The sequence below is a fragment of the Oncorhynchus kisutch genome, unplaced genomic scaffold, assembly GCF_002021735.2.
Source record: "Oncorhynchus kisutch isolate 150728-3 unplaced genomic scaffold, Okis_V2 scaffold1159, whole genome shotgun sequence".
Taxonomy (NCBI): Eukaryota; Metazoa; Chordata; class Actinopteri; order Salmoniformes; family Salmonidae; genus Oncorhynchus; species Oncorhynchus kisutch.
The window spans coordinates 1-70,539 of record NW_022263104.1 but is presented as its reverse complement, the minus strand read 5'-3'; the positions used below and the strand labels follow the sequence as shown (position 1 = coordinate 70,539).

Sequence of the window (70,539 nt, the reverse complement as noted above, 5' to 3'; positions counted from 1 at the left end):
ATCTGCAATAGGTAATCAGCTTGGTTTGAAGAAATCAACTGTGGGAGCTATTATTAGGAAATGGAAGACATACAAGACCACTGATAATCTCCCTCGATCTGGGGCTCCACGCAAGATCTCACCCCGTGGGGTCAAAATGATCACAAGAACGGTGAGCAAAAATCCCAGAACCACAGTGAATGACCTGCAGAGAGCTGGGACCAAAGTAACAAAGCCTACCATCAGTAACACACTACGCCGCCAGGGACTCAAATCCTGCAGTGCCAGATGTGTCCCCCTGCTTAAGCCAGTACATGAAGTTTGCTAGAGAACATTTGGATGATTCAGAAGAAGATTGGGAGAATGTCATATGGTCAGATGAAACCAAAATATAACTTTTTGGTAAAAACTCAACTCGTCGTGTTTGGAGGACAAATAATGCTGAGTTGCAACCAAGGAACACCATACCTACTGTGAAGCATGGGGGTGGAAACATCATGCTTTGGGGCTGTTTTTCTGCAAAGGGACCAGGACGACTGATCCTTGTAAAGGAAAGAATGAATGGAGCCATGTATCGTGAGATTTTGAGTGAAAACCTCCTTCCATCAGCAAGGGCATTGAAGATGAAACGTGGCTGGGTATTTCAGCATGACAATGATCCCAAACACACCGCCCGGGCAACGAAGGAGTGGCTTCGTAAGAAGCATTTCAAGGTCCTGGAGTGGCCTAGCCAGTCTCCAGATCTCAACCCCTTAGAAAATCTTTGGAGGGAGTTGAAAGTCCGTGTTGCCCAGCAACAGCCCCAAAACATCACTGCTCTAGAGGAGATCTGCATGGAGGAATGGGCCAAAATACCAGCAACAGTGTGTGAAAACCTTGTGAAGACTTACAGAAAACGTTTGACCTCTGTCATTGCCAACAAAGGGTATATAACAAAGTATTGAGATAAACTTTTGTTATTGACCAAATGCTTATTTTCCACCATAATTTACAAATAAATTCATTAAAAATCCTACAATGTGATTTTCTGGATTATTTTTTCTCATTTTGTCTGTCATAGTTGAAGTGTACCTATGATGAAAATTACAGGTCTCTCTCATCTTTGTAAGTGGGGGAACTTGCACAATTGGTGGCTGACTAAATCCTTTTTTGCCCCACTGTAGTTGTTGTTGGCAAAATTTACACTGGTACTAGAATAGCAAGAAATTAACTTTAAAAAAGTTATTTCCATAACGTAGACTGACCAGGTGAATCCAGGTGAACGCTATGATCCCTTATTGATGTAATTTGTTAAATCCACTTCAGTCAGTGTAGATAAAGGGGAGGAAACAGGTTAAAGGAGTATTTTTAAGCCTTGAGATAATTGGGACATGGATTGTGTATGTGTTGCCATTCAGAGGGTCAATGGGCAAGACAAAATATTTAAGTGCCTTTAAATGGGGTATGGTAGTAGGAGCCAGGCGCACCGGTTTGTGTCAAGAACTGCAATGCTGCTGGGTTTTTCACTCTCAACAGTTTCCTGTGTGTATCAAGAATGGTCCACCACGCAGAGGACATCCAGCCAACTTGACACAACTGTGGGAAGCATTGGAGTCAACATGGGCCAGCATCCCTGTGGAACGCTTTGGACACCTTGTTGACTCCATGCCCCAACAAATTGAGACTGTTCTGAGGGCAAAAGAGGGATGCAACTCAATATTAGGAAGGTGTTCTTAATGTTTGGTACACTCAGTGTATATCAACCTAATGGAGGTGTAGATTACATTCAGGTGGCCTTGTCCCACTAGGCCTACTGTCCCTGGTATAATTTAGCCACATTGATATTGTGGCAGATTGCAACCAAAGCCAGCCATAATTAACCATAAAGGCTGGGCTACAGGTAAATAAGATGTACAGCTCTGATTTTCTCCCCATCATGACTGTTGAAGGGGTAAATAACAATTGTTTCATTGAAGGGGAGAATTTTAGCTTTCCAGAAATTCCAGAAATACTATTGTATGGGAAAATAGAGCTTCTGATGATATCAAAACAGAACTTCCCTACATGAAAGTAAGAAAGAGAATAAACATTATTGTTTCTGGTTGAGGTTAGTTACAAGTGAAGTGTCTTCGCTTCACATCAGTTCAAAAGATGGACTGAAGAGACCACCTGACCACCTGGGACCACCTGTGGGAGAGTCGGATAGATCAGCTAAATCAGATCGCGCAACTGAAAGATGTCAACTCTGCCAATGAGAGGGTTGCATGAAATATCCTGACTTCTGATTGGACAAAACAGATGAAAAGGAGCTTCATGTCAAATGAAATGTCCATTAGTCTCGTGTGGAATTCTCATCTGGTCACTAAAATGAAGTTACAGTTATCGTTTTTTTCCAGAGCGTCTCATTATCATAGCTTTAGTCAGGAAAAATAAGTTGTCAAGTATTTTTTTGTCATACAGTGGGGCAAAAAAGTATTTAGTCAGCCACCAATTATGCAAGTTCCCCCACTTAAAAAGATGAGAGAGGCCTGTAATTTTCATCATAGGTACACTTCAACTATGACAGACAAAATGAGAAAAAAAAATCCAGAAAATCACATTGTAGGATTTTTAATGAATTTATTTGCAAATTATGGTGGAAAATAAGTATTTGGTCACCTACAAACAAGCAAGATTTCTGGCTCTCACAGACCTGTAACTTCTTCTTTAAGAGGCTCCTCTGTCCTCCACTCGTTACCTGTATTAATGGCACCTGTTTGAACTTGTTATCAGTATAAAAGACACCTGTCCACAACCTCAAACAGTCACACTCCAAACTCCACTATGGCCAAGACCAAAGAGCTGTCAAAGGACACCAGAAACAAAATTGTAGACCTACACCAGGCTGGGAAGACTGAATCTGCAATAGGTAATCAGCTTGGTTTGAAGAAATCAACTGTGGGAGCTATTATTAGGAAATGGAAGACATACAAGACCACTGATAATCTCCCTCGATCTGGGGCTCCACGCAAGATCTCACCCCGTGGGGTCAAAATGATCACAAGAACGGTGAGCAAAAATCCCAGAACCACAGTGAATGACCTGCAGAGAGCTGGGACCAAAGTAACAAAGCCTACCATCAGTAACACACTACGCCGCCAGGGACTCAAATCCTGCAGTGCCAGATGTGTCCCCCTGCTTAAGCCAGTACATGAAGTTTGCTAGAGAACATTTGGATGATTCAGAAGAAGATTGGGAGAATGTCATATGGTCAGATGAAACCAAAATATAACTTTTTGGTAAAAACTCAACTCGTCGTGTTTGGAGGACAAATAATGCTGAGTTGCAACCAAGGAACACCATACCTACTGTGAAGCATGGGGGTGGAAACATCATGCTTTGGGGCTGTTTTTCTGCAAAGGGACCAGGACGACTGATCCTTGTAAAGGAAAGAATGAATGGAGCCATGTATCGTGAGATTTTGAGTGAAAACCTCCTTCCATCAGCAAGGGCATTGAAGATGAAACGTGGCTGGGTATTTCAGCATGACAATGATCCCAAACACACCGCCCGGGCAACGAAGGAGTGGCTTCGTAAGAAGCATTTCAAGGTCCTGGAGTGGCCTAGCCAGTCTCCAGATCTCAACCCCTTAGAAAATCTTTGGAGGGAGTTGAAAGTCCGTGTTGCCCAGCAACAGCCCCAAAACATCACTGCTCTAGAGGAGATCTGCATGGAGGAATGGGCCAAAATACCAGCAACAGTGTGTGAAAACCTTGTGAAGACTTACAGAAAACGTTTGACCTCTGTCATTGCCAACAAAGGGTATATAACAAAGTATTGAGATAAACTTTTGTTATTGACCAAATGCTTATTTTCCACCATAATTTACAAATAAATTCATTAAAAATCCTACAATGTGATTTTCTGGATAATTTTTTCTCATTTTGTCTGTCATAGTTGAAGTGTACCTATGATGAAAATTACAGGTCTCTCTCATCTTTGTAAGTGGGGGAACTTGCACAATTGGTGGCTGACTAAATCCTTTTTTGCCCCACTGTAGTTGTTGTTGGCAAAATTTACACTGGTACTAGAATAGCAAGAAATTAACTTTAAAATGGCAAAATAGCCTCTATGCCCAAAGGCAAAATGTGTAGAATTCCAGGTAATGAGCCTTCAAAGATGTATTTCCTGGGGTACAAGACTTGAAGTCATAGTAAAACTGCTTCTATGCTATTTATAGTCTACTCTGAAGTAGGACTTGTGTTCTGATATTATGAGGTGGTCCCTGATGAATTTGCTATCACATAAGGGGCCCCCCCCACGCAAAAAAAACAATTTGGGAACCCTGTGCTAAAGAAATTATGTTGTGGCCCACCAGGGTCGGACGGGGCCTCCAGGTCTCCCGGGGCGCCAGGGACCAGCCGGGTGGCCAGGACCAAATGGGCCCAAGGTGAGTAAGTCCTATTTCATGGTGCCCAAATGTCAATATGATATAATACCGTACCATAGTATGGAAGAAAAAAAATGATAGAACACAAATTATGCAATAAGATAAGATGGTATGTGTGTTCCTGTACCTACAGGTGTTAGATCTTAATTTGACCAGTTTCGTCGCAGGAGTAAAATAATCTTGCAGCAGGAGGATTTGATTTTTTTAAAGTGATCATTTCTAATGAGAATGGACAGTAGTTTTGATAGGCCACAGCAGGCTATATATTAGCATTAAGATCTAGTAAGGGAAAGAGAACTGTGGGTTTTCAGTGAATTTATGTAAATCACAGGGCTCATTTGAATTTCCTATGGTGCAGGAAAATTCTCTGCGACAGAGTGATCAAAATTAAGATACCACATCTGTATGATATTATTTGTAAAGGTACATGAAGACTGTGTTGTCAGAGCCATGTGTGTGTGTGTGTGTGTGTGTGTGTGTGTGTGTGTGTGTGTGTGTGTGTGTGTGTCTGGCAGGGGGAGAAGGGAGATGGTGGATTGATGGGAATACCTGGAGCAAGAGGACCTCTTGGACCTAAGGTCTGTGAACCTTCATCTTTCACTGAGAAAATTGTCTGATTTCAACCATCATATTATTCATAATTTCTATACTTCAGACTTCTGATCTTCCTTCCTAGGGTTTACCTGGATACAAAGGAGAAAAGGTGGGTGATTACTTAGAATGTTTTGGACTGCTTTCTTTTATTCTATTACATTACAAACCATATTTTAGTTCCTCTGGGTTGGTTCAACATCGTGTGTGTTTTCAGTGTGTTTATGGATGTTTTGTTTACAGTTGTTTTGTCTCCTGTCTGTCTCATCAGGGTTCCCGTGGTGACCGTAGTGAGAGAGGGATGAAGGGAGACAAGGGCACAATGGGCTTCCCTGGAATGCTTGGACAGAAAGTGAGACATACATCTTGTAACATGATCTGATGTTTATCAGCTACTGGGGTTGATGTGGAGGAGCTGGAGGAAGGGGAGAAGGAGCAGGAGGAGGTCATTGTAGGGTGACGTGTAGTGGAGGTTCATTGAACAACAGGATAGAACCAGAATCAACTGGCCCTCCATAATAACTGAAGAACACAATTCTAAACTGGACCACAGTTATTTATATGACGTACCGGCATATGTTGTTGTTGATGGAGTGCTGTGATTTATGTCCTCAGGGGGAAATGGGTCCAAAGGGAGAACCTGGAATATCAGGGAATAGAGGACCGACGGGCAGACCAGGGAAGAGGGGCAAACAGGTGAGAGATATATCTTATTAGTAAACAGGTGAGAGATATACTTTATTACTAAACAGGTGAGATATATATCTTATCATTAAACAGGTGAGAGAGATATCTTATTATTAAACAGGTGAGAGATATATCTTATTAGTAAACAGGTGAGAGATATACTTTATTACTAAACAGGTGAGATATATATCTTATCATTAAACAGGTGAGAGAGATATCTTATTATTAAACAGGTGAGAGATATATCTTATTAGTAAACAGGTGAGAGATATACTTTATTACTAAACAGGTGAGAGATATATCTTATTTGTAAACAGGTGAGAGATATATCTTATTAGTAAACAGGTGAGAGATATACTTTATTAGTAAACAGGTGAGAGAGATATCTTATTTGTAAACAGGTGAGAGAGATATCTTATTTGTAAACAGGTGAGAGATATATCTTATTAGTAAACAGGTGAGAGATATACTTTATTAGTAAACAGGTTAGAGATATATCTTATTTGTAAACAGGTGAGAGATATATCTTATTATTAAACAGGTGAGAGATATATCTTATTATTAAACAGGTGAGAGATATATCTTATTATTAAACAGGTGAGAGATATATCTTATTATTAAACAGGTGAGAGATATATATTATTATTAAACAGGTGAGAGATATATATTATTATTAAACAGGTGAGAGATATATCTTATTATTAAACAGGTGAGAGATATATATCTTATTTGTAAACAGGTGAGAGATATATCTTATTACTAAACAGGTGAGAGATATACTTTATTAGTAAACAGGTGGGATATATACCTGATTAGTAAACAGGTGAGAAATACTGTATTAAACAGGCGAGATAGATACTGTATTAAACAGGTGAGATAGATACTGTATTAAACAGGTGAGAGATGCTGTATTAAACAGGTGAGAGATGCTGTATTAAACAGGTGAGAGATGCTGTATTAAACAGGTGAGAGATGTTGTATTAAACAGGTGAGAGATGCTGTATTAAACAGGTGAGAGATGCTGTATTAAACAGGTGAGAGATGCTGTATTAAATAGGTGAGAGATGCTGTATTAAACAGGTGAGAGATACTGTATTAAACAGGTGGGATATATACCTGATTAGTAAACAGGTGAGAGATACTGTATTAAACAGGTGAGATAGATACTGTATTAAACAGGTGAGAGATACTGTATTAAACAGGTGAGAGATACTGTATTAAACAGGTGAGAGATACTGTATTAAACAGGTGAGAGATACTGTATTAAACAGGTGAGAGATACTGTATTAAACAGGTGAGATGGATACTGTATTAAACAGGTGAGAGATACTGTATTAAACAGGTGAGAGAGATACTGTATTAAACAGGTGAGAGATACTGTATTAAACAGGTGAGAGATGCTGTATTAAACAGGTGAGAGATACTGTAATAAACAGGTGAGAGATGCTGTATTGAACAGGTGAGAGATACTGTATTAAACAGGTGAGAGATACTGTATTAAACAGGTGAGAGATGCTGTATTAAACAGGTGAGAGATGCTGTATTAAACAGGTGAGAGATACTGTATTAAACAGGTGAGAGATGCTGTATTAAACAGGTGTTTTGTTTATTAAACAGGTGAGAGATACTGTATTAAACAGGTGAGAGATACTGTATTAAACAGGTGAGAGATACTGTATTAAACAGGTGAGAGATGCTGTATTAAACAGGTGAGAGATACTGTATTAAACAGGTGAGAGATACTGTATTAAACAGGTGAGAGATACTGTATTAAACAGGTGAGAGATACTGTATTAAACAGGTGAGAGATGCTGTATTAAACAGGTGAGAGATACTGTATTAAACAGGTGAGAGATACTGTATTAAACAGGTGAGAGATGCTGTATTAAACAGGTGAGAGATACTGTATTAAACAGGTGAGAGATACTGTATTAAACAGGTGAGATATGCTGTATTAAACAGGTGAGAGATACTGTATTAAACAGGTGAGAGCTGCTGTATTAAACAGGTGAGAGATACTGTATTAAACAGGTGAGAGATGCTGTATTAAACAGGTGAGAGATGCTGTATTAAACAGGTGAGATAGATACTGTATTAAACAGGTGAGAGATGCTGTATTAAACAGGTGAGAGATACTGTATTAAACAGGTGAGAGATGCTGTATTAAACAGGTGAGAGATACTGTATTAAACAGGTGAGAGATGCTGTATTAAACAGGTGAGAGATACTGTATTAAACAGGTGAGAGATGCTGTATTAAACAGGTGAGAGATGCTGTATTAAACAGGTGAGAGATGCTGTATTAAACAGGTGAGAGATACTGTATTAAACAGGTGAGAGATACTGTATTAAACAGGTGAGAGATGCTGTATTAAACAGGTGAGAGATGCTGTATTAAACAGGTGAGAGATGCTGTATTAAACAGGTGAGAGATACTGTATTAAACAGGTGAGAGATGCTGTATTAAAGAGGTGTGAGAGATGCTGTATTAAACAGGTGTTTTGTTTATTAAACAGGTGAGAGATATACTGTATTAGGATCTTACTTGGATCTTAATGACATATCATATGCTGTTAGAAGCTGTGATTAAAAAAGTTTCTGCCTATCTTTTTTTTTAACCTTTATTTAACTAGGCAAGTCAGTTAAGAACAAATTCTTATTTTCAATAATTTTCAGGGGCAGAACAACAGACTTTGACCTTGTCAGCTCGGGATTTGATCTAGCAACCTTTCGATTACTAGTCCAACGCCCTAACCACTATGCTACCTGCTGCCCTCTTTGAGCAACATACTGTAACTTCAAATCACTATGATGTGGTGACATGTTTTGACCAATAAAGGTTTACCATATGTTTGTCTGTCGATGTTTTTACATGTGGTATTTTTCTTGTCTGATTTAACAGGGAGGGAAGGGCGACAATGGGATTATTGGCCCTCTAGGTCCAGCAGGTCCTCAGGGGTCCCCAGGCCACCCTGGTCCCCCAGGTCTCCCAGCCTCAGGTAAGGACTCTACCTCCATCAGCTCTCCCATCTGAGCTTCTCTTCATTAGAGACCGCTGTAGGGCTAGGGAGTGTGGCTGGGCTAACATGCTAATCTGTTGCCAGTCTGTGTATATGCAGGCTGAGTGTGTACCTGGATGAATTCCAGGGAAGAACATCGAGTCAGATTTAGAGTGATTGGTATGTTCTTTGTTGGAGGCTCTGCCCATTTTCTGGACTCTGAAGGCTAGTTTCTCAGACCTAGATTATTAAAACCTTGTCCTGTAATTAAAAGAAAGGCAAAATGGAGAATCTCACTGGAAAGTACATTTTGAGGTTTAATATGAGGTCCTGTCAGTGTGAGAAGCTTCATGGATGAGTGTGAGAAGCTTCAGGGATGGGTGTGAGAAGCTTCAGGGATGGGTGTGAGAAGCTTCAGGGATGGGTGTGAGAAGCTTCAGGGATGGGTGTGAGAAGCTTCAGGGATGGGTGTGAGAAGCTTCAGGTATGGGTCTGAGAAGCTTCAGGGATGGGTGTGAGAAGCTTCAGGTATGGGTCTGAGAAGCTTCAGGGATGGGTGTGAGAAGCTTCAGGTATGGGTCTGAGAAGCTTCAGGGATGGGTGTAAGAAGCTTCAGGGATGGGTGTGAGAAGCTTCAGGCAGGCAGCCCCCCGTGCAGCATCAGCGAAAGGAAGCAGACATTAAAACACAGCAGGAGGTAACACCAGAGAGCTTATTTAGCTTCAGAGGAACCAGATCACCGCCCCTCTCTCCCCCTCCTGAGGTGTAACAGATACCATGAGGGGGGTGGCGGGGGGATCTGGGATGGGACGGATGCTAAAGCCATGACATCATGTCCTTAAAACAAATTCATAGTGGGCCAAGAAGCTCCTTACATATTTACAAACATTATGTCACCATGTAATTAAACTGTGACAGCCGGTGTCTTGTTCAGGTGTCTGCGCAAATTAAGTTGATTGCTTTACCAACTTCATAGATAGACGAGGGGGCCAGGATAGTGCATTTCAGCAGAGGTATTTATAACATATAGTCCCTGTGACCTCGCTCATGGCGGTCTCTGAATGTGGTACTCTGTGATATAGAGATGGTTTCATGTGTACACGACTTTTTGTACATATGCCTACATTGATAATATATGATCTAAATGTTTATTTCTTGTTCAGGACTCTACGTGGTTGGAACGAAAGGTGAGAGGGGGCTACCAGGTCTTCCTGGACCTTGCAGCTGTAACTCCATTAGTGTGAAGAGTCCACAGTTTGATGAACATAGTTCCAGGAGCGACTACGCCAAAGTGCCAGCGGTGAGCAGGCAACACAATTAACACATGATCAACATTTATTGCGAATCAGAAACTTGCCTCAGCGAAAGGCACTTAATAGGCCAAATTAGTCTTTATTGTGTCTCACCCAGAATGTATCTTGTTGTTTCTCGTACAGATATTTGTGGTAAACAGTCAAGAAGAACTAGATGGTCTTCATACAGACAATGCCCTAGCCTTTCGGAAAGACCAGAGATCGCTTTACTTCAAAGACACCAGCGGATGGCTGCCCATTCAGGTACCTCACTTGATACACTATCTTCTAAACGGGATATGTCTAAGTGCTTACAGTATTGCCTGGCAAGGTTCATCTTTAAGTTACAGTTTTATTTCATTTTCTTAGTTTTAGTTTCTAATCTCTGTAAAAGACTTCTTTCTTCCAGCTGACGCCGTTCCAGTCTACGGAGAACGCTCCGGAACAGGAGGGTTACTGTGGCGACGGGATCGTTGAGATCCCCAATGGGGAGGAATGTGACGACGGGAATAGGATTGTCACCGACGGCTGCGTCAGTAAGTCATGTTATCAGAGTGGATGAACCAGATTCGTGGTTTGGTTCTGCTGATGGTTCGGTTTGTTGGAGCCTGGGGTTGTGGGTTCGATTACCGCATGGGAAGTTGATTTGGATAAATGAACTTGTTAAATGATAATGCTATTGATGACCTACAGAAGCACCGGTCTGGTTTGAATGGCTTTTGATCTCTCCTTGTCTCTCTGTGTCTTTCTCTCTCCACGGGTCTCTATTTTTCTCCCCCTCTGTTTCTCTCTCCATCTCTTCCTCCTCAGAGTGTAAACATGCTTACTGTGGAGATGGTTATCGCTACGACGGGGCCGAGGAATGTGATGGAAAGGACTTTGGCTATCAGACATGCAACTCATATCTCCCAGGGTTAGTAGGCTTACTGGCTTGATCCATTCTTGTCTGCTTTCCATATCTTACTGTACGTAACCTCATAACTTTGTGTTCCCTATGAAGCAGTAACTGTCTGCCATTGTCATGATTAGTTGACAGAGGGTTCTAATTCTCCTTGATTCCCAGGTCTTATGGTCGTCTCAGATGCACTCCGTACTGTGTCATTGACTCTACAAACTGCAAGTATTTCACATGAGGAGGAACCTGGACACAGCAGTGGGATCCTTCTTGTCTTGTTTGCTTTGGTACTGAACAGGATGACGGTAATGCAAATAAAAGATCAACAACAACACTGCAAACAAGAGACTCAAAAAGGAAGTGTTGACAAACTGGACTAAGCCTGACAAAATAACTAAAACTACACACACTAACTCTGTTGTATCGCTGCTGAAGCCATGTAGCTCCCGAGGAGGGGAGCCGGGGCCAGTAAAACGCCCCCCCCTCATCCATTCGCACTGGACAATTTCACTTTGTCTTAAATAAAACTCAACTCAAGACTGAAGAGGCTCTGCCCACCTGATAGGACCAGCCGCTGAACGAGAGGCGGTCAAATGAGAGACAGCCAGGAAGGGAGAGACAGCCAATGGGAAAGCTCTGAGAAAGTGAGAGATTTGTGGGTGGAGCCGGAAGCCATATTTACCTCGACGTAGCACTGTTAAAGAAAAGAGAACCAGGTCTGAACAATCAAAAGTAGGGTGCTGTGTATTTTACTGCAACGTCAATGACATCATGTACTGTAGCATTTGCATGAGGCTGAGATTGCTGTGAGACCATGGCCACACATGTCATTACCTAGGCATTTAACCAATCACAATACTTACTATCGTTGTCATGAGCTTCGTACTGTGTATATATAGTAGGTATACGTCTCCAATTGTACGTAGGGAGTATATTGTATGTTATAATTGTACTAATCAGGACAGCAGGCGCATGTTATAATGATACAGTATTCAGGAGGATTCTGAGAGCCTTGGTCAGTCTGTACTGAAGAGGCAGATCTTAAGCCTTGGTCAGTCTGTACTGAAGAGGCAGATCTTAAGCCTTGGTCAGTCTGTACTGAAGAGGCAGATCTTAAGCCTTGGTCAGTCTGTTCTGAAGAGGCAGATCTTAAGCCTTGGTCAGTCTGTACTGAAGAGGCAGATCTTAAGCCTTGGTCAGTCTGTACTGTAGAGGCAGATCTTAAGCCTTGGTCAGTCTGTACTGAAGCCTTGGTCAGTCTGTACTGAAGAGGCAGATCTTAAGCCTTGGTCAGTCTGTACTGAAGAGGCAGATCTTAAGCCTTGGTCAGTCTACTGTAGAGGCAGATCTTAAGCCTTGGTCAGTCTGTACTGTAGAGGCAGATCTTAAGCCTTGGTCAGTCTGTACTGAAGAGGCAGATCTTAAACCTTGGTCAGATCCTCTTCAGAAGAACAGTAAAGCTATGTACTGTACAGTAGTAGCATTAAGCCAAGATGGCTGCCTGTGGAAATAGCAGCCAAGCTGATAGACCGGGAACCCTCACCTTCTGGTAGAACTGAACAGCTGTTGTCCCAAATGACACCCTATTCCCCATGTAGTGCACCACCTGTGACAAGAGTCCTATGGGCCCTGGTTAAAAGTAGTGCACTATATAGGGGATAGTGTGCCATTTGGACAACCAGGCCCGTGTGCTCTATTAGCTTTTGATGGCACTGTACTGTAGTTGAAGAGGGCCGTTCAGAATCTGGACATTGTGGGCAAGGTCAGCTTTGCTTTAGTTTAGATTGACATTTCCACGGTTTAACTCAGGAACCTCTAACATAATGTTTTCAGAGAAATCCTCCCTCATATCCACTGTAGAACACAGATGAGACCAATGAGTCTATGCTGCACACTGACTGTTACACTGTCCCCCTCCTCACTCAGATGTGCTTACTGTACATGTTGATGACTCGTGCCATCAGTCCTCCAGGTAAAGAGGAGGACCTCAGTGAACTACTCTCTGCAGGGAGATATGACACGTGAAGGCAGGCAAACTGTTATTATTACTGCTACATGTTCTTAAATCATTTCCTCATTGCAGATCAGGAAGCTTTTTTAGCTGCTAATTGGTAGGAAGTGAATTCCGATAGTTAGGGTGGGAAACCTTATGACAGTCTACGGTGCATCAGTTAGAAAGCTCTGGACATCTTTCTGTCTCGTATTTATAGCAGTACTCCTCTTGATACCTCCAGCCTGCCTGCTTAAATACCTGGAGCAGAACTACTGCACCACTCAGTGGAGAACTGAACACTATAGTTGTAGTCTGCATTACTTCCTGTATTCCCTCAGTAGTTTAAGAGAACGTTTCAGGATAAGATGTTCTTTACCACAAGCTACAGGTCTCCGTGCCAACGGAGGCCGACCTTTAACCTCACCCACACTTAGGAAAATATTGTTACTCACGTAAAAGTGGATGTATGAAAATATGTCATTTCAAGACTGTTCTAAATGTTACATCTGCATGTTAGTGGTACTGTAATTTACAAGTTTAAAATGCAACCGATTTGCCAAAGGAGGCTGTGAATGAAGCCTACATGCTGTAAGTAAATATTAGTCATCTCTCGACAAGGTATATGCTTTTAAAGAAATATTGATGGTTCTTGTTAATGTAACTGTATAACTGTAATGACTGAATATTACGTCAACTTTTATATGACAGGTATAAATGTATTATCCATTGCACCGTGTATAAACACATTAAATATCCATTTGTTTGGCTAATATGAGTGTACTGTATGCTGTAGGTACACTAGTAGCATGTGATAACATTACACAATGCTTGGTGGTGGTGAATGCGCTCGCATATCAGGATTTCAGAACTCCTCTGATTTCATAATTAAAACATGTTTGACACAGACATGCATTATTGAGAACAAAATAAAGATGAGAAAATGGAAGCTGTTGACTGTTACAAGCTATTTACTCAGCCAAGGAACTCACATCAAATGGTTGCATACACATTTTTGACCAGAGTCAATAGTCTCTAGTTAGTGTCAGGGCATCTGGTTGGTCTGACATGGGGCTGGGAGTCAGGGGTTTGTCAGCATCCCCGAGTAGAGGAGTCTCCTCTGTCGTTGACAGTGATTGGATGGTTGGTGTGTGGTGGGGAGCAGACTGACAGTTACGGAAATTCTGTTGACGTTCTCTCAGGAAGGAAGAGAACACATTGCACAGCAGTGGATCTGCATCAAGCAGAGAAAAGACTCTGTCAGCAGGCAGCTGCTGACAAAGTGCTGTGTCTGTCTGTACTATTTCATGTATTGGCAGGGCATAAATATCCTCAGAGAGACAGAGTCTTGAACTGAACACACCACAGCTAGAATTGTCATCAACTCTCCCGGATTTGGCCTAGTGTTCTATAGTCAGCCTGATGGTCTACCTCACGAGCAGTAACATTATTCTGGGACTATTTTCTAAATGCCCTAATGAACTGAAAAGCAAACAAAGGAATTGTATGATCTCTCAGAATGAGCTCTCTCTCTGTGTGTGTGTGTGTGTATGTGTGTGTGTATATGTGTATGCATATGTGTATGTGTGTGTGTGTGCCTGAGGCAGAAGATTGAGGGCTCAGGTTGTGGCAGGGAGACATGGGTACAGGACAGGAGTAGGTAGGAGTTGGCTGCCGTTCTGCCCTCCCCGTAACTCAATTACCATGTCATATTTCACTCCATGATTTCATTAAGGTTCATTTGCGTGCAGAGATGCCCAAATAAAAGCTTACTTCTGCTTTTCTTTGTCCTACCACTCTGGGTTCCCTAACCAGACCAATGTGATTTGTGGGCAGAGTACAGATGTCTCTCTGTAGATGCCTTTAGAAATGAAGCCCATTCTATTATCTTAATGAAGTTGATAAAAGAATACAGAGACAATTTTCCCTAAAGCCATTTTGTGCTCTGTGTGACCCTAAAATATCATTTGAGACGGACAGTCTGGGTGACCTTCATCAGTTTATCCTGGGTGGGGGGGGCTTTGACCTCTGACCCATCAGGATGCCTGAGTGAGACAGGAGTGGTGGCGAGTCATGAAATAATGAACACAGTCACTGGCTTTTCGTTCCCACAGAAAAGTGTTGTGGAAATTCAGTACTGAGAGAGACTTGGTCTTAGTCATTTCTTCAAACAATCATCTTTATTTAACATCAATTAATTATTGCAATAATGAGACCGTCAGCCCACCAGTCTTGACTGACTGTTAGGCTGAGAGTCTAGCCTTTACAGACAACGCACAGTTTTTATATAGCTGATACCAAGATTGCTTAGTCAGTCACTTCTAACCTTCCCATAAGCCACCTTGGTTATCTACACAAGATGGTATTTTACTTAGTTTCCAAGATGCCAGGAAGATGAGACAACATTATTATGAATTCTTCCAGGAAATCTCTATCTAGAGTCACACAGACCACATCTTGTCTATAGAATGCTAGCTTTTAGGTTTTTATCACCAACACAAGTCCGGAAGGTAGCAAGTTCAAATCCCCGAGCTGACAAGGTACAAATCTGTCATTCTGCCCCTGAACAGGCGGTTAACCCACTGTTCCTAGGCCATCATTGAAAATAAGAATTTGTTCTTAACTGACTTGCCTAGTTAAATAAAGGTTAAAAAAAAGTTAAAATTTATTTTTTATATATAATGTCAGCTTCAAGCTATCTCTCGTAGAACCCATGTCCTCAACACCCAGACTAGCTGCAGGGTGCTAGAGTGGAGACCATAAAACACAGCATTAGCAGGACAGAAATATCTTACTGTTTGTTAAGTAAATAATTGTTACATATCCAACAAATAAGGTGAATACAACATGTTTCCCTCACAAAAGAGAGTGTTAGAGTGTGTTCACCACCACCAAGCATTGTGTTATTTGAGTGCAGGTTGGGGTGGAGTTTAGTTACGGTTGTAAGGGGAGGAGGGCGTGGGGGGTGACGCTGGGCTGGGGAGGCCTCAGGGCAGGAAGCAGGCAGGGACCCAGCTGTCCTCCCAGTCCCAGTGGAAATCCCTGACCTATAGAGAGGAATGACAGGCATGCAGGGTGCTGCTGGCCAGGCAGGGACACAGCCACACATTGAAAATGCATGCACGCACGCGCACACACACACACGCACACGGGCCTTATTCCAACCAGTGGCGGTCGGTACTGTTTAAGATGAGGGATGATTTTTTTTTTCAATTACAGCATATTGGATGACTGTCATTCATATTCCGTTCATCTATCTCAATGTAACATTGATAGGTTTAGGATACTCACATTTACCCTATAGCCATCATGAGGATGCTACAACCTAGCCTATGAGTGAAAGTTTACAATGTAGGTGCACAGGTCGAGAGAAATTTCAGTAATCAAGGTGACAGACAGTGACACATTCAATACTGCCTTGCACACTCTTGCCTGCATCGAGCTGATCTAGGGTGTAATCCTTAGCCCAACAGTTGCAAACAAGAGTTTCTATTGGAGAAATTCAGGTATGTTTATCCCCTTTTTGTTCTGTTTGCTTCTGTTTAAGAAATGTTTTTTAACAGAGTAGGTGGAATGAATACACCCACTCACACAAACACAGTTCACTTCCATAGCAGCCACACAAACAGCGTGACTTTGATCATTGGCTAATTCCTTCTTGCATCTACGCGCTCTCCTCCTCTCACCTTTCCCTTCACTTGTGGACTTCAGTGCACAACACATCAGCTGTCAGGCGAAAAAAAAAACATTCCAAGCCAACCCTTCATATCATAACCGCTACACACAGCCTACACCGTTGTTACCATATTAGCTCACTTCAAGTCAACATGGCTAGTAGAACTAACACATAAGTAAACCCGCTACAATAATGCACTACAGTGTATAGTCAGCAAGCAGTTACACTGGCCCCAGTGGCAATAAATTCATAAAACCAAAAGCTTACTGTGACTTGGAAGAGTTCCAGTGTTGGATAGCCTTAGCCAGCTAGCTAGGTAACATAGCATCCCTCTCTGTTTGAGCCAGGTGTTTGAGTAGGCTAAACTAGCTAGCGAAGTAAGTGAAAGTGGAAAAAAATATATAGCTAGCTCTCTCTCGCTTCATTTTAAAAATAAATTCCTTTGTTTAGCTTCAATTATTGTCTTTCTCTTGGAGTCAACTACTCACCACATGCTATGCACTGCAGTGCTAGCTAGCTGTAGCTTATGCTTTCAGTACTAGATTAATTATCTGATCCTTTGATTGGGTCAACAACATGTCAGTTAATGCTGCAAGAGCTCCGAAAGGTTGAAGGAAGTCCTCTGGAATTTGTGTACATTTTTGGAAGGGGGTGAGAACCACGACCCTCCTAGGTTTTATATTGAAGTCAATGTACCCAGAGGAGGAAGCTAGCTGTCCTCCAGCGACACCATAGTGCTACCCTACAGAGTGCTGTTATTGCTACTGTCGACCTTCATTGCAACACTGTATTTTAATAGATTATTTGGCGACATGAATATATTTAGTTTTATCTAAAAAGGTTCACTTTAATGTTTCACTGTTTTTATGTTTATGAAATTCACTGAGGAGGATGGTCCTCCCGAGGAGCCTCCACTGATTCCAACCCAATGTCCCACAGACTGACATGAACTAATGTCAGCCATGATGTTTCCTTGGCAGAGGAACCCTGAAGAGGGGTAAGAGGTTAGTTTGAGGAAGGAGTTGCGTTGACCACATGCTACACATGAGCTTATTTTCAGCTGGAGGACTTTGTAATATCAGCAGTTACCTGGGTACTGTTGGGGACAAGGCACACTGACTGAGGGACTGGAGAGATGAACAGGACACTTCAAAAGGAAGTGGCAAAGAGTCCTCTAGTCTACTGCTCTGAAAGACATTGAATTCACTTATAATTTTCTAAAATAACTACTAATATCTTTCAGTTTGTCTGCAACTAAGTTTATTATCAAGGACACTTGTACAAATATAGTAAACAAGCCAAAGACAAATATTATACCTGACATTTTCTCACAAATCTACATCTTAAATCATGGTATAAATTTCCAAAATCGAAAATGTAATACTACCGTGTAGTAAATGTAACTTGATTAAAACATTTCATAGAAACATGATTATTTTTTAGATACAAAAACACATGCAGCCTTCTCATGGTCGAGAGAGGAGCTGTCATTGTCTCCAAACACCACGTTATAGAGAGAAACTTCACTGACAAGGGCTGCATACCAAATGGCACCATATTCCCTATTTAGTGCACTACTTTTAACCAGGGCCCATAGAGAATGAAACTTATAGAGAAGAGGTTGCCATTTGGGATGTACCCAATTTGTCCATCAGGTGGCAGAAGGAAGCAGGTCTTCCTCACTGGCCTACAGGTTGGAGCGAGTTAGCCATGGAAACTCCTAAGAGACAGAGACAGACCATGGACAGTCAGTCGAACTGGCTTTGACATCCAGATTTGAATTTGCCTGGTATAGACCAGGGAACGGGGTGTCATGTCAGATTTGTCCTGTAGTTACCTGTTGCTTCCTGTCTGAGGAGGGGTCTATGAGGACATTGAGGAGACTAGGTCTCTCCCAGTCACTGAGGCTGAGCTGTAAGGCACTACGCAGCTCCTCCTCTGTCCGCACCAGGAACCCTCGTCCTCCGAAGGCGTTCATGACCTCATCATAGCGGGCTTCAGGCAGCAGGGTCACAGGGGGGGCTCTGGAAAGGAGAGGGGAGAGTGGAGGGGGGAGAACCGAGGACAAGATGACCAACATACCATCACTAGAGGTAATCCTGACCTTGACATAACCAGTCAGAGTAGGCCCAGTCCCAAATTGACCTTTAAACCCAAACCCCTCTGTACTCACACAGTGGTGAGATCTCCCATCTTCCCCATCATTTCCCACGTCTCTGCATCCACGCCGCTGTAGATCCCGTTGTTGTTGACCACGATGATGACCACCGGGAGTTTATACCTGGTCAGAGGGGAAAGCATCAACGATGAGGGGAAAGCATCAATAACGAGGGAAAGCATCAATGACTAGGTTAGGGTGTTGACACTTTAATTCTCCTATGCACCTGACCAGTGATTACTACAACCACATTTTGCTATGTGAGAGAGACCTTGACTGTACCAACCTGCACATGGTCTCCACCTCCATCCCAGAGAATCCAAAGGCACTGTCCCCCTCCACACACACCACCCTCTGGCCTGTGTTCTGGTTCCTCTGCACTGTTGCAGCCGCGATGGCAAAGCCCAGACCCACCCCCATCGTCCCAAAGGTGCCAGCATCCAACCTGCGCGCGCACACACACACACACACACACACACACACACACACACACACACACACACGGCTGTGTTAATAAGAGCTCAGAGTGTGTAAAAAAAGGTATCTTTGTTTGTGTGTGTGTCTGTGTGTTAAGTAGGAAGCAAGGAACAATATCTGGGGGGGTAAGATACTAAGAGTCCATCTAGTCAGCCTGTCAGGCAGCACTACATTGAATAATCATTCAGTCAACCTGTCAGGCAGCACTACATTGAATAATCATCCAGTCAACCTGTCAGGCAGCACTACATTGGGAAGTTAACCTGTCAGGCAGCACTATATTGAGAAGTCATCCAGTCAACCTGTCAGGCAGCACTACATTGAATAATCATACAGTCAACCTGTCAGGCAGCACTACATTGAGAAGTCATCTAGTCAGCCTGCCAGGCAGCACTATATTGAGAGGTCAACCTGTCAGGCAGCACTACATTGAGAAGTCATCCAGTCAACCTGTCAGGCAGCACTACATTGAGAAGTCATCCAGTCAACCTGTCAGGCAGCACTATATTGAGAGGTCAACCTGTCAGGCAGCACTACATTGAGAAGTCATCCAGTCAACCTGCCAGGCAGCACTACATTGAGAAGTCATCCAGTCAACCTGCCAGGCAGACCTACATTGAGAAGTCATCCAGTCAACCTGCCAGGCAGCACTACATTGAGAAGTCATCCAGTCAACCTGCCAGGCAGCACTACATTGAGAAGTCATCCAGTCAACCTGCCAGGCAGCACTACATTGAGAAGTCATCCAGTCAACCTGCCAGGCAGACCTACATTGAGGAGTCATCCAGTCAACCTGCCAGGCAGCACTACATTGAGAAGTCATCCAGTCAACCTGCCAGGCAGCACTAGATTGAGAAGTCTTCCCAGGCAGAACTATCAACAGGTTCCTGGACAACAACAACTAATTCCTACTTGCCTACAGGGAAGAGACTTGTGTGAGGCGGCATGCCTTGCCTGTGTCGAGGAAGGTAGTTGTTCAACATGGTACGCCCAATGTCCATGGTGTTGGCCCCCTCACTCACGATGACACAGTCGTGGGGCAGCAGCTGGGAGATGTGGTGGAACACTTGGTAGTAGTTCATGGGTGTTGTTGACTGAAGAGCTAATGCCTGGAGAGAGAAACACAATCAAATCAGGGGTGGTAGATAGGCTAGCTTGCTTAGGTCACAGGTCATGGACGCACACACCAACACACCTTTGTCATTGTTGCATTAGCAGCCATCTTCTCTTTCAATGTGGTCCACCATTCTGTATCAGCTGGATACTTCCAGCCATCTTTATGGACATACTCTAGGAGCTGAAAGTTAAGATGAGGAGTAGAAACTAAGCAAACTGAATCAAGTACAGATGTACGATCTTAATTTGAGCACCCTGTAGCAGGAGAACTTTCCTGCAATGCAGGACATGTAAAATGTGTTGTATATTTGAGGTTTAAAAAGGCTTCTGAAGTGTTTACTCTTATACATTTCAGACTTGATTTTCCCCTATGAGAAATGTATCAACCCCTACAGAAAATGTCAAATTATTATAATCCACATAATAATTCACATTCCTGTAGCAAACTGGTTCAAATAAGATCCTACATCTGTACCAATTCAATTCCATTTATACTTTGCTGAAAATCAAATAGTTGTTACAGACAGGATAATCAATGCTTGTTTAAAAAAAAAAATACATTTGTTTTAAATTTTTTTTTTTATTGTAAAGTGTATTGAGACTTGTTAAATGCACTGTAAATACAGACCAATGTACAGACCACCAGGACCCAGCAATACAGTAACATACAGATATGGGGCACATATTAGATGCCTGTGATGTGTTACCTGCTTGACAATAGCATTGACGTCCCCCAGGACTGAGTTGTGTTACCTGCTTGACAATAGCATTGACGTCCCTCAGGACTGAGTTGTGTTACCTGCTTGACAAAAGCATTGACGTCCCCCAGGACTGAGTTGTGTTACCTGCTTGACAATAGCATTGACGTCCCCCAGGACTGAGTTGTGTTACCTGCTTGACAATAGCATTGATATCCCCCAGGACTGAGTTGTGTTACCTGCTTGACAATAGCATTGACGTCCCCTAGGACTGAGTTGTGTTACCTGCTTGACAATAGCATTGACGTCCCCTAGGACTGAGTTGTGTTACCTGTTTGACAATAGCATTGACGTCCCCTAGGACTGAGTTGTGTTACCTGCTTGACAATAGCATTGACGTCCCCTAGGACTGAGTTGTGTTACCTGCTTGACAATAGCATTGACGTCCCCTAGGACTGAGTTGTGTTACCTGTTTGACAATAGCATTGACGTCCCCTAGGAGAGCCGCAGCAGGTTGCATGTTGTTCCCCATCTCCTCAGCACATAGATCAACCTTGACATAAATAAAGTATGTGGAACGTTACTACAACATACCAGCAACGACACATGACAGGAAGAGCACCGTGCGCGACACATGACAGGAAGAGCACCGTGCGCGACACATGACAGGAAGAGCACCGTGCGCGACACATGACAGGAAGAGCACCGTGCGCGACACATGACAGGAAGAGCACCGTGCGCGACACATGACAGGAAGAGCACCGTGCGCGACACATGACAGGAAGAGCACCGTGCGCGACACATGACAGGAAGAGCACCGTGCGCGACACATGACAGGAAGAGCACCGTGCGCGACACATGACAGGAAGAGCACCGTGTGCGACACATGACAGGAAGAGCACCGTGCGCGACACATGACAGGAAGAGCACCGTGCGCGACACATGACACGAAGAGCACCGTGTGCGACACATGACAGGAAGAGCACAGTGCGCGACACATGACAGGAAGAGCACCGTGTGCGACACATGACAGGAAGAGCACTGTGCGCAACACATGACAGGAAGAGCACCGTGCGCGACACATGACAGGAAGAGCACCGTGCGCGACACATGACAGGAAGAGCACCGTGCGCGACACATGACAGGAAGAGCACCGTGTGCGACACATGACAGGAAGAGCACCGTGTGCGACACATGACAGGAAGAGCACCGTGCGCGACACATGACACGAAGAGCACCGTGTGCGACACATGACAGGAAGAGCACAGTGCGCGACACATGACAGGAAGAGCACCGTGTGCGACACATGACAGGAAGAGCACTGTGCGCAACACATGACAGGAAGAGCACCGTGCGCGACACATGACAGGAAGAGCACCGTGCGCGACACATGACAGGAAGAGCACCGTGCGCGACACATGACAGGAAGAGCACCGTGTGCGACACATGACAGGAAGAGCACCGTGCGCGACACATGACAGGAAGAGCACCGTGCGCGACACATGACAGGAAGAGCACCGTGCGCGACACATGACAGGAAGAGCACCGTGCGCGACACATGACAGGAAGAGCACCGTGCGCGACACATGACAGGAAGAGCACCGTGCGCGACACATGACAGGAAGAGCACCGTGTGCGACACATGACACGAAGAGCACCGTGTGCGACACATGACAGGAAGAGCACCGTGCGCGACACATGACACGAAGAGCACCGTGCGCAACACATGACAGGAAGAGCACCGTGCGCAACACATGACAGGAAGAGCACCGTGCACGACACATGTAACAGCAGCTGGAAGACCGGCCAAACACAACAGAAATAACCAGGTTCCTTATCATTATGTGGTGGAACCTGGTTATTTCTGTTGTGTTTGGCCGGTCTTCCAGCTGCTGTTACATGTGTCGTGCACGGTGCTCTTCCTACTTTTTTTGCTGAGTATATTTTCGTATATATATATATATATATATACGAAAATATACTCAGCAAAAAAAGTCCTCTCACTGTCAACTGCCTTTAATTTTCAGCAAACTTAACATGTGTAAATATTTGTATGAACATTAGATTCAACAACTGAGACATACACTGAACAAGTTCCACAGACATGTGACCTACAGAAATGGAATAACGTGTCCCTGAACAAAGGGGTGGTCAAAATCAAAAGTAACAGTCAGTATCTGGTGTGGCCACCAGCTGCATTAAGTACTGCAATGCATCTCCTCCTCATGGACTGCACCAGATTTGCAATTTATTGCTGTGAGATGTTACCCCACTCTTCCACCAAGGCACCTGCAAGTTCCTAGAGATTTTTGGGGGTAATGGCCCTAGCCTTCACCCTCCGATTCAATAGGTCCCAGACGTGCTCAATGGGATTGAGATCTGGGCTCTTCGCTGGCCATGGCAGAACACTGACATTCCTGTCTTGCAGGAAATCACGCATAGAATGAGCAGTATGGCTGGTGGCATTGTCATGCTGGAGGGTCATGTCAGGATGAGCCTGCAGGAAGGGTACCACATGAGGGAGGAGGATGTCTTCCCTATAATGCACAGAGTTGAGATTGCCTGCAATGACAACAAGCTCAGTCCGATGAGGCTGTGACACACCGCCACAGACCATGACGGACCCTTCACCTCCAAATCGATCCCACTCCAGAGTACAGGCCTCGGTGTAACGCTCATTCCTTCAACGATAAACGCGAATCCGACCATCACCTCTGGTGAGACAAAACCGCAACTTGTCAGTGAAGAGCACTTTTTGCCAGTCCTGTCTGGTCCAGCGACGGTGGGTTTGTGCCCATAGGCAACGTTGTTGCCGGTGATGTCTGGTGAGGACCTGCCTTATAACAGGCCTACAAGTCCTTAGTCCAGCCTCTCTCAGCCTATTGCGGACAGTTTGAGCATTGATGGAGGGATTGTGAGTTCCTGGTGTAACTCAGGCAGTTGTTGTTGCCATCCTGTACCTGTCTCGCAGGTGTGATGTTTGGATGTACCGATCCTGTGCAGGTGTTGTTACACGTGGTCTGCCACTGCGAGGACGATCAGCTGTCCATCCTGTCTCCCTGTAGCGTTGTCTTAGGTGTACTTCCCAGTACTGACATTGCAATTTATTGCCCTGGCCACATCTGCAGTCCTCATGCCTCCTTGCAGCATGCCTAAAGCACATTCACGCAGATGAGCAGGGACCCTGGGCATCTTTCTTTTGGTGTTTTTCAGTTAGTAGAAAGGCCTCTTTAGTGTCCTAAGTTTTCATAACTGTGACCTTAATTGCCTACTGTCTGTAAGCTGTTAGTGTCTTAACGACCGTTCCACAGGTGCATGTTCATTAATTGTTTATTGTTCATTAAAACAAGCATGGGAAAAAGTGTTTAAAACCTTTACAATGAAGATCTATGAAGTTATTTGGATATTTAAGAATTATCTTTGAAAGACAGGGTCCTGAAAAAGGGACGTTTATTTTTATACTACATATAAAATAGCCAGTTGAAGTGGGAAGTTTACATACACCTGAGCCAAATACATTTAAACGCAGTTTTTCACCATTCCTGACATTTAATACTAGTAAAAATCCCTGTCTAAGGTCATTTAGGATCACCACTTTATTTTAAGAATGTGAAATGTCAGAATAATAGTAGATAGAATGATTTATTGCAGCTTTTATTTCTTTATCACATTCCCAGTGGGTCAGAAGTTTACATACACTTAATTAGTATTTGGTAGCATTGCCTTTAAATGGTTTAACTTGGATCAAACGTTTCGGGTAGCCTTCCACAAGCTTCCCACAATAAGTTGGGTGAATTTTGGCCCATTCCTCCTGACAGAGCTGGTGTAACTGAGTCAGGTTTGTAGGCCTCCTTGCTCGCACACGCTTTTTTAGTTCTGCCCACAAATTTTCTATATGATTGAGGTCAGGGCTTTGTGATGGCCACTCCAATACCTTGACTTTGTCGCCCTTAAGCCATTTTGCCTCAACGTTGGAAGTACACTTGGGGTCATTGTCCATTTGGAAGACCCATGTGACCAAGCTTTAACTGACAGTGTGTTCAATAAAGACATGAAAACGTATCATTGTTTGTGTGTTATTAGTTTAAGCAGACTGTGTTTGTCTGTTGTTGTGACCTAGATGAAGATCAGATCAAAGTTTGACCAATTTATGCAGAGATCCAGGTATTTCCAAAGGGTTCACATACTTTTTCTTGCCACTGTATGTATGCATGTGTGTGTGTGTGTGTGTGTGTGTGTGTGTGTATATAGCGTTCCCTTTTATAAACCGAGTGATTTGAGCACTGAATGCTGATTGGGTTAAAGCCGAGGTACTGTATATTTAAGCAATATGGCCAAAGGGGGTGTGGTATATGACCAATATACCATACAGGCCTTAGCCATGGTAAATTGGTCATAACCACAAACCCCTGAGGTGCCTGATTGCTATTATAAACTGGTTGCCAGCATAATTAGAGTAGTAAAAATACATGTTTTGTCATACCCGTGGTTAACAGTCTGATAAACCATGGCTGTTAGCCAATCAGCATTCAGGGCTCAAACCACCCGGCTTATAAAAGACCGTTTAACGTGGGTATGACCAAAAAAACATTTTCACTGTTAGAATGTGGTGGTAACCAATTTATAATAGCAATAAGGGACCTCTGGGGTTTAAGGTATATAGCCAATATATCACGGGATAAGGCCTGTATCCAGGCACTCTGCGTTGCATCGTACATAAGAACAGCCCTTAGCCGTGGTATATTGGCCATTTACCACACCACCTTACAGATGTACTGTACAGCACTATGACAGCCATGACATTATTTAGACAGACCACAAGAGACTTATAGAGAAGCTATTTAGGTAATAGACTAAATCCAATAGACTGACTCAAAGACATTTATACCTGGTTACAATGAACTGCAGTACACTACGACATGACCTGTGACTAGGGTTGCAAAATTATGGCAACTTTCCCAAAATTCCCAGAAATCCCTGTTGGAAGATTCCAGAAATCAGAAAATCTGACGTAATAAGCAGAAAATCTGGAATCTTGAAAATAACATTTAAAAAGCAACCCTACTGGTGAACTTTGACCTACCTGGATGACCTTTACATGGGGGTCAAACCTGGGGGGAAGGCCAAAGTGCAGGATCCAGTTGAGCCTGGCACCAAGTAGGACCACAACATCAGACTGGAGCAGAGCTCTGCAGTCCACACCAAGACCATAGAACCAGGAGGATAGGAAGAGAGGAGGAGTATAGGAGGAGGAGGGTTAGGAAGAGAGAGAAGGATAGGAAGAGAGGAGGAGGAGGATAGGAAGAGAGGTGGAAGAGGATAGGAAGAGAGGTGGATAGAAAGAGAGAAGGAAGAGGGTTAGGAAGAGAGGATGAAGAGGGTTAGGAAGAGAGGAAGAGAGCAGGGAAAAGAACACAATCAGATGAAACCAAATGTGATGAAAAGAGACTAGTTATAGATGGGGATTTCAGGAAGGCCCAGAGTTCTACTGGTCTGTTCATCCTGGTCCTACTTATACAGTCAAAGGTCTGCACATGAATATGATGCCAGCTGAGAGAAGGAGTGGCTGACCTGGAGCGGGCAGCAGCAACACAGTTGGGGTGGTCGTCAGGCAGCACCCCTTTACCCATGGGGGTGGGCAGGAAGGGCAGGCCACACCCCTCCACCAGCTCCCTCAGAGCCCCCTCTGCTCTTCCATGGGCTGCACCTGCAGAGGGAAACAGACAGAGGGCACCGCCACACTGATATCAACAGACTGACCTTGCATTCAGCTGAACACAACGTTGTGCAATGTTCAGATAAAATATAGCATGTAGAACAAACATGCCTCTCTGACAGGTAGAATGAGTAATCATGTCCACAACTTTTGTCTACTGAGCGTGGTCCTGTTTTCAGCGGAACCCTGGTACAATGCTATAGGTGTTACAGTGCATTTCAGCTGGCTATTGATCCCTCCTGGACAGACAGTAACATAACTGGTAGTAGCGTCTGTCAACAGACTGGGGAAAGGGGATACCTAGTCAGTTGTACAACTGAATGCCTTCAACTGAAATGTGTCTTCCGTATGTAACCCTCTGAATCAGAAAGGTGAGGGGGCTGCCTTAATCCACATCCACGACACCCTGGGAACAGTGCCTTGCTCAGGGACAGAACGACAGATTTTTATCTTGTCAGCTCGGGAGATTCGATCCAGCAACCTTTCGGTTAGTGGGCCAACGCTCTAACCACTAGGCTACCTGCCACTAACGAGGAACTCTGTTCTGGTACGCTGATTTTTCACTACTGATCATTTGGACAAATCACGATTTCACAGGTGTTCGCATCTTTTCAATGTCAGAAGGGGATGGGGACATTAGGCCCATAAACTTGCCTGAAACTTGCAGAGAGTTTCTGTTTAGGGGGGGTGAAGAGTCACGTTTGTATCTTTGTATCTTTCTCTTAATATCTCCCCACAGAACTGAATCAAGTACCTGACGCAATTCCACAAGATGTCAGTTCTGGGTTTGGCTATTAAAAAGCATTGCCTAACTTTCCCAATGATAAGTAAAGGCTGTTTGGCCTACCTTTCCCAATGATAAGTAAAGGCTGTTTGGCCTACCTTTCCCAATGATAAGTAAAGGCTGTTTGGCCTACCTTTCCCAATGATAAGTAAAGGCTGTTTGGCCTACCTTTCCCAATGATAAGTAAAGGCTGTTTGGCCTACCTTTCCCAATGATAAGTAAAGGCTGTTTGGCCTACCTTTCCCAATGATAAGTAAAGGCTGTTTGGCCTACCTTTCCCAATGATAAGTAAAGGCTGTTTGGCCTACCTTTCCCAATGATAAGTAAAGGCTGTTTGGCCTACCTTTCCCAATGATAAGTAAAGGCCGTTTGGCTCCTTTTAGAACAGCCAGTGCTTCTGTGATCGCCATATGGTCAGCCATACTCACTGGAGGAGGTGGACAACAGGGCACCTCTCTGACAAAGGAAATAGGAAAGAATTGGTCAAATATTAAACATGTTACCTATCAACTTCATTGCATAGGTAAATAAATCATGAAGGTCTATCTAGGCGTATTGCTATTCTCTGATGAGAATACTTTGATATAGTGCTATATTTTCTAACTAATTTAACAAAATCTGGTAATTTCTTGTTCACTTCAGACGTTAAAAGGTAGAACAAAATCAAATCAAAATGACTATGGTGATGTGAAGTCAGAGGTATACATATTCAACAGAAACACATTAGTATACATTTTAAATGGATGAAAGACAGTGATAGCCACCAACCTGACTCTGCTCCTGTCCACTTTAGCATTGACCATGTCCCCAGATATGTCTACATATACAGCACCGGGACGTCCATACATGCTAGTGCGTACTGCCTAAGACAGACCAAATACCCTTCCATTCAGAATCAATTAAGGCTGTGTTCTTCTGAAGCACTTAAGTTACCTTGCTAAGCTGGAAAATTAGAGTTCAGAAAATAATTGCATGTGATACCAAATGATATGAAGAGGACTAAACATAGGGAGTCAGAGGAGACTGTATACCTTCTCTACCACTGAGGAGATCATATCCAGACTGCTGGGCCTAGCTGAGAACTTACTGTACAGTCGGCACGCCTCCACCTGACGAACAAAGAGGACCACAAATAACAAATGATGTCTTCTTTCAGCAATTACACTGCTAGGACCAGTTTCCTGGATAGAGATTCTCTATTGAGTTTGCTTTTTAGGCCATGACTAAGCTTAATCTGTGTCCGGGAAACCACCCCCTAATGTTCAATAGTCAGAAACCTCATGGTTGAGTTAGTACCTGTGGAAACTCTTGAAACGCCCCAGTGGTCTCCTGGTTTTGATCGGCGGAGCCTCCAATAACAATCACAGGCCTACAGAGAGAGTAGTATCACACAATGACATCAACTGACAAGCGGAGATAGTTTGGAGTCCTCAGATCATTTTTTGCAGTGTAAGGATAGCATCCCTTCTTTTGAAAGGAAGGACCACTGAACATGAGTAGAAGGGCCTTCTGTTTGTAGAGTTCTAACATACCAGCAGTTCATGTTAGCGTTGGCCATTCCACCAAGAGCATGAATGAGTCCCGGTCCAGACACAACCAGACACGCCCCTGGACTGGAGAGGAACAGACAGACAGGCAGACAAACAGGAAGATAAGCAGACAGAGAGGAACAGACAGACAGGCAGACAAACAGGAAGATAAGCAGACAGAGGGGAACAGGCAGACAAACAGGAAGATAAGCAGACAGGCAGACAAACAGGAAGATAAGCAGACAGAGACGAACAGGCAGACAGGCAGACAAACAGGAAGATAAGCAGACAGAGAGGAACAGACAGACAGGCAGACAAACAGGAAGATAAGCAGACAGAGAGGAACAGACAGACAGGCAGACAAACAGGAAGATAAGCAGACAGAGAGGAACAGGCAGTAAGACAGACAAACAGGAAGATAAGCAGACAGAGAGGAACAGACATACAGGCAGACAAACAGGAAGATAAGCAGACAGAGAGGAACAGACAGACAGGCAGACAAACAGGAAGATAAGCAGACAGAGAGGAACAGACAGACAGGCAGACAAACAGGAAGATAAGCAGACAGAGAGGAACAGACAGACAGGCAGACAAACAGGAAGATAAGCAGACAGAGAGGAACAGACAGACAGGCAGACAAACAGGAAGATAAGCAGACAGAGAGGAACATGCAGACAGGCAGACAAACAGGAAGATAAGCAGACAGAGAGGAACAGACAGACAGGAAGATAAGCAGACAGAGAGGAACAGACAGACAGGCAGACAAACAGGAAGATAAGCAGACAGAGAGGAACAGACAGACAGGAAGATAAGCAGACAGAGAGGAACAGGCAGACAGGCGGACAAACAGGAAGATAAGCAGACAGAGAGGAACAGACAGACAGGCAGACAGACAGGAAGATAAGCAGACAGAGAGGAACAGGCAGTAAGACAGGAAAACAAACTGAGAGACAGCAATGTAAAACAGCTATGAAACTGACCCTCACACACAAGTCTGGCTAGTTAATATCCCATGGTTTAGTATTGTATGGAGAGAGTAGTCTCTCTAGGCAGATGGGATGCTTCCCACATTAACAATGTATGGAGATAGGTCAGGGATTTCAGAGAGGAGAGATAGTATCTCTAGAGCTCTCTTATAATGACAATCCTCCTACCGTCCAGTGAGGTAACCAACAGCAGACGCAGCATAGCAAGCCTGTTGGATGACACACACCACATCAGTATTACTGGTGTACCCACAACCAATTCACATAAAACATGTCATGGGAAGATTCCTAAAAATAAAAGGTGGCTTACGGCTTGTTCATTGCGCATTCCCACATACTTGATTCCTGAGGCTTGAGCTGCCATAGCCACTTCAATGACTGGAACACCAACTATTCCAAACATATATTCTACATTCTGCAGAGAGATACATGTGGATACAGTATGAATTGTTACAGTGTAGTTTAGATGTTCTTTGCATTGACACACACTTTGGGATACATCAACAGGGGTGTTAACATATGCTATTCCATATTTTAACAAACATCCACATAAACATCTAAATGTTTTGCTACACAAATATGAATAGTTCGCTATACCAGTGCAATGACCTTTGACACACTTTCACAACTCCTAGTGCTACATTGTCAATTCCAAAGGCCATGATCAGCGGCGAATATATTATTTACCAAACCGTAGCAATACCGTTATACAGTGTAATACTCTTTTATATAAATTGCACATATCTCACCTGAGCTTTTAGTGCCTCAGCAATGAGCTGAGCGCCTGTCACATCTTCCATTATTACTGTCCAGAAATCTGTTAGTGATACTCAATAGCTTATTCGTCGTTTTTAGATCTCTTGCAAATCATTGGTTTTTGTCCGCATTACAAAATGCATTATATGAGTAGCGACAATCGATAGATATTTCGATAGCCACTTACTCCACAGAGTGCAAATTTGAGTGACTGGACGACTTCTGGCACTGCTGCCCAAAGCATGACCCGTTTCTACGACTTCCGGGTTCAGGGCCAATCACATGAGCCGTACGATAGTAGTTATGAATATGTATGAACTAGTAGCCTTTTTCTTTTTTTATTGCAAGAAATACACAACAAGGTCTCATTATGTGTTTATAACTGCATTTATACTTAACTAAATTAAATAATTATTAGTGTATGACTTGAGTGTATGCATTATAGATATGGGCTTCATAGAAAGTGTAACAACTGTTCTCTGTTCATCTTGTTTTAAAATTGTTACAATAAAATGTACATTTAAAACAAGAAACAAAGAAAACACATTTTATGATTTTAAATAGGTTCAAAAAGTTGGTTGAAAATACACTTGCACTTACACGAGCTTACATGGTTCTCGAATGAATCAGGTCTCTGCATATAAATACTTAGGGATATGGTTGGATGATGAACTGTCTATTAAAATGCACATTGACCAACTTTATAAACGGCTAAAAATCAAGCTAGGCTTCCTCTATAGAGACAGGACATGTTTGTCCTCTACAAATAGAAGACAAATTGTGCAAGCTACTTTTATGTCTGTTATAGATTATGGGGATATTATCTACATGCATGCTACGGCATCAACACTTAAATCGATGGATGCTATTTATCATTGAGTACTTAGGTTTATTACGGGCGCTAGCTACAGAACTCACCACTGTGTTTTGTATCAACATGTGGGTTGGACTTCGCTGTCCATGAGACGAGAATATGTTCTCGTGTTTGTCTATGAAGCACTTCTGAATAAACTACCATCTTATTTATCATCACTCATCAATATTAGAATTAGAATTCCTAAAACCAGGTCTCAAGAATGGATTACACTTGAGGCCCATGTGATTTCCAGAGTTGGGTATGGCTGCCTTTTCCTGTTTACGCTCCTTGCCAATGGAATAGCCTGCAGACTAAACTTACATTTGAGAGTCTTGTCCCCCTGTCGCCCATTTTAAATATTTATTGGAGCATTTTTATTTTTGTATTGCTTGTAACTTTCGAGTAATGCAAGTTATTGTGCTGTTAGGGGAATAACCTGTTAGGGGAATAACCTGTTAGGGGAATAACCTGTGTGCAAATGTAATAATCTGCTGGTGTCTGTGTTATCTGTGATGGTCTTGTTTGTCTTGTGTAGTTTCTGAATCATTGTAGCTGAACTGAATGTGTAACATGTCTATGCAGGGCCCAGCTGTAAAAGAAACCTTGGTCTCAGTCTGTGTTCCTTGTTGAAATAAAGGTAGAATAATATGATCCATTCATGGCTTTAGTTGTGTCTTGATCATGTGAATAGTCGACGGAGTTTTCTCCTATATGTCTGTCTTTATGTAACATCTTTTCTGTATTAAAATGTGATTTCCACAATCAATAATCATAAACAGTGCTTCACTATAAATATGTTTGACGATGTGGTTTGAAGTACCATTATCTTGCACAAACAGTAAGACGACTATAGACAGAAATCAATGCAGTAATGTTTTATTAAATAAAGGCTCTGATTAAAATAGTAATAAAATCCGGCATTTGGCTAATTCTTCTTCCCAAAAGCTTTTCTGAATGGTTTGGAGACGGCTCTGGAGATAGCTCGTAACACCCTGACTATGAGAGGGCGTTTACGGGACTGGGACTCCTGGGGAGCAGGGGCCAGTGTGGTTGTCAGGGCCTCCTTGGGTGGGGAAGTGGATAGAACCTCACACTCAGCATCTGTGATAAGAATATTTCATAATCAGAAAATGAATGTGTGTATCTGTCTGCCTGTCTGTCCGCCTGTATCTGTAGTCACCGTTTTAACAAGCTGGCCATAGGGTGATACATCAATATGACATAATCAATGCTTATCACTTACCCTGTGAAATACGAGTCTCTCTGAGACGTTTGGTAGGCAGAGAATCCTGTTCAGGGTGGCTCTTCGGTTCCCCTTTTGTCTTGAATAGCTGTTGACAAAACACATCAGGACAACTGAGCCTGTGTAAAATATACAGTGCCTTGCGAAAGTATTCGGCCCCCTTGAACTTTGCGACCTTTTGCCACATTTCAGGCTTCAAACAAAAATATATAAAACTGTATTTTTTTGTGAAGAATCAACAACAAGTGGGACACAATCATGAAGTGGAACGACATTTATTGGATATTTCAAACTTTTTTAACAAATCAAAAACTGAAAAATTGGGCGTGCAAAATTCTTCAGCCCCCTTAAGTTAATACTTTGTAGCGCCACCTTTTGCTGCGATTACAGCTGTAAGTCGCTTGGGGTATGTCTCTATCAGTTTTGCACATCGAGAGACTGACATTTTTTCCCATTCCTCCTTGCAAAACAGCTCGAGCTCAGTGAGGTTGGATGGAGAGCATTTGTGAACAGCAGTTTTCAGTTCTTTCCACAGATTCTCGATTGGATTCAGGTCTGGACTTTGACTTGGCCATTCTAACACCTGGATATGTTTATTTTTGAACCATTCCATTGTAGATTTTGCTTTATGTTTTGGATCATTGTCTTGTTGGAAGACAAATCTCCGTCCCAGTCTCAGGTCTTTTGCAGACTCCATCAGGTTTTCTTCCAGAACGGTCCTGTATTTGGCTCCATCCATCTTCCCATCAATTTTAACCATCTTCCCTGTCCCTGCTGAAGAAAAGCAGGCCCAAACCATGATGCTGCCACCACCATGTTTGACAGTGGGGATGGTGTGTTCAGGGTGATGAGCTGTGTTGCTTTTACGCCAAACATAACATTTAGCATTGTTGCCAAAAAGTTCAATTTTGGTTTCATCTGACCAGAGCACCTTCTTCCACATGTTTGGTGTGTCTCCCAGGTGGCTTGTGGCAAACTTTAAACGACACCTTTTATGGATATCTTTAAGAAATGGCTTTCTTCTTGCCACTCTTCCATAAAGGCCAGATTTGTGCAATATACGACTGATTGTTGTCCTATGGACAGAGTCTCCCACCTCAGCTGTAGATCTCTGCAGTTCATCCAGAGTGATCATGGGCCTCTTGGCTGCATCTCTGATCAGTCTTCTCCTTGTATGAGCTGAAAGTTTAGAGGGACGGCCAGGTCTTGGTAGATTTGCAGTGGTCTGATACTCCTTCCATTTCAATATTATGGCTTGCACAGTGCTCCTTGGGATGTTTAAAGCTTGGGAAATCTTTTTGTATCCAAATCCGGCTTTAAACTTCTTCACAACAGTATCTCGGACCTGCCTGGTGTGTTCCTTGTTCTTCATGATGCTCTCTGCGCTTTTAACGGACCTCTGAGACTATCACAGTGCAGGTGCATTTATACGGAGACTTGATTACACACAGGTGGATTGTATTTATCATCATTAGTCATTTAGGTCAACATTGGATCATTCAGAGATCCTCACTGAACTTCTGGAGAGAGTTTGCTGCACTGAAAGTAAAGGGGCTGAATAATTTTGCACGCCCAATTTTTCAGTTTTTGATTTGTTAAAAAAGTTTGAAATATCCAATAAATGTCGTTCCACTTCATGATTGTGTCCCACTTGTTGTTGATTCTTCACAAAAAAATGAAATGTGGCAAAAGGTCGCAAAGTTCAAGGGGGCCGAATACTTTCGCAAGGCACTGTATGGCATGCATCCCAAAAGTCACCCTATTGGCTACGTAAGGCACTACTTTTGACAAGGGCCCATCGAGCTCTGGTCAAAAGTAGTGCACTATATAGGGAATAGGGTGCAATTTGGAACACATCCATTGACTCTCTCTCCCATGTGTATTAGGATTGTATTACAGCGGCCTCACTCAACCTCCTAAAGACAATGACAACAGCATTGTTCTAATGCAGAGACAATAGGGGTTTAGTGAATCTGTAGGGTACATTTCAGCCCTGCCTTACAGAGGTAAACTAAAGACACTGAGCCCTCTACCTTAATCCTGATCTTTGGAATCTTGACAATTTTGTGTAGGAAATGCCACTTCCTGTTCTTCTTAGTCTCTTCCCCCCTGGCAGAGGACACTTCTGTCATTCTGTTGTGGGACAGAAATTGACTTGGATGAACGGTGCCTGCATTCAGAGTCCAGTCGCAAACAGAGTTGTTGGACTGACTCTGGACTAGTGGAACTAGACAGGTTTCACTTGGACCTTGGCCAAAGAGTTCTGCCATTTTGAGCAGAACTGATCTTAAGACCTTTGACTTGGAAACGTTCAGCAGTGGGTCGTTGTTGGACAGTCTGGTGGACGGTCTGCTAGCCGATCTCTGAACAACTAGGCTTTGTATTTCTGCTGAAATGGCAGTGAGAAAATAGGTCAAGGGGCTGGTCGCTCGTCCCTCGTTTCTTCCGTTGGCTTTAGCCTTAAAGATGCTATCTATGATGATGACTATAACCTGTCCAGCCAGAGGACCCAATATGGCCTCAAGCTCCCTCTCTAACTCAAGGGGAGACTTGTGGCCGTGCGCAATATGCTCTATGGCATGGGAATACATCTTAGCAGACACCATGCTTAGCATTTCTTGGGCAAACTGCTGACTTGCTGAGATACTACCAGACAGCGGACCTAGAGTTCCCTGACTGAAACTTCGCATTAGCTCAGCCAATCTGGAATTGAGAAGGTTCATTACCAACTCTACAATACCCATCATAAACCTGGTGTCCGTTGGTATTTTGACAGGTCTGTATTTCTCCCGTCTACTCCAACTGGACGACAGTACGATCTCACTCTGTGACTGGCCTCTCTGGACCATGTTGAAGACAGAATCCTCAGAGATTCCAAACACAGAACTCAGTGGTGCCGAGTGGGGTCTGTGTCTCATCTCTCTATCACCACCCTCAGGTGAGGAGACATATCGCTCTTCGTCAACACTCAGCAAAGAGGTCATGGAACTGCAGAATGCACAACAGAAATTAATAGTACATGATAACAAATTACAAAATATGATCCAAGAATTTGGAAGCACCTAAGTAGTATTTCTCTCTAGGTGGATCTGGAATGGATATTTGTACTTATAACAAGGGACATGGGAATAATGTTTTTAGAAAAACCTACAAGAAGAGGAGGGGAAAGGGGTAAGTACCTATGAGAGGAGGGGATAGGGGTAAGTACCTGTGAGAGGAGGGGATAGGGGTAAGTACCTATGAGAGGAGGGGATAGGGGTAAGTACCTGTGAGAGGAGGGGATAGGGGTAAGTACCTGTGAGAGGAGGGGATAGGGGTAAGTACCTGTGAGAGGAGGGGATAGGGGTAAGTACCTGTGAGAGGAGGGGATAGGGGTAAGTACCTGTGAGAGGAGGGGATAGGGGTAGGTACCTATGAGAGGAGGGGATAGGGGTAAGCACCTATGAGAGGAGGGGATAGGGGTAAGTACCTGTGAGAGGAGGGGATAGGGGTAAGTACCTGTGAGAGGAGGGGATAGGGGTAAGTACCTGTGAGAGGAGGGGATAGGGGTAAGTTCCTGTGAGAGGAGGGGATAGGGGTAAGTACCTATGAGAGGAGGGGATAGGGGTAAGTACCTATGAGAGGAGGGGATAGGGGGTAAGTACCTGTGAGAGGAGGGGATAGGGGTAAGCACCTATGAGAGGAGGGGATAGGGGTAAGTACCTGTGAGAGGAGGGGATAGGGGTAGGTACCTATGAGAGGAGGGGATAGGGGTAAGCACCTATGAGAGGAGGGGATAGGGGTAAGCACCTATGAGAGGAGGGGATAGGGGTAAGCACCTATGAGAGGAGGGGATAGGGGTAGGTACCTATGAGAGGAGGGGATAGGGGTAGGTACCTATGAGAGGAGGGGATAGGGGTAAGCACCTATGAGAGGAGGGGATAGGGGTAAGCACCTATGAGAGGAGGGGATAGTGGTAAGTACCTATGAGAGGAGGGGATAGTGGTAAGTACCTATGAGAGGAGGGGATAGGGGTAAGTACCTATGAGAGGAGGGGAAAGGGGTAGGTACCTGTGAGAGGAGGGGATAGTGGTAAGTACCTGTGAGAGGAGGGGATAGGGATAAGTACCTATGAGAGGAGGGGATAGGGGTAAGGACCTGTGAGAGGAGGGGATAGTGGTAAGTACCTATGAGAGGAGGGGATAGTGGTAAGTACCTATGAGAGGAGGGGATAGGGGTAGGTACCTGTGAGAGGAGGGGATAGGGGTAAGTACCTGTGAGAGGAGGGGATAGGGGTAAGTACCTGTGAGAGGAGGGGATAGGGGTAGGTACCTGTGAGAGGAGGGGATAGGGGTAGGTACCTGTGAGAGGAGGGGATAGGGGTAGGTACCTGTGAGAGGAGGGGATAGTGGTAAGTACCTATGAGAGGAGGGGGTAGGTACCTGTGAGAGGAGGGGATAGGGGTAGGTACCTGTGAGAGTAGGGGAAAGGCGTGGGAGTTTGTGTGCTGCAAGTAGTTCTTGAACTGGTGCGTCTACTGGGTCCACCACGAAAGCTGAATCTGACGCTGCGGCCAAGAGAGGTCACTTCTCTAGCCACATTGCTTCCTGATCCAGAAGAGCTTGACGAATCAGAGAGCCTGATCTGCATGGTGAGGTCAAGGGCGGGAACGACCACAGTGGATGTAGACTCCATTACCCAATTTGTAATATCCATGCACCTAGCACTAAACTCATCTCTGCTCATCTGAAATGTTAAAAGACCATACAGAGTTAGTTTGTTAACAGAGCTGCACTGCTGCACCATGTGTTTACTTAAGCTAGTCAATTAAAGCAGTGGTTCAGGATGTTCCACAATGCTGGAAAGGGGGGCCTGAGTGAAAAAGTTTGGAATTCCTCTGAATTAAAGGTCCTGCACGATTTCCACCAATAAGAGTTTGGAATGTTTGGTCCATCTTACCAACATGAACTACTTTAGAAGTGACTATAACTCACCCCGGAACGCATATTCTCACTCAGCAGATTCCAATGGCTGAAAAGTAAATAAAAAAAGGTACACAAATAAACTACATGATATTACCTCTATTCTCTTAGATTACGTTATGGATGGACCTCTACGGAAGTAGGCCACATCCAAACATCCCTGATTGGTCAGTTGGTCAGTTGAGTCCCTTGTATTTGCCCGAGACGAGACACCTTACCTCCTTCTCAAAACCCATTGGACGAGATGGACAAAAGGGAGGGCTTTCTCATCCAATGGGTTTTGAGAAGGAGGCGGGAAGAGAGAACTCTAGGAGAATGCAATTGAGATTGTCCCTATGGGTACGTCGCAAATGGCCCATATTCCTTAAATACGGAACTATTGTTGACCAAGGCTCTAATAGGGAACATATCTAGGGGATGCACGGGGAACCAAAGACAACTTACCCATCCTTCATGTCCTGCACAAAGGTGTGTAGGTCTGGGTAGCTTCTCTTTCCCCTGCTGAGGCTGGTCTGGGAGGCTGCAGCCTTGCGGGTCATGGTAGTGAAGGTCACCACTGCAGCCTGATGGGGACAACAGAAAGCAGACTTAGGCTGGAATTCAATCAAATTCGCCATAGCACTGTTAACGCAGTGTCTGTTTACGAACTACTGTCTGCGTGTACAAACAGACATGTACACACACACACACTGTTATCTGGAAGCATTTACCTTTGCCACTCGTTCAGTCTCCTGGGATTGAGATGGCCCGGCTGTTTCTACATCATCACTCTCCTGCATCACACTCTCTCCTTCGACCTCCAGTGTCAGAGTTGATGTGGATGTCTTCAGATCAACCTGATTCAAATCACTCTCTCCTTCGACCTCCAGTGTCAGAGTTGATGTGGATGTCTTCAGATCAACCTGATTCAACTCACTCTCTCCTTCGACCTCCAGTGTCAGAGTTGATGTGGATGTCTTCAGATCAACCTGATTCAACTCACTCTCTCCTTTGGCCTCCTGGATTAGAAGACCTTTACTAGCTCAAGCTTGGTCAATTAATTTGTCATTTTAATCTTCAATGCGTCATTAAAGCACAAAACATCATACCTCCTGTGACTGAGATGGGATGACAATGGCCTCGTCCAACTCACTCTCTCCTTCAACCTCCTGTGACTGAGATGTGCCATCTGTCTTCAGATCAGCCTCCTGCATCTCAATCTCTCCTTCAGCCTCTAGTGACAGAGTTGGGATATCTGTCTCTAGAACAGCCTCTTCCAACTTGGTCTGTCTCTCAACCTCTCTGTGATACAGAAAAAGGAATCTCTCTAAGGTCACTATAATGTGAGTGTGAGGATGTGTTCCAATTATAGAAGTAGAATCATAGAAGTAGAATGAATCCTTCTAGAATTAGGATAGAATCACTGGAATTCTATGGTTCCAATAATCTGAGATGACTCGGCCTATCCAGAGTTATATATTTAGAGAATTTGGCAAACTTTTAGAAAGGACTCCATGTTAGCGCCTTTGAGCCTTTCATTTACCCTTTCATTATAAGTCAATTATAAAATAGATGTTCAGGTACATATTAGTGTTTAAAATGTCAATATTGCGCATGGGGAGCCAGCTCTCATATGGATATCTTTGATTATACTGTGTCATGTAATGTATACATTTTGATGTAAATGCAACATAATCAAATCAAATTTATTTATATAGCCCTTCGTACATCAGCTGATATGTCAAAGTGCTGTACAGAAACCCAGCCTAAAACCCCAAACAGCAAGCAATGCAGGTGTAGAAGCACGGTGGCTAGGAAAAACTCCCTAGAAAGGAACATAATGCAGATAGATGTCCCATCTCTCTAAATACATGGCTCTGGGCCTACCTCTCCGTAGGCGGTGACCTTTGACCTACTACATAATCTGTATCTGTAGGCCTATGTGATCCTGTAACCAGTCACAAATGTGTCATTAGTGTAAATCACTTACCTGTCTTCCTTCATAACATCACCGTCAATGATGGGGTCACCCAGGTCTATGAGGGTGAGGTCATTCCCACTGACCTCTGACTCCTGAAAGACAGCAAGCACAAAGTCATGTTTAGATGTCACCTACTGTGTCGCCTTTGGCCGTGTTGAAAACAACGGACTTCCGACTTCAGAGTGTTCAAGACAACCGAAAAAGAAAAAAAAACTCGGACATGGAGAAATTGTTTTCAACAGTCATCCAACTTGGATTTCCAAGTCAGAAGCAGCACGGCTTGGCGGGTCATGTTTCGGAGGACTCCTGACTCGACCTTTGAGAAGTTGCAGCGATGAGACTAGATCGTAACTACCAATTGGATATAACAAAAAAATGACAAAAACTCTGGCAACTCTTTAGAGCTCCAAATTTCCGACCTATAGATCACGGAAGTCATGATTTGACCAAGATCACTTGCCTTGAAAGCACCATTAACCCAACACTCCAATTGGCATCAATTGTGACTGCATCATAATGCATCATATGCATAGAAATAGAATCATCAGAACATCATGTCAGGTGTACAGTTCAGTTTACCAGTCAAATTGCCGTGATCAGAGACTCTATCCTTTCTAGTGATTCTATTTCTATGGTCACATCATAATGCATCATATCTATGCTTGTGTCCGAAATAGCACCCTATTTCCAATATAATGCACTTATTTTGGCCGGAGCCCTATAGAGTGCCACAGGAATGAGTCATAATCCCCATAAAACATCCCCATAAAACATAGTAGTCAAACAGGGACTTTTCCCATAGTGGATTTTAGAAACACTTCAAATAAGGGCTGTGTTTCAGGTAGGCTTACCCTGGTGTGACATTTTGATAACTGTACATCTCTCTAGGACAAGGTGACTTTTATCAATATATTCGCCTGTATTTACCCCCCAAAAATGAAATGCTAATTATCTGCTAATGTGGCTATCATAAAGAACTACAAATGCCACGATGATCATGCTGATCGAGGCAAAGGTAAGAATCTCTTGATTAACTATCTAATGTTAGCTAAATGTAGTAATTAATAAATTGGCTACATTTCTTTAAATGGCCAATTCTGTGAAATGTTTAGTGCAAGTTTTAAATTGACACAAAACCTGTTAGCAAAGGTGTCAGCTAGAAATGACGTTTAGGAGCTTGCAGGGATTTGTAGTTTTGCATGTCTACTTCGATGCTAATTACAAATTTCGAATCTGAGAGTAAATAGAGCCAAATGTATTGCTAAAAGTCACCTTGTCCGTGAGAGATTTACATGGTTCTAAAAATGGCACACCAGGGTAAGCCTACATGAAACACAACCCTTATTTGATGTGTTTCTGAAATTGCCTATGGGAAAAATGAATGGGGGAAAAACGATTGGAACCATTTCCCTCCCTGTTTGACCGCAAGGTTTTATGGGTATTATGACACCTCCACCGTGGGGCTAAAAAGACGGGTTGGTTGTTTAGCAACAAAACTGGCATGTAACTAACTGGGTAAAATAGACAAAGTAAATAGACAGGGTTCGCTTAGAACGTTGACAACATGTAAACTATATTTAGTCTCTAAATGTTCATTGCAAACAAATACATTTGCATAATGAGAACTTGCTAGCTGAGGTTGAGTCATAACAAGATACACGCATTCCGGCCATTGATGAGCGCACGCATGTTTTTAGGTGCGTTCTGACTGTCTTAGTGTGCGGATAAACATGACAATCACTCTCATGAAACTTAAATGAAACATCACTCCTTATGTCTTTTCTCAGCACAAACACTCAGCCCAATTTCTACAGTCAAAACAGGTTTTGAAAATGCTTCTTCCACATCTTTTGGTCCCTGTCTGTTTTGCTCTCAGTGAAGTGCTACTATCCCCTTGGACTACAGGTTATTGCCGTCATAAGGTGTGCGTCTGTCTGTTGGCCGGACACTTTCTACCGTTTAGGACCTTTGTGGGTAAAGGTAAAGATGGGGTATAGCAGCAGCAGTTCCTCTGAAGTCCAGTATCTGCTGGAAGGGAACCTGGTGGTATGAGAGGATGAGTGTGGGCCTGTTGTGCCTCCCCCTATCCCTCCCTCTTCTCTCTCTCTGTCTGAGGGACTCTTAAGGTTCCTGTGCGGACTGTCTCGGTTCGTGCCCTCCTGAAGCTGGCTGTGGTGATTTAAGACACGCTATGTTTATGTGTGTATTTGTTTGTGGCCTCTGGCCCACTTCGCTGTCCCTCTGTCCAGTACATACCGTTGTAGCAGGCCAAGTGTAGTGGCGTGTAGCCCTGGTTGTCTGTGATGACGGGGAGGGTCCACACTGACTGGGCGGTGTGTAGGAGCCACCCCAGTATCCCGATGTGTCCGGACGCCGCCACCAGGTGGACATGGCTCCGCCCCTTACCTTCCCGAACCAGGAAGCTGGCACTGTGCTGCACTCCTCGTGAAAAGTCACCGCCTAGGAGGAAGGGAAGGGAGGGGAGACAAGAATGGATTTGAATAATTTATAATCAATTAAATAATAAGGAATCATAATAGGTATATTTGGGCATAATTTATATTCCATGCTAGATCCCACACCAAAGCCATCCCTAGTATTTCAATGGCCCCATCCCTAGATCAGAACAAGCCTCCCCCTCTCTTTCTGTGTGTGAGCGCGTACAGCCAACTCTCCTCACAACCCTTCTGTGTAGAGCTGTTCTGTGCCATTTGTCTTTGGCTTCTACGCTTGCTCCCTTGTTGAACAGGGAGTACACACAGTCTGTGTCCGCTCAGCACCGACAGCATCAGAGGGGTTCTGATACACAAGACAACAGGTCATATTACAAACTGGTAGTAACCAGGCTGAGTCCCAAATGGCAACCTATTCCCTATATGGTACACTACTCTTGACCTGAGCCCATAGGACTTTGGTTTAAAGTACTGTACCAAGTAGGGTACAGGTTGCCATTTTGGATGCAGCCCCAGTTTCAAAATCTCTTTATTTCAGGAATTGTATCCAAAACCCAAGTGACTATTCCGTCTTGAATGTCCACTGTACTCTGGATGTCAGCATTTCCAATCAGCAAACGCAAACACTCCGAATGTCCGTTGGTTGCTAGAGGAAGATAAACAGAGAGGATATAACAATGTGAGATGATTGACCTTCAGTAGCTAGAGATGGAAAAACTGAGAAGATATAAGAATGTGAGATGATTGACCATTGGTAGCGAGAGGAGGATAAACAGAGAGAATATAAGAATGTCAGATGATTGACCATTGGTAGCTAGAGGAGGATCAACAAGAGGATATAAGAATGTCAGATGATTGACCATTGGTAGCTAGAGGAGGATCAACAGAGAGGATATGAGCAGATTGCTGGACGACTATAACCTTCACATGAACAGACAGATTTCAAGAACAGTGGTGTTGGTAGATGACATCCTCATGATGTTAACACAGCAGATAATAAAGAATTTTGGGGCTGAGGCCATTGAAGCCTGTCACTTGCTAGCTGTGTACCTGGCTCTGGATAGAAGTCTCCCCTGTGCACTGATCTAGGATCAGCTTACCCTCCCTAGATCCTCAATCATTAGTGGAGAACATGACAAAAAATGACCTTAGATCAGTGTCTCGTGGGCATTTTCACACGATACCATCCCTAGAGTGGACATAGTCGTCCTAGCAACATGACCAAACAAATGGCCATCTTGGTCAGGAAAACTTTTTAATTACAGAAGCTCTATGTGATATCCTTATGTCTACCTGCAGCGTGGATGGGGGTCCTCTTCAGAGTGAAGTCTTTAACCAGGATGGAGGCTTCCTGGTTGATGAGGACGTCAACAAACTCCACAAGGCTTTTTAAGGCAGCCAGGTCCAGAGGGGTGCGCCCCTGGCTGTCCCTCACGTCTAGATCCAGCAGAGACTGAACCAGGACCTCCATAGCATGGTGGTGACTGTGGTACGCATGAATAGATATTCACTCTTAATATAATCAATGTCCTAGAGTAGACCAGTGGTACACCTGAACAGAAATACAGTGCTAGACCTCTAAAGTAGACCAGAGTCTTTCAATCGGGAGCCCATTTTTGCTCCTGCCCAGCATAAACATCGGAGGTTCCTGTCAAGCGTGGGATTGAGAAACAAACACTCTACTTCTCCTCTGAGGTTGATTAACTCAAATGGCAAAATAAGGAAATCATCCTCATCATCACTGTGTAGAATATGCATGTATTTTACACTAATCAGGAATAGATCGGAATATATTGTGTGAGTCTGTCTGGACAGTCAACTTCCTGTGGAAAATCTACACCATGCTTGCATCCCAGATAGCACCCTATTCCCTATGTAGTGAACTACTTTTGATCAGGGCCTATAAGGATCTGATCAAACGTAGTGTACTAAATAGGGAATAGGGTGCCATTTGTCATATGGAGACCACTACAGGAGCAGGTAGGCTTTACTCACAGCGAGGTGTAGAGGGCTGATGGGAGCTCTGACATCAGATTCGTTCAGGATGTCTGTCCCTGAGGTTTCAATTAGTCGAGGAAAGAGAAGAACGGCCAGTTCAGACTTGGAAAAAGAACATCAAGAGTGACGATGCGTCCACGACAAACATGCAGCCACACCTTAAAACCTACTGTTGGGTTCTGAGAATATGAAATCTACGAATTCATGTCACTGAGGGAGAGAGCTTAATGTATAACGTTTACATTATGTCAGGATATGTTTTTGTTAGCCATCAGGCATCCTATGGGTGGGATCCTCTGGGATGAGAAGAGACACAGTCTGGTACCAATCACCATGTCAGCCTTGAGTTGGGGAGGAGTGAGCACTTTGGGGTAGCGGTCAGGTCAGATGAAGTGAGGAAGAACAGATATCACTAAGGTTCTGTCTAGCAACAGAGATGCATTGACTGTTTAGATGTGTAGGAGGAGACTCAGCATAGGAGAGAGGATTAAATATCAGTGCTTGTGTGAATATGTTTTTTGTCTAATGCAGCTGTCTTGACCCTCTGGGAAGAATAAACTTGGTTCAAGCATTCATAGTGTCCGTCGAGTTTTTACTCTGAGAATTAGAACCTAACAGTTGGCACTGCGAGCAGGGTTCTCGAACGCTGTTGGATTTGGGTGTATTAGCAGTAGCAATAAAGAGAGGTTGGTTTTATGCCCTGTTGGGGTGGGGAACCATGACAGATTATGTGGAAATAGGAAGACAAGTGTGAATCATTTTGGTAATGTGTGTTATCAACAACAGTGATATTTGAACAGATTGGAGATGACTATCCATAACAATAAAATCCTTCATACAGTGAGGTTAGGTTACCATGCTTGTCCTGCCCCACAGCTGTAGACACAGCCTTCTCCAGGTCCTCAGACACTAGCTGGAGATCCATTACAGGATGTCTGTCACCTCACTGAGCCCCTATTGCAGGTTAGGGGTCACATCCACTTGAATGTCCTTCATATGACGAACCTCCTACAGAGCAAATGAGGAAAACATGATATATTAGGATTTATGTTAGTAGCAATAGAATATGGGAATTTTATCTCAACGCTACCTACAGCTATCATATTTATTTATGTATGTGATCTATGTAAATAAATAAATATATCACAGCTGTAAAACTGTGAAGGACTATAGGTGGAGGCCTACCCATTTCCCAGGAGCATTGTAAAACGTGGATTTGGGTACAGTGTTTATTTCCCCCTAATATCTTTGAAGATTACACCTAAAATAATTAGGCCTACTTCTTTCTACTGCTGATCTGAGACCATTAGGGTTAATCATTACAGATATAAATGCAATATATGGAGTAGAAAAGATTGCCTGCCCACCAACTTGATAAGAATCAACATGTGTTCTACATGGTCTATTTCTATCTGAACGTAACAACTCAATCAAGCTTGTTAATTGATCGTTAAGCCATGTTTGTCAGGTAAACGGTCATTAGTGGCCTATATAAGCCTCATACAGGCCATGGGAAGACATTACCTGTTGATAACACAGACTATTTTCATGATCATGGGAGGTGTGAGAGAATTGCTGCTCGTTGTGATGACTGTGGGGGTTGTCAAAGGTTGGTTCACTAATGTTTAAGGGATTTGTTTGGTAAATATGCTTAACTTTATAAGTTGGGTATTAATATTTGACTGTCTGTATCTTCCGCGTTGGTCATCTTTTATTCTTCACTGCTATTAATATATGTAGCTATTTTGTGTGAACTCAACTTCTGTCAACACTTTCTCCTCAGTTTCTTGTTACCCTGTTGGAAAGTCCCAGAAGCAAGATCAAGTCTCTCTGCAGAGGAGACTTGGAGGTAAGTGTTTCTTTCCACAACCCTTCTAGCTATGTTCTTTGTCACTGTCTATGGTGCTGCTGTGTTTGACACTCATTCAACAGCAGAGTAACTCAGTCTAAATAATGTTGTCAAACCTTTTGCTTGTGTACCTAAACCTAAATTTTTCAGAGCTGTCATCAAATGACGTCTCCATTGTGCATGCCCTGGCCTTGCTCCGATCCATAGGGTCTGACGCGAAACAAACCAGAGAAGGTACGGCCTGAAACATATACTTTGAAAACTGTTGGCTTCATGTTGCTCAAAATTCGATTAGCAATTTGGCCTAGACTGTGTAGAACAGATGTGTTGCTGTAGAATACCCAACTGTTCCTTTTGTTTTTTCTCAAGAGTATTTAGAGACCAATGAAGTAGAATCCCAAGCTTCTCCAAACCATGGTAGTTCTCCGGCAAATGATGCCCTGTCCTCTGAGGAGAAGCTGAGGCACATGTCCTCTGACGACGCCACCTCTGAAGCTGCCACCGGCCCGTCCTCTGACGACGCCACCTCTGAAGCTGCCACCGGCCCGTCCTCTGACGACGCCACCTCTGAAGCTGCCACCGGCCCGTCCTCTGACGACGCCACCTCTGAAGCTGCCACCGGCCCGTCCTCTGACGACGCCACCTCTGAAGCTGCCACCGGCCCGTCCTCTGACGACGCCACCTCTGAAGCTGCCACCGGCCCGTCCTCTGACGACGCCACCTCTGAAGCTGCCACCGGCCCGTCCTCTGACGACGCCACCTCTGAAGCTGCCACCGGCCCGTCCTCTGACGACGCCACCTCTGAAGCTGCCACCGGCCCGTCCTCTGACGACGCCACCTCTGAAGCTGCCACCGGCCCGTCCTCTGACGACGCCACCTCTGAAGCTGCCACCGGCCCGTCCTCGACGACGCCACCTCTGAAGCTGCCACCGGCCCGTCCGGCGACGACGCCACCTCTGAAGCTGCCACCGGCCCGTCCGGCGACGACGCCACCTCTGAAGCTGCCACCGGCCCGTCCGGCGACGACGCCACCTCTGAAGCTGCCACCGGCCCGTCCGGCGACGACGCCACCTCTGAAGCTGCCACCGGCCCGTCCGGCGACGACGCCACCTCTGAAGCTGCCACCGGCCCGTCCGGCGACGACGCCACCTCTGAAGCTGCCACCGGCCCGTCCGGCGACGACGCCACCTCTGAAGCTGCCACCGGCCCGTCCGGCGACGACGCCACCTCTGAAGCTGCCACCGGCCCGTCCGGCGACGACGCCACCTCTGAAGCTGCCACCGGCCCGTCCGGCGACGACGCCACCTCTGAAGCTGCCACCGGCCCGTCCGGCGACGACGCCACCTCTGAAGCTGCCACCGGCCCGTCCGGCGACGACGCCACCTCTGAAGCTGCCACCGGCCCGTCCGGCGACGACGCCACCTCTGAAGCTGCCACCGGCCCGTCCGGCGACGACGCCACCTCTGAAGCTGCCACCGGCCCGTCCGGCGACGACGCCACCTCTGAAGCTGCCACCGGCCCGTCCGGCGACGACGCCACCTCTGAAGCTGCCACCGGCCCGTCCGGCGACGACGCCACCTCTGAAGCTGCCACCGGCCCGTCCGGCGACGACGCCACCTCTGAAGCTGCCACCGGCCCGTCCGGCGACGACGCCACCTCTGAAGCTGCCACCGGCCCGTCCGGCGACGACGCCACCTCTGAAGCTGCCACCGGCCCGTCCGGCGACGACGCCACCTCTGAAGCTGCCACCGGCCCGTCCGGCGACGACGCCACCTCTGAAGCTGCCACCGGCCCGTCCGGCGACGACGCCACCTCTGAAGCTGCCACCGGCCCGTCCGGCGACGACGCCACCTCTGAAGCTGCCACCGGCCCGTCCGGCGACGACGCCACCTCTGAAGCTGCCACCGGCCCGTCCGGCGACGACGCCACCTCTGAAGCTGCCACCGGCCCGTCCGGCGACGACGCCACCTCTGAAGCTGCCACCGGCCCGTCCGGCGACGACGCCACCTCTGAAGCTGCCACCGGCCCGTCCGGCGACGACGCCATGGATATCTGACGTGGTACTCTAGTCCAGTGTGTAACTGCATTTGCTTGTTTTGGCTCAAATAAACATTAACTGTAATACTTGTGTCCTCTGTATTGTTTTGGTGGTTCCTACTTGGAGCTGAGGTCTATGACCTGACTTGAGTAACTGGGGTGATGGCAACATTTATTTTGCATTATATCCATGCGCCAGCAATATTACTCTGACCCCTGTGTTTTAAATTACCATTTGACTTAAGCTACATTTGCTCAGTGTTGGTCCATTTATGCTAGTAGCATCACATGATACCTCACACAGCATTTTGACGCCATTTCCGGTCACAACTTGCAGACTTGTTTACGTGTTGCTGTGTTTTGTTGCCTACTTTGCTACATGACAACTTTACGGTTTTTACTTTATAATTACCGTTTATATTTTTGGTTTTTCCCCTCGTGTCAGGGTTGCGTCAATTCGAATCTGGTATCAGGAAAAATATAAAAATGAGGCACCGACGTATGCTATGTATTTTTTATTAGCTAAGCAGTAAGTGGTAAATGCAATTTTCGTATATACGGGCTCTCTGTCCCACCTCGCAGGGCAAAACAGAACTGACTTGTTCCTGACAAAGATATTTAATATACTCTGACAGAAGTAGTTCCTGCTTCCGAGCCGGCCTGTCAGAGTAGAGACTAGGCTGGGTGAGTCTAAACCACGCCCAATCGTTGATTGTTGGCGCAGAGGCTGGTCCCAGCCCTCTAAGCGCTTCAGCGGTCAGTCGTTGTAGCTGTGTAGATATGCAGTTATCAGGCACCTGGCTCCTGTTATCTAACAAGACTGTTCTCGCAACACTACGTTCTGAATGTGCCCCCCCCAACTCATTGCACAGGTCCGGCCTTCATGTTATGTATTTTTCCATCATGAGAAAGGCCCATGGCCCTGAAACTGTTAACAAGGGTTCAAGTCAGCTATGTTGCATAACACATACATACATCCACACAAGCCAACAGCAGATAATATTAAATCACATATGGTAACGGGCTATAGTGCATAACACAGAATCCTCATACTCCGGACGCTTTATCTGGACATGGTTCGTCAGGACCTCCAACAGCCGAAGCTAAGTAACATTAACATGATGCCTTCTAATTGCAGTCGCTGTACTCATACAGGAGAACGATCGCCTTACGGTGAGGATACAACTGTGCTACAAGCCCAGCTTCAGACGCAATCGTTAGGCAAGGGTAATTTCTGTGTAGGAAAGGATGAAACAGCGTCTGTGCCACCAGTAAGTACAGATAGTAACGTTAGTATAAATCCCCTCGCACGGTCCCCGCAGCCGGACAACTTTCTCACGGTTTCTGGAGGGTAATGCTGTAGGAATGCTCAACCGGTGTCGCTCATTCAGCCGACAAACTTTCAACCGGTTTTCCCCATTAAGCAACGAGTCGGAGTCAGAGGCCGAGCCTTCTCTTGTCTCTACTCCTCCCGTTACGGGGTCTGAGACGCCGAAGCTTCCCACCATTAGCTCTGACAAATTGAAAACTCTCGTCATTGGCGACTCCATTACCCGCAGTATTAGACTTAAAACGAATCATCCAGCGATCATACACTGTTTACCAGGCGGCAGGGCAACCGACGTTAAGGCTAATCTGAAGATGGTGCTGGCTAAAGCTCAAACTGGCGAGTATAGAGATATTGTTATCCACGTCGGCACCAACGATATTAGGATGAAACAGTCAGAGATCACCACATAGCTTCAGCGTGTAAATCAGCTAGAAAGATGTGTCGGCATTGAGTAATTGTCTCTGGCCCCCTCCCAGTTAGGGGGAGTGATGAGCTCTACAGCAGAGTCTCACAACTCAATCGCTGGATGAAAACTGGTTTCTGCCCCTCCCAAAAGATAGAATTTTGTATATAATTGGCCCTCTTTCTGGGACTCACCCACAAACAGGACCAAGCCTGACCTGCGGAGGAGTGACGGACTCCATCCTAGCTGGAGGGGTGCTCTCATCTTATCTACCAACATAGACAGGGCTCTAACTCCTCTAGCACCACAATGAAATAGGGTGCAGGCCAGGCAGCAGGCTGTTAGCCAGTCTGCCACTAGCACAGTCAGTGTAGTCAGCTCAGCTATCTCCATTGAGACCGTGTCTGTGCCTCGACCTAGGTTGGACAAAACTAAACGTGGCGGTGTTCGCCTTAGCAATCTCACTAGGATAAAGACCTCCTCCATTCCTGTCATTATTGAAAGAGATCATGATACCTCACATCTCAAAATAGGGCTACTTAATGTCATATCCCTTACTTCAAAGGCAATTATAGTCAATGAACTGATCATAATCTTGATGTGATTGGCCTGATTGAAACATGGCTTTAGCCTGATGAATTTACTGTGTTAAATGAGGCCTCACCTCCTGGCTACACTAGTGACCATATCCCTCGTGCATCCCGCGGAGGTGTTGCTAACATTTACGATAGCAAATTGAAATGTACAAACAAACAAAAAAGACGTTTTCATCTTTTGAGCTTCTAGTCATGAAATCTATGTAGCCTACTCAATAACTTTTTTTTAGCTACTGTTTACAGGCCTCCTGGGCCATATACAGCGTTCCTCATTGAGTTCCCTGAATTCCTATCGGACCTTGTAGTCATAGCAGATAATATTCAAATTTTTGGTGACTTTAATATTCACATGAAAAAGTCCACAGACCCACTCCAAAAGGCTTTCATCATCGACTCAGTGGGTTTTGTCCAACATGTCTCTGGACCTACTCACTGTCACAGTCATACTCTGGGCCTAGTTTTGTCCCATGGGATAAATGTTGTGGATCTTAATGTTTTTCCTCATAATCCTGGACTATCGGACCACCATTTTATTACATTTGCAATTGCAACGAATAATCTGCTCAGACCGCAACCAAGGAACATCAAAAGTCGTGCTATAAATTCACAGATGACACAAAGATTCTTTGATGTCCTTCCAGACTCCCTCTGTCTACCCAAGGATGCCAGAGGACAAAAATCAGTTAACCACCTAACTGAGGAACTCAATTTAACCTTGCGCAATACCCTAGATGCAGTTGCAACCCTAAAAACTAAAAACATTTCTCATAAGAAACTAGCTCCCTGGTATACAGAAAATACCCGAGCTCTGAAGCAAGCTTCCAGAAAATTGGAACGGAAATGGCGCCACAACAAACTGGAAGTCTTCCGACTAGCTTGGAAAGACAGTACCGTGCAGTATCGAAGAGCCCTTGCTGCTGCTCGATCATCCTATTTTTCCAACTTAATTGAGGAAAATAAGAACAATCCGAAATTCCTTTTTGATACTGTCGCAAAGCTAACTACAAAGCAGCATTCCCCAAGAGAGGATGGCTTTCACCTCAGCAGTAATAAATTCATGAACTTCTTTGAGGAAAAGATGATTATTAGAAAGCAAATTACGGACTCCTCTTTAAATCTGCGTATTCCTTCAAAGCTCATTTGTCCTGAGTCTGCACAACTCTGCCAGGACCTAGGATCAAGAGAGACACTCAAGTGTTTTAGTACTATATCTCTTGACACAACGATGAAAATTATCATGGCCTCTAAACCTTCAAGATCCATACTGGACCCTATTCCAACTAAACTACTGAAAGAGCTATGTTGAACATAATAAACAGATCTCTATCCACCGGATGTGTACCAAACTCACTAAAAGTGGCAGTAATAAAGCCTCTCTTGAAAAAGCCAAACCTTGACCCAGAAAATATAAAAAACTATCGGCCTATATCGAATCTTCCATTCCTCTCAACATTTTTAGAAAAGGCTGTTGCGCAGCAACTCACTGCCTTCCTGAAGACAAACAATGTATACGAAATGCTTCAGTCTGGTTTTAGACCCCATCATAGCACTGAGACTGCACTTGTGAAGGTGGTAAATGACCTTTTAATGGCATCAGACCGGGGCTCTGCATCTGTTCTCGTGCTCCTAGACCTTAGTGCTGCTTTTGATACCATCGATCACCACATTCTTTTGGAGAGATTGGAAACCCAAATTGGTCCATACGGACAAGTTCTGGCCTGGTTTAGATCTTATCTGTCGGAAAGATATCAGTTTGTCTCTCTGAATTGTTTGTCCTCTGACAAATCAACTGTAAATTTCGATGTTCCTCAAGGTTCTGTTTTTAGGACCACGATTGATTTCACTATATATTTTACCTCTTGGGGATGTCATTCGAAAACATAATGTTAACTTTCACTGCTATGCAGATGACACACAGCTGAACATTTCAATGAAACATGGTGAAGCCCCAAAATTGCCCTCGCTAGAAGCATGTGTTTCAGACATAAGGAAACGTTCTACTTTTAAACTCGGACAAAACAGAGATGCTTGTTCTAGGTCCCAAGAAACAAAGAGATCTTCTGTTGAATCTGACAATTAATCTTAATGGCTGTACAGTCGTCTCAAATAAAACTGCGAAGGCCCTCGGCGTTACTCTGGACCCTGATCTCTCATTTGAAGAACATATCAAGACTGTTTCAAGGACAGCTTTTTTCCATCTACGTAACATTGCAAAAATCAAACTTTCTGTCCAAAAATTATGCCGAAAAATGTAGCCATGCTTTTGTCACTTCTAGGTTAGACTACTGCAATGCACTACTGCTCTACTTTCCGGCTACCCGGATAAAGCACTAAATAAACTTCAGTTAGTGCTAAATAGGATCCTGACTAGAACCCCAAAAATATATCATATTACTCCAGTGCTAGCCTCCCTACACTGGCTTCCTGCCTCTAACCCTATGAACAGGGGCTGAGTTACTGGCTTACTAGGGCTCTTTCATACCGTGCCTAGGAGGGGTGATGTGATCTTCCTGTCTGGGTTGGCGCCCTCCCTTGGGTTGTGCCGTGGCGGAGATCTTTGTGGGCTACACTCGGGCCTTGTCTCAGGATGGTAAGTTGGTGGTTGAAGATATCCCTCTAGTGGTGTGGGGGCTGTGCTTTGGCAAAGTGGGTGGGGTTATATCCTTACTGTTTGGCCCTGTCCGGGGGTGTCATCGGATGGGGCCACAGTGTCTCCTGACCCCTCCTGTCTCAGCCTCCAGTATTTATGCTGCAGTAGTTTATGTGTCGGGGGGCAAGGGTCAGTTTGTTATATCTGGAGTATTTATCCTGTCCTATCCGGTGTCCTGTGTGAATTTAAGTATGCTCTCTCTAATTTTCTCTTTCTCTCTTTCTTTCTCTCTCTCGGAGGACCTGAGCCCTAGGACCATGCTTCAGGACTACCTGGCATGATGACTCAACTGTTCTGCCTGTGATTATTATTATTTGACCATGCTGGTCATTTATGAACATCTTGGCCATGTTCTGTTATAATCTCCACACGGCACAGCCAGAAGAGGACTGGCCACCCCACATAGCCTGGTTCCACTCTAGGTTTCTTCCTAGGTTTTGGCCTTTCTAGGGAGTTTTTCCTAGCCACCGTGCTTCTACACCTGCATTGCTTGCTGTTTGGGGTTTTAGGCTGGGTTTCTGTACAGCACTTTGAGATATCAGCTGATGTACGAAGGGCTATATAAATACATTTGATGTTATTTTGATTTGACATGATGTGGAATGGGTTCTAGTTCATTTTAACTTGATGGTTGTGTAACTGAGTGTTTGGGGTTGGTACATATGAGGATGTTGCTAGAATCGGGGTATGGTGTCAGTGCTAACTAATATCACGGTTGACAACTTGCATTTCAATTACTCTGCTGGGTGTCTACTAGTCTTCTCTCCTAACTGACTTGGTTTCCTATTAGTGAATGCTTACATGTAAAACCAGCTCTCGTCACTCATACAGGTGCCCCTACTCTCCTAACCTCCCCTCAGTAACTAACGAAGGCACAAAATGATGACATAAATATCACAAAAAAGAATACATTAATGAATCATTTACTTTCTAGAGGCCAAAGGACAGGTAGGTTTAATAATGTAATATGTCCCATCAAAAAGTCCTGTTGTTCACATACCAGCATCCTAAATGGCACTGCTTTTGACCAGAACCCTATGGACCCTGTTCAACAGTAGTGTACTATTCAGTATAGGGTTCCTTTTGGGATGCATTAAATCTTTACAATTACTCATCAGAGCAAATGCTACCATTTTTTTATTCCCACAGAGCCTGTGGGAATAAAAAAGACATGAATGATTTTATAAAAATATTTGTTCATACAGAATGTATGATTTCCCCTCCTCCCACATGGATTACAGACAAGAGGCTAGGTGCGTTCTGACTGTCTTAGTGTGCGGATAAACATGACAATCACTCTCATGAAACTTAAATGAAACATCACTCCTTATGTCTTTTCTCAGCACAAACACTCAGCCCAATTTCTACAGTCAAAACAGGTTTTGAAAATGCTTCTTCCACATCTTTTGGTCCCTGTCTGTTTTGCTCTCAGTGAAGTGCTACTATCCCCTTGGACTACAGGTTATTGCCGTCATAAGGTGTGCGTCTGTCTGTTGGCCGGACACTTTCTACCGTTTAGGACCTTTGTGGGTAAAGGTAAAGATGGGGTATAGCAGCAGCAGTTCCTCTGAAGTGCAGTATCTGCTGGAAGGGAACCTGGTGGTATGAGAGGATGAGTGTGGGCCTGTTGTGCCTCCCCCTATCCCTCCCTCTTCTCTTTCTCTGTCTGAGGGACTCTTAAGGTTCCTGTGCGGACTGTCTCGGTTCGTGCCCTGCTGAAGCTGGCTGTGGTGATTTAAGACACGCTATGTTTATGTGTGTATTTGTTTGTGGCCTCTGGCCCACTTCGCTGTCCCTCTGTCCAGTACATACCGTTGTAGCAGGCCAAGTGTAGTGGCGTGTAGCCCTGGTTGTCTGTGATGACGGGGAGGGTCCACACTGACTGGGCGGTGTGTAGGAGCCACCCCAGTATCCCGATGTGTCCGGACGCCGCCACCAGGTGGACATGGCTCCGCCCCTTACCTTCCCGAACCAGGAAGCTGGCACTGTGCTGCACTCCTCGTGAAAAGTCACCGCCTAGGAGGAAGGGAAGGGAGGGGAGACAAGAATGGATTTGAATAATTTATAATCAATTAAATAATAAGGAATCATAATAGGTATATTTGGGCATAATTTATATTCCATGCTAGATCCCACACCAAAGCCATCCCTAGTATTTCAATGGCCCCATCCCTAGATCAGAACAAGCCTCCCCCTCTCTTTCTGTGTGTGAGCGCGTACAGCCAACTACGATTAACTCAAATGGCAAAATAAGGAAATCATCCTCATCATCACTGTGTGGAATATGCATGTATTTTACACTAATCAGGAATAGATCGGAATATGGTGTGTGAGTCTGTCTGGACAGTCAACTTCTTGTGGAAAATCTACACCATGCTTGCATCCCAGATAGCACCCTATTCCCTATGTAGTGAACTACTTTTGATCAGGGCCTATAAGGATCTGATCAAACGTAGTGTACTAAATAGGGAATAGGGTGCCATTTGTCATATGGAGACCACTACAGGAGCTGGTAGGCTTTACTCACAGCGAGGTGTAGAGGGCTGATGGGAGCTCTGACATCAGATTCGTTCAGGATGTCTGTCCCTGAGGTTTCAATTAGTCGAGGAAAGAGAAGACCGGCCAGTTCAGACTTGGAAAAAGAACATCAAGAGTGACGATGCGTCCACGACAAACATGCAGCCACACCTTAAAACCTACTGTTGGGTTCTGAGAATATGAAATCTACGAATTCATGTCACTGAGGGAGAGAGCTTAATGTATAACGTTTACATTATGTCAGGATATGTTTTTGTTAGCCATCAGGCATCCTATGGGTGGGATCCTCTGGGATGAGAAGACACACAGTCTGGTACCAATCACCATGTCAGCCTTGAGTTGGGGAGGAGTGAGCACTTTGGGGTAGCGGTCAGGTCAGATGAAGTGAGGAAGAACAGATATCACTAAGGTTCTGTCTAGCAACAGAGATGCATTGACTGTTTAGATGTGTAGGAGGAGACTCAGCATAGGAGAGAGGATTAAATATCAGTGCTTGTGTGAATATGTTTTTTGTCTAATGCAGCTGTCTTGACCCTCTGGGAAGAATAAACTTGGTTCAAGCATTCATAGTGTCCGTCGAGTTTTTACTCTGAGAATTAGAACCTAACAGTTGGCACTGCGAGCAGGGTTCACCGCGATTTGCAGTCGAACTAGAGATTCCGAATCAGTGAAACAGAAACAAGGTAGGCACAGTTCCTACACCCGTTATCACTAATTCTGGCATCTTGGGGAGATGAGAGTCGTAGGCTGAACCAATTATAGGGTACGAACCTAGAAAGCCTGAGCTTATTCAGTAGTCCCATTGTATTACGACCGGTCGAGTCCCGGAATAGGTTGAGTCCCAGAAGGTAAGCCCGAGCAGGCAGGTACCTGCAAAGGGTAAGTCCTAGGGGGTAAGACCCGGGTGGGGTTGGTTACCTGCTATACCTGTAACGAGAGGGTGAAAGTCTCAGCCGCAGTGGCCATGCGGCAGTAGAGTGGGTGTGGATTGATAAAGTGACATGCTTGTGTACTAGGATAAAATGTTGCCATTCAGGGTTAGAAGAAAAGCAATAAGATACTCGAACGCTGTTGGATTTGGGTGTATTAGCAGTAGCAATAAAGAGAGGTTGGTTTTATGCCCTGTTGGGGTGGGGAACCATGACAGATTATGTGGAAATAGGAAGACAAGTGTGAATCATTTTGGTAATGTGTGTTATCAACAACAGTGATATTTGAACAGATTGGAGATGACTATCCATAACAATAAAATCCTTCATACAGTGAGGTTAGGTTACCATGCTTGTCCTGCCCCACAGCTGTAGACACAGCCTTCTCCAGGTCCTCAGACACTAGCTGGAGATCCATTACAGGATGTCTGTCACCTCACTGAGCCCCTATTGCAGGTTAGGGGTCACATCCACTTGAATGTCCTTCATATGACGAACCTCCTACAGAGCAAATGAGGAAAACATGATATATTAGGATTTATGTTAGTAGCAATAGAATATGGGAATTTTATCTCAACGCTACCTACAGCTATCATATTTATTTATGTATGTGATCTATGTAAATAAATAAATATATCACAGCTGTAAAACTGTGAAGGACTATAGGTGGAGGCCTACCCATTTCCCAGGAGCATTGTAAAACGTGGATTTGGGTACAGTGTTTATTTCCCCCTAATATCTTTGAAGATTACACCTAAAATAATTAGGCCTACTTCTTTCTACTGCTGATCTGAGACCATTAGGGTTAATCATTACAGATATAAATGCAATATATGGAGTAGAAAAGATTGCCTGCCCACCAACTTGATAAGAATCAACATGTGTTCTACATGGTCTATTTCTATCTGAACGTAACAACTCAATCAAGCTTGTTAATTGATCGTTAAGCCATGTTTGTCAGGTAAACGGTCATTAGTGGCCTATATAAGCCTCATACAGGCCATGGGAAGACATTACCTGTTGATAACACAGACTATTTTCATGATCATGGGAGGTGTGAGAGAATTGCTGCTCGTTGTGATGACTGTGGGTGTTGTCAAAGGTTGGTTCACTAATGTTTAAGGGATTTGTTTGGTAAATATGCTTAACTTTATAAGTTGGGTATTAATATTTGACTGTCTGTATCTTCCGCGTTGGTCATCTTTTATTCTTCACTGCTATTAATATATGTAGCTATTTTGTGTGAACTCAACTTCTGTCAACACTTTCTCCTCAGTTTCTTGTTACCCTGTTGGAAAGTCCCAGAAGCAAGATCAAGTCTCTCTGCAGAGGAGACTTGGAGGTAAGTGTTTCTTTCCACAACCCTTCTAGCTATGTTCTTTGTCACTGTCTATGGTGCTGCTGTGTTTGACACTCATTCAACAGCAGAGTAACTCAGTCTAAATAATGTTGTCAAACCTTTTGCTTGTGTACCTAAACCTAAATTTTTCAGAGCTGTCATCAAATGACGTCTCCATTGTGCATGCCCTGGCCTTGCTCCGATCCATAGGGTCTGACGCGAAACAAACCAGAGAAGGTACGGCCTGAAACATATACTTTGAAAACTGTTGGCTTCATGTTGCTCAAAATTCGATTAGCAATTTGGCCTAGACTGTGTAGAACAGATGTGTTGCTGTAGAATACCCAACTGTTCCTTTTGTTTTTTCTCAAGAGTATTTAGAGACCAATGAAGTAGAATCCCAAGCTTCTCCAAACCATGGTAGTTCTCCGGCAAATGATGCCCTGTCCTCTGAGGAGAAGCTGAGGCACATGTCCTCTGACGACGCCACCTCTGAAGCTGCCACCGGCCCGTCCTCTGACGACGCCACCTCTGAAGCTGCCACCGGCCCGTCCTCTGACGACGCCACCTCTGAAGCTGCCACCGGCCCGTCCTCTGACGACGCCACCTCTGAAGCTGCCACCGGCCCGTCCTCTGACGACGCCACCTCTGAAGCTGCCACCGGCCCGTCCTCTGACGACGCCACCTCTGACGACGCCACCTCTGAAGCTGCCACCGGCCCGTCCTCTGACGACGCCACCTCTGAAGCTGCCACCGGCCCGTCCTCTGACGACGCCACCTCTGAAGCTGCCACCGGCCCGTCCTCTGACGACGCCACCTCTGAAGCTGCCACCGGCCCGTCCTCTGACGACGCCACCTCTGAAGCTGCCACCGGCCCGTCCTCTGACGACGCCACCTCTGAAGCTGCCACCGGCCCGTCCGGCGACGACGCCACCTCTGAAGCTGCCACCGGCCCGTCCGGCGACGACGCCACCTCTGAAGCTGCCACCGGCCCGTCCGGCGACGACGCCACCTCTGAAGCTGCCACCGGCCCGTCCGGCGACGACGCCACCTCTGAAGCTGCCACCGGCCCGTCCGGCGACGACGCCACCTCTGAAGCTGCCACCGGCCCGTCCGGCGACGACGCCACCTCTGAAGCTGCCACCGGCCCGTCCGGCGACGACGCCACCTCTGAAGCTGCCACCGGCCCGTCCGGCGACGACGCCACCTCTGAAGCTGCCACCGGCCCGTCCGGCGACGACGCCACCTCTGAAGCTGCCACCGGCCCGTCCGGCGACGACGCCACCTCTGAAGCTGCCACCGGCCCGTCCGGCGACGACGCCACCTCTGAAGCTGCCACCGGCCCGTCCGGCGACGACGCCACCTCTGAAGCTGCCACCGGCCCGTCCGGCGACGACGCCACCTCTGAAGCTGCCACCGGCCCGTCCGGCGACGACGCCACCTCTGAAGCTGCCACCGGCCCGTCCGGCGACGACGCCACCTCTGAAGCTGCCACCGGCCCGTCCGGCGACGACGCCACCTCTGAAGCTGCCACCGGCCCGTCCGGCGACGACGCCACCTCTGAAGCTGCCACCGGCCCGTCCGGCGACGACGCCACCTCTGAAGCTGCCACCGGCCCGTCCGGCGACGACGCCACCTCTGAAGCTGCCACCGGCCCGTCTGACGACAGCCACCTCTGAAGCTGCCACCGGCCCGTCCTCTGACGACGCCACCTCTGAAGCTGCCACCGGCCCGTCCTCTGACGACGCCACCTCTGAAGCTGCCACCGGCCCGTCCTCTGACGACGCCACCTCTGAAGCTGCCACCGGCCCGTCCTCTGACGACGCCACCTCTGAAGCTGCCACCGGCCCGTCCTCTGACGACTCCACCTCTGAAGCTGCCACCGGCCCGTCCTCTGACGACGCCACCTCTGAAGCTGCCACCGGCCCGTCCTCTGACGACGCCACCTCTGAAGCTGCCACCGGCCCGTCCTCTGACGACGCCACCTCTGAAGCTGCCACCGGCCCGTCCTCTGACGACGCCACCTCTGAAGCTGCCACCGGCCCGTCCTCTGACGACGCCACCTCTGAAGCTGCCACCGGCCCGTCCTCTGACGACGCCACCTCTGAAGCTGCCACCGGCCCGTCCTCTGACGACGCCACCTCTGAAGCTGCCACCGGCCCGTCCTCTGACGACGCCACCTCTGAAGCTGCCACCGGCCCGTCCTCTGACGACGCCACCTTTGAAGCTGCCACCGGCCCGTCCTCTGACGACGCCACCTCTGAAGCTGCCACCGGCCCGTCCGGCGACGACGCCACCTCTGAAGCTGCCACCGGCCCGTCCGGCGACGACGCCACCTCTGAAGCTGCCACCGGCCCGTCCGGCGACGACGCCACCTCTGAAGCTGCCACCGGCCCGTCCTCTGACGACGCCACCTCTGTAGCTGCCACCGGCCCGTCCTCTGTAGCTGCCACCGGCCCGTCCTCTGGCGACGCCACCTCTGTAGCTGCCACCGGCCCGTCCTCTGGCGACGACGCCACCTCTGAAGCTGCCACCGGCCCGTCTGGCGACGACGCCACCTCTGAAGCTGCCACCGGCCCGTCTGGCGACGACGCCACCTCTGAAGCTGCCACCGGCCCGTCTGGCGACGACGCCACCTCTGTAGCTGCCACCGGCCCGTCCTCTGACGACGCCACCTCTGAAGCTGCCACCAGCCCGTCCGGCGACGACGCCACCTCTGAAGCTGCCATCGGCCCGTCCTCTGACGACGCCACCTCTGAAGCTGCCACCGGCCCGTCCTCTGACGACGCCACCTCTGAAGCTGCCACCGGCCCGTCTGGCGACGACGCCATGGATATCTGACGTGGGACATGCAATAGTTAACGGGTACTCTAGTCCAGTGTGTAACTGCATTTGCTTGTTTTGGCTCAAATAAACATTAACTGTAATACTTGTGTCCTCTGTATTGTTTTGGTGGTTCCTACTTGGAGCTGAGGTCTATGACCTGACTTGAGTAACTGGGGTGATGGCAACATTTATTTTGCATTATATCCATGCGCCAGCAATATTACTCTGACCCCTGTGTTTTAAATTACCATTTGACTTAAGCTACATTTGCTCAGTGTTGGTCCATTTATGCTAGTAGCATCACATGATACCTCAAACAGCATTTTGACGCCATTTCCGGTCACAACTTGCAGACTTGTTTACGTGTTGCTGTGTGTTTTGTTGCCTACTTTGCTACATGACAACTTTACGGTTTTTACTTTATAATTACCGTTTATATTTTTGGTTTTTCCCCTCGTGTCAGGGTTGCGTCAATTCGAATCTGGTATCAGGAAAAATATAAAAATGAGGCACCGACGTATGCTATGTATTTTTTATTAGCTAAGTGGTAAATGCAATTTTCGTATATACGGGCTCTCTGTCCCACCTCGAAGGGCAAAACAGAACTGACTTGTTCCTGACAAAGATATTTAATATACTCTGACAGAAGTAGTTCCTGCTTCCGAGCCGGCCTGTCAGAGTAGAGACTAGGCTGGGTGAGTCTAAACCACGCCCAATCGTTGATTGTTGGCGCAGAGGCTGGTCCCAGCCCTCTAAGCGCTTCAGCGGTCAGTCGTTGTAGCTGTGTAGATATGCAGTGATCAGGCACCTGGCTCCTGTTATCTAACAAGACTGTTCTCGCAACACTACGTTCTGAATGTGCCCCCCCCAACTCATTGCACAGGTCCGGCCTTCATGTTATGTATTTTTCCATCATGAGAAAGGCCCATGGCCCTGAAACTGTTAACAAGGGTTCAAGTCAGCTATGTTGCATAACACATACATACATCCACACAAGCCAACAGCAGATAATATTAAATCACATATGGTAACGGGCTATAGTGCATAACACAGAATCCTCATACTCCGGACGCTTTATCTGGACATGGTTCGTCAGGACCTCCAACAGCCGAAGCTAAGTAACATTAACATGATGCCTTCTAATTGCAGTCGCTGTACTCATACAGGAGAACGATCGCCTTACGGTGAGGATACAACTGTGCTACAAGCCCAGCTTCAGACGCAATCGTTAGGCAAGGGTAATTTCTGTGTAGGAAAGGATGAAACAGCGTCTGTGCCACCAGTAAGTACAGATAGTAACGTTAGTATAAATCCCCTCGCACGGTCCCCGCAGCCGGACAACTTTCTCACGGTTTCTGGAGGGTAATGCTGTAGGAATGCTCAACCGGTGTCGCTCATTCAGCCGACAAACTTTCAACCGGTTTTCCCCATTAAGCAACGAGTCGGAGTCAGAGGCCGAGCCTTCTCTTGTCTCTACTCCTCCCGTTACGGGGTCTGAGACGCCGAAGCTTCCCACCATTAGCTCTGACAAATTGAAAACTCTCGTCATTGGCGACTCCATTACCCGCAGTATTAGACTTAAAACGAATCATCCAGCGATCATACACTGTTTACCAGGCGGCAGGGCAACCGACGTTAAGGCTAATCTGAAGATGGTGCTGGCTAAAGCTCAAACTGGCGAGTATAGAGATATTGTTATCCACGTCGGCACCAACGATATTAGGATGAAACAGTCAGAGATCACCACATAGCTTCAGCGTGTAAATCAGCTAGAAAGATGTGTCGGCATTGAGTAATTGTCTCTGGCCCCCTCCCAGTTAGGGGGAGTGATGAGCTCTACAGCAGAGTCTCACAACTCAATCGCTGGATGAAAACTGGTTTCTGCCCCTCCCAAAAGATAGAATTTTGTATATAATTGGCCCTCTTTCTGGGACTCACCCACAAACAGGACCAAGCCTGACCTGCGGAGGAGTGACGGACTCCATCCTAGCTGGAGGGGTGCTCTCATCTTATCTACCAACATAGACAGGGCTCTAACTCCTCTAGCACCACAATGAAATAGGGTGCAGGCCAGGCAGCAGGCTGTTAGCCAGTCTGCCACTAGCACAGTCAGTGTAGTCAGCTCAGCTATCTCCATTGAGACCGTGTCTGTGCCTCGACCTAGGTTGGACAAAACTAAACGTGGCGGTGTTCGCCTTAGCAATCTCACTAGGATAAAGACCTCCTCCATTCCTGTCATTATTGAAAGAGATCATGATACCTCACATCTCAAAATAGGGCTACTTAATGTCATATCCCTTACTTCAAAGGCAATTATAATCAATGAACTGATCATAATCTTGATGTGATTGGCCTGATTGAAACATGGCTTTAGCCTGATGAATTTACTGTGTTAAATGAGGCCTCACCTCCTGGCTACACTAGTGACCATATCCCTCGTGCATCCCGCGGAGGTGTTGCTAACATTTACGATAGCAAATTGAAATGTACAAACAAACAAAAAAGACGTTTTCATCTTTTGAGCTTCTAGTCATGAAATCTATGTAGCCTACTCAATAACTTTTTTTTAGCTACTGTTTACAGGCCTCCTGGGCCATATACAGCGTTCCTCATTGAGTTCCCTGAATTCCTATCGGACCTTGTAGTCATAGCAGATAATATTCAAATTTTTGGTGACTTTAATATTCACATGAAAAAGTCCACAGACCCACTCCAAAAGGCTTTCATCATCGACTCAGTGGGTTTTGTCCAACATGTCTCTGGACCTACTCACTGTCACAGTCATACTCTGGGCCTAGTTTTGTCCCATGGGATAAATGTTGTGGATCTTAATGTTTTTCCTCATAATCCTGGACTATCGGACCACCATTTTATTACATTTGCAATTGCAACGAATAATCTGCTCAGACCGCAACCAAGGAACATCAAAAGTCGTGCTATAAATTCACAGATGACACAAAGATTCTTTGATGTCCTTCCAGACTCCCTCTGTCTACCCAAGGATGCCAGAGGACAAAAATCAGTTAACCACCTAACTGAGGAACTCAATTTAACCTTGCGCAATACCCTAGATGCAGTTGCAACCCTAAAAACTAAAAACATTTCTCATAAGAAACTAGCTCCCTGGTATACAGAAAATACCCGAGCTCTGAAGCAAGCTTCCAGAAAATTGGAACGGAAATGGCGCCACAACAAACTGGAAGTCTTCCGACTAGCTTGGAAAGACAGTACCGTGCAGTATCGAAGAGCCCTTGCTGCTGCTCGATCATCCTATTTTTCCAACTTAATTGAGGAAAATAAGAACAATCCAAAATTCCTTTTTGATACTGTCGCAAAGCAAAGCTAACTACAAAGCAGCATTCCCCAAGAGAGGATGGCTTTCACCTCAGCAGTAATAAATTCATGAACTTCTTTGAGGAAAAGATGATTATTAGAAAGCAAATTACGGACTCCTCTTTAAATCTGCGTATTCCTTCAAAGCTCATTTGTCCTGAGTCTGCACAACTCTGCCAGGACCTAGGATCAAGAGAGACACTCAAGTGTTTTAGTACTATATCTCTTGACACAACGATGAAAATTATCATGGCCTCTAAACCTTCAAGATCCATACTGGACCCTATTCCAACTAAACTACTGAAAGAGCTGCTTCCTGTGCTTGGCCCTCCTATGTTGAACATAATAAACAGATCTCTATCCACCGGATGTGTACCAAACTCACTAAAAGTGGCAGTAATAAAGCCTCTCTTGAAAAAGCCAAACCTTGACCCAGAAAATATAAAGAACTATCGGCCTATATCGAATCTTCCATTCCTCTCAACATTTTTAGAAAAGGCTGTTGCGCAGCAACTCACTGCCTTCCTGAAGACAAACAATGTATACGAAATGCTTCAGTCTGGTTTTAGACCCCATCATAGCACTGAGACTGCACTTGTGAAGGTGGTAAATGACCTTTTAATGGCATCAGACCGGGGCTCTGCATCTGTTCTCGTGCTCCTAGACCTTAGTGCTGCTTTTGATACCATCGATCACCACATTCTTTTGGAGAGATTGGAAACCCAAATTGGTCCATACGGACAAGTTCTGGCCTGGTTTAGATCTTATCTGTCGGAAAGATATCAGTTTGTCTCTCTGAATTGTTTGTCCTCTGACAAATCAACTGTAAATTTCGATGTTCCTCAAGGTTCCGTTTTTAGGACCACGATTGATTTCACTATATATTTTACCTCTTGGGGATGTCATTCGAAAACATAATGTTAACTTTCACTGCTATGCAGATGACACACAGCTGAACATTTCAATGAAACATGGTGAAGCCACAAAATTGCCCTCGCTAGAAGCATGTGTTTCAGACATAAGGAAGTGGATGGCTGCAAACGTTCTACTTTTAAACTTGGACAAAACAGAGATGCTTGTTCTAGGTCCCAAGAAACAAAGAGATCTTCTGTTGAATCTGACAATTAATCTTAATGGCTGTACAGTCGTCTCAAATAAAACTGCGAAGGCCCTCGGCGTTACTCTGGACCCTGATCTCTCTTTTGAAGAACATATCAAGACTGTTTCAAGGACAGCTTTTTTCCATCTACGTAACATTGCAAAAATCAAACTTTCTGTCCAAAAATGATGCCGAAAAATGTATCCATGCTTTTGTCACTTCTAGGTTAGACTACTGCAATGCACTACTGCTCTACTTTCCGGCTACCCGGATAAAGCACTAAATAAACTTCAGTTAGTGCTAAATAGGATCCTGACTAGAACCCAAAAAATATATCATATTACTCCAGTGCTAGCCTCCCTACACTGGCCTCCTGTCAAGGCAAGGGCTGATTTCAAGGTTTTACTGCTATCTCTCTGATTTGGTCCTGCCATACATACCTACACGGTCACAAGACGCAGGCCTCCTAATCGTCCCTAGAATTTCTAAGCAAACAGCTGGAGGCAGGGCTTTCTCCTATAGAGCTCCATTTTTATGGAATGGTCTGCCTACCCATGTGAGAGACGCAAACCCGGTCTCAACCTTCTCTTCAGTGGGTCATATGATGGAGTGTAGTCTGGCCCAGGAGTGTGAAGGTGAACGGAAAGGCTCTGGAGCAACGAACCGCCCTTGCTGTCTCTGCCTGGCCGGCTCCCCTCTTTCCACTGGGATTTTCTGCCTCTAACCCTATTAACAGGGGCTGAGTTACTGGCTTACTAGGGCTCTTTCATACCGTGCCTAGGAGGGGTGATGTGATCTTCCTGTCTGGGTTGGCGCCCTCCCTTGGGTTGTGCCGTGGCGGAGATCTTTGTGGGCTACACTCGGGCCTTGTCTCAGGATGGTAAGTTGGTGGTTGAAGATATCCCTCTAGTGGTGTGGGGGCTGTGCTTTGGCAAAGTGGGTGGGGTTATATCCTTACTGTTTGGCCCTGTCCGGGGGTGTCATCGGATGGGGCCACAGTGTCTCCTGACCCCTCCTGTCTCAGCCTCCAGTATTTATGCTGCAGTAGTTTATGTGTCGGGGGGCAAGGGTCAGTTTGTTATATCTGGAGTACTTCTCCTGTCCTATCCGGTGTCCTGTGTGAATTTAAGTATGCTCTCTCTAATTTTCTCTTTCTCTCTTTCTTTCTCTCTCTCTCTCGGAGGACCTGAGCCCTAGGACCATGCTTCAGGACTACCTGGCATGATGACTCCTTGCTGTCCCCAGTCCACCTGGCCGTGCTGCTGCTCCAGTTTCAACTGTTCTGCCTGTGATTATTATTATTTGACCATGCTGGTCATTTATGAACATCTTGGCCATGTTCTGTTATAATCTCCACACGGCACAGCCAGAAGAGGACTGGCCACCCCACATAGCCTGGTTCCACTCTAGGTTTCTTCCTAGGTTTTGGCCTTTCTAGGGAGTTTTTCCTAGCCACCGTGCTTCTACACCTGCATTGCTTGCTGTTTGGGGTTTTAGGCTGGGTTTCTGTACAGCACTTTGAGATATCATCTGATGTACGAAGGGCTATATAAATACATTTGATGTTATTTTGATTTGACATGATGTGGAATGGGTTCTAGTTCATTTTAACTTGATGGTTGTGTAACTGAGTGTTTGGGGTTGGTACATATGAGGATGTTGCTAGAATCGGGGTTAATGGTGTCAGTGCTAACTAATATCACGGTTGACAACTTGCATTTCAATTACTCTGCTGGGTGTCTACTAGTCTTCTCTCCTAACTGACTTGGTTTCCTATTAGTGAATGCTTACATGTAAAACCAGCTCTCGTCACTCATACAGGTGCCCCTACTCTCCTAACCTCCCCTCAGTAACTAACGAAGGCACAAAATGATGACATAAATATCACAAGAAAGAATACATTAATGAATCATTTACTTTCTAGAGGCCAAAGGACAGGTAGGTTTAATAATGTAATATGTCCCATCAAAAAGTCCTGTTGTTCACATACCAGCATCCTAAATGGCACTGCTTTTGACCAGAACCCTATGGACCCTGTTCAACAGTAGTGTACTATTCAGTATAGGGTTCCTTTTGGGATGCATTAAATCTTTACAATTACTCATCAGAGCAAATGCTACCATTTTTTTTATTCCCACAGAGCCTGTGGGAATAAAAAAAGACATGAATGATTTTATAAAAATATTTGTTCATACAGAATGTATGATTTCCCCTCCTCCCACATGGATTACAGACAAGAGGCTAGGTGCGTTCTGACTGTCTTAGTGTGCGGATAAACATGACAATCACTCTCATGAAACTTAAATGAAACATCACTCCTTATGTCTTTTCTCAGCACAAACACTCAGCCCAATTTCTACAGTCAAAACAGGTTTTGAAAATGCTTCTTCCACATCTTTTGGTCCCTGTCTGTTTTGCTCTCAGTGAAGTGCTACTATCCCCTTGGACTACAGGTTATTGCCGTCATAAGGTGTGCGTCTGTCTGTTGGCCGGACACTTTCTACCGTTTAGGACCTTTGTGGGTAAAGGTAAAGATGGGGTATAGCAGCAGCAGTTCCTCTGAAGTGCAGTATCTGCTGGAAGGGAACCTGGTGGTATGAGAGGATGAGTGTGGGCCTGTTGTGCCTCCCCCTATCCCTCCCTCTTCTCTTTCTCTGTCTGAGGGACTCTTAAGGTTCCTGTGCGGACTGTCTCGGTTCGTGCCCTGCTGAAGCTGGCTGTGGTGATTTAAGACACGCTATGTTTATGTGTGTATTTGTTTGTGGCCTCTGGCCCACTTCGCTGTCCCTCTGTCCAGTACATACCGTTGTAGCAGGCCAAGTGTAGTGGCGTGTAGCCCTGGTTGTCTGTGATGACGGGGAGGGTCCACACTGACTGGGCGGTGTGTAGGAGCCACCCCAGTATCCCGATGTGTCCGGACGCCGCCACCAGGTGGACATGGCTCCGCCCCTTACCTTCCCGAACCAGGAAGCTGGCACTGTGCTGCACTCCTCGTGAAAAGTCACCGCCTAGGAGGAAGGGAAGGGAGGGGAGACAAGAATGGATTTGAATAATTTATAATCAATTAAATAATAAGGAATCATAATAGGTATATTTGGGCATAATTTATATTCCATGCTAGATCCCACACCAAAGCCATCCCTAGTATTTCAATGGCCCCATCCCTAGATCAGAACAAGCCTCCCCCTCTCTTTCTGTGTGTGAGCGCGTACAGCCAACTACGATTAACTCAAATGGCAAAATAAGGAAATCATCCTCATCATCACTGTGTGGAATATGCATGTATTTTACACTAATCAGGAATAGATCGGAATATGGTGTGTGAGTCTGTCTGGACAGTCAACTTCTTGTGGAAAATCTACACCATGCTTGCATCCCAGATAGCACCCTATTCCCTATGTAGTGAACTACTTTTGATCAGGGCCTATAAGGATCTGATCAAACGTAGTGTACTAAATAGGGAATAGGGTGCCATTTGTCATATGGAGACCACTACAGGAGCTGGTAGGCTTTACTCACAGCGAGGTGTAGAGGGCTGATGGGAGCTCTGACATCAGATTCGTTCAGGATGTCTGTCCCTGAGGTTTCAATTAGTCGAGGAAAGAGAAGACCGGCCAGTTCAGACTTGGAAAAAGAACATCAAGAGTGACGATGCGTCCACGACAAACATGCAGCCACACCTTAAAACCTACTGTTGGGTTCTGAGAATATGAAATCTACGAATTCATGTCACTGAGGGAGAGAGCTTAATGTATAACGTTTACATTATGTCAGGATATGTTTTTGTTAGCCATCAGGCATCCTATGGGTGGGATCCTCTGGGATGAGAAGACACACAGTCTGGTACCAATCACCATGTCAGCCTTGAGTTGGGGAGGAGTGAGCACTTTGGGGTAGCGGTCAGGTCAGATGAAGTGAGGAAGAACAGATATCACTAAGGTTCTGTCTAGCAACAGAGATGCATTGACTGTTTAGATGTGTAGGAGGAGACTCAGCATAGGAGAGAGGATTAAATATCAGTGCTTGTGTGAATATGTTTTTTGTCTAATGCAGCTGTCTTGACCCTCTGGGAAGAATAAACTTGGTTCAAGCATTCATAGTGTCCGTCGAGTTTTTACTCTGAGAATTAGAACCTAACAGTTGGCACTGCGAGCAGGGTTCACCGCGATTTGCAGTCGAACTAGAGATTCCGAATCAGTGAAACAGAAACAAGGTAGGCACAGTTCCTACACCCGTTATCACTAATTCTGGCATCTTGGGGAGATGAGAGTCGTAGGCTGAACCAATTATAGGGTACGAACCTAGAAAGCCTGAGCTTATTCAGTAGTCCCATTGTATTACGACCGGTCGAGTCCCGGAATAGGTTGAGTCCCAGAAGGTAAGCCCGAGCAGGCAGGTACCTGCAAAGGGTAAGTCCTAGGGGGTAAGACCCGGGTGGGGTTGGTTACCTGCTATACCTGTAACGAGAGGGTGAAAGTCTCAGCCGCAGTGGCCATGCGGCAGTAGAGTGGGTGTGGATTGATAAAGTGACATGCTTGTGTACTAGGATAAAATGTTGCCATTCAGGGTTAGAAGAAAAGCAATAAGATACTCGAACGCTGTTGATTTGGGTGTATTAGCAGTAGCAATAAAGAGAGGTTGGTTTTATGCCCTGTTGGGGTGGGGAACCATGACAGATTATGTGGAAATAGGAAGACAAGTGTGAATCATTTTGGTAATGTGTGTTATCAACAACAGTGATATTTGAACAGATTGGGAGATGACTATCCATAACAATAAATCCTTCATACAGTGAGGTTAGGTTACCATGCTTGTCCTGCCCCACAGCTGTAGACACAGCCTTCTCCAGGTCCTCAGACACTAGCTGGAGATCCATTACAGGATGTCTGTCACCTCACTGAGCCCTATTGCAGGTTAAGGGGTCACATCCACTTGAATGTCCTTCATATGACGAACCTCCTACAGAGCAAATGAGGAAAACATGATATATTAGGATTTATGTTAGTAGCAATAGAATATGGGAATTTTATCTCAACGCTACCTACAGCTATCTATTTATTTATGTATGTGATCTATGTAAATAAATAAATATATCACAGCTGTAAAACTGTGAAGGACTATAGGTGGAGGCCTACCCATTTCCCAGGAGCATTGTAAAACGTGGATTTGGGTACAGTGTTTATTTCCCCCTAATATCTTTGAAGATACACCTAAAATAATTAGGCCTACTCTTTCTACTGCTGATCTGAGACCATTAGGGTTAATCATTACAGATATAAATGCAATATATGGAGTAGAAAAGATTGCCTGCCCACCAACTTGATAAGAATCAACATGTGTTCTACATGGTCTATTTCTATCTGAACGTAAACAACTCAATCAAGCTTGTTAATTGATCGTTAA

At 45.3% G+C, this 70,539-nt stretch overlaps 5 protein-coding genes across 12 annotated transcripts in view; 3 read left to right on the top strand and 2 right to left on the bottom strand.

Moving 5' to 3' along the window:
• Positions 1-13,795, top strand: part of LOC109876962 (acetylcholinesterase collagenic tail peptide) — a gene marked incomplete at its 5' end in the record, with an annotated part of 23,736 nt that extends 9,941 nt beyond the window's left edge. Inside the window, 11 exons of the mRNA XM_031817813.1 lie at positions 4,316-4,387; positions 4,903-4,965; positions 5,064-5,090; positions 5,250-5,330; positions 5,594-5,674; positions 8,567-8,663; positions 9,827-9,963; positions 10,100-10,219; positions 10,350-10,491; positions 10,766-10,868; positions 11,019-13,795. Of these exons, the coding sequence (XP_031673673.1) occupies positions 4,316-4,387; positions 4,903-4,965; positions 5,064-5,090; positions 5,250-5,330; positions 5,594-5,674; positions 8,567-8,663; positions 9,827-9,963; positions 10,100-10,219; positions 10,350-10,491; positions 10,766-10,868; positions 11,019-11,088 (993 nt within the window). The remainder of the gene's footprint in view (positions 1-4,315; positions 4,388-4,902; positions 4,966-5,063; positions 5,091-5,249; positions 5,331-5,593; positions 5,675-8,566; positions 8,664-9,826; positions 9,964-10,099; positions 10,220-10,349; positions 10,492-10,765; positions 10,869-11,018) is intronic.
• Positions 13,796-17,759: 3,964 nt separating this feature from the next.
• On the bottom strand, positions 17,760-30,988 carry LOC116365063 (2-hydroxyacyl-CoA lyase 1). Its single transcript, XM_031817814.1, has 17 exons — positions 30,730-30,988; positions 30,291-30,395; positions 30,149-30,189; positions 28,998-29,078; positions 28,762-28,834; positions 28,497-28,574; positions 28,234-28,328; positions 27,809-27,921; positions 26,537-26,672; positions 26,049-26,154; positions 21,435-21,518; positions 20,347-20,448; positions 20,106-20,260; positions 18,961-19,119; positions 18,690-18,797; positions 18,354-18,540; positions 17,760-18,236 (listed from the first exon to the last, which is right to left on the bottom strand). The coding sequence occupies exons 1-17, from the start codon at positions 30,778-30,780 to the stop codon at positions 18,204-18,206; spliced, it is 1,707 nt and encodes a 568-aa protein (XP_031673674.1). The 5' UTR covers positions 30,781-30,988; the 3' UTR covers positions 17,760-18,203.
• Positions 30,989-32,452: 1,464 nt separating this feature from the next.
• Positions 32,453-70,041, bottom strand: LOC116365064 (uncharacterized). 8 transcript variants are annotated; one of them, XM_031817817.1, is made up of 19 exons: positions 69,943-70,041; positions 68,656-68,714; positions 67,941-68,144; positions 56,888-57,040; positions 56,382-56,537; positions 55,600-55,658; positions 54,885-55,088; positions 45,063-45,215; positions 44,205-44,263; positions 42,013-42,216; positions 39,766-39,848; positions 38,885-39,077; positions 38,507-38,794; positions 38,241-38,359; positions 37,809-37,845; positions 37,286-37,560; positions 34,869-35,823; positions 32,836-32,923; positions 32,453-32,693 (listed from the first exon to the last, which is right to left on the bottom strand). In XM_031817817.1, the coding sequence occupies exons 8-19, from the start codon at positions 45,130-45,132 to the stop codon at positions 32,518-32,520; spliced, it is 2,547 nt and encodes an 848-aa protein (XP_031673677.1). In that variant the 5' UTR covers positions 45,133-45,215; positions 54,885-55,088; positions 55,600-55,658; positions 56,382-56,537; positions 56,888-57,040; positions 67,941-68,144; positions 68,656-68,714; positions 69,943-70,041; the 3' UTR covers positions 32,453-32,517. The 8 variants fall into 8 exon arrangements, with proteins under 8 accessions (XP_031673677.1, XP_031673676.1, XP_031673675.1 ...); XM_031817816.1 differs by lacking the exon at positions 56,382-56,537 and adding an exon at positions 69,438-69,593 and having other exon boundaries at positions 69,943-70,035; XM_031817815.1 differs by lacking the exon at positions 56,382-56,537.
• Positions 45,684-48,183, top strand: LOC116365065 (polysialoglycoprotein-like). Its single transcript, XM_031817824.1, has 5 exons — positions 45,684-45,816; positions 45,991-46,056; positions 46,207-46,290; positions 46,426-46,960; positions 46,999-48,183. Exons 1-5 carry the CDS (start codon positions 45,717-45,719, stop codon positions 48,110-48,112), a joined length of 1,899 nt encoding a protein of 632 aa, XP_031673684.1. The 5' UTR covers positions 45,684-45,716; the 3' UTR covers positions 48,113-48,183.
• On the top strand, positions 57,521-60,807 carry LOC116365066 (polysialoglycoprotein-like). Its single transcript, XM_031817825.1, has 5 exons — positions 57,521-57,641; positions 57,816-57,881; positions 58,032-58,115; positions 58,251-59,535; positions 60,572-60,807. Exons 1-5 carry the CDS (start codon positions 57,542-57,544, stop codon positions 60,717-60,719), a joined length of 1,683 nt encoding a protein of 560 aa, XP_031673685.1. The 5' UTR covers positions 57,521-57,541; the 3' UTR covers positions 60,720-60,807.
• Positions 70,042-70,539: the final 498 nt, after the last annotated feature.

Coding starts and splice junctions, on each gene's coding strand:
- LOC116365064 (XM_031817817.1), bottom strand. CDS start 45,132: ATGGATCTCCAGCTAGTGTCTGAGGACCTGGAGAAGGCTGTGTCTACA. Junction 39,849..42,012: donor ACACTTGGCCTGCTACAACG/GTATGTACTGGA, acceptor GCTGTCTTTCAG/GAGTCAGAGGTCAGTGGGAA. Junction 32,924..34,868: donor TTCCAAAGATCAGGATTAAG/GTAGAGGGCTCA, acceptor TTTTGTCAACAG/CTATTCAAGACAAAAGGGGA.
- LOC116365063 (XM_031817814.1), bottom strand. CDS start 30,780: ATGGAAGATGTGACAGGCGCTCAGCTCATTGCTGAGGCACTAAAAGCT. Junction 29,079..30,148: donor GTTGGTTACCTCACTGGACG/GTAGGAGGATTG, acceptor GTTCCTCTCCAG/TCCAGGGGCGTGTCTGGTTG. Junction 18,541..18,689: donor ATGGGAGATCTCACCACTGT/GTGAGTACAGAG, acceptor TCTCCTTTCCAG/AGCCCCCCCTGTGACCCTGC.
- LOC116365066 (XM_031817825.1), top strand. CDS start 57,542: ATGGGAAGACATTACCTGTTGATAACACAGACTATTTTCATGATCATG. Junction 58,116..58,250: donor CGCGAAACAAACCAGAGAAG/GTACGGCCTGAA, acceptor TTTTTTCTCAAG/AGTATTTAGAGACCAATGAA. Junction 59,536..60,571: donor TCTGAAGCTGCCACCGGCCC/GTCTGACGACAG, acceptor AGCTGCCACCAG/CCCGTCCGGCGACGACGCCA.
- LOC116365065 (XM_031817824.1), top strand. CDS start 45,717: ATGGGAAGACATTACCTGTTGATAACACAGACTATTTTCATGATCATG. Junction 46,057..46,206: donor TCTGCAGAGGAGACTTGGAG/GTAAGTGTTTCT, acceptor TAAATTTTTCAG/AGCTGTCATCAAATGACGTC. Junction 46,291..46,425: donor CGCGAAACAAACCAGAGAAG/GTACGGCCTGAA, acceptor TTTTTTCTCAAG/AGTATTTAGAGACCAATGAA.